We start from the raw sequence: 72089 nt of genomic DNA, 5'->3' as shown, positions 1-72089 counted from the left end.
TCGCTTTTTTACCTCAGTAACATTTTAAAAATGGATTTTAGAAGCCCCTTAACAAATTGGTTTTACAGAAGTGATTTTCTTTACATCTGATCTGTCACCTGCACACTGACAAACACACTGCTGCCAAGAATGAGGGTCCTGCTAATACTGTGGTCGATACACAGGCTAGCACTGCATAGATGGCTCTTTCTTCTTTACTATTAGAAAATAAAATTTGTAAATGAATTTCAAATGTTACAGTAATCCAAAGCAACTAGAGGAATAAGTAATGTTTGCAAAGTTAAATGACCATGTAACTGGGTATGGGATCAATGTTAGCCTCAGATATGTTCACAGGGCTTAAGGTTGACGTTGCTTGGTGTTAACATGCATCTGTGGACATAATTTGGCCCAAAGGTCCTGATTACACAAACATTTATGCACGTACTTACATTCAGGCACATAAGTAGCCCCTTGAAGTTTATGGGTTTGATTCTCATTTAACCTCAGGCCTCTCAGTGTAAATGAGGAACCATTGTGCCAATGTGACTACTTACAGTGCTTGAAGATACGCGTGTGCATAAATGTTTGCAAGATAGAGTTATACTTTGGAAATTTAAGCTCCAATTCAGCAGTTTGTTCAAGCACATGCTTAAACTTAGGAATGCAAGATTTAAGCACATAAGTGCATTTATGAATAAGGATGAGAAGACTCATGTGCTTCAAGTTAAGCATGTGCTTAAGTGTTTTGACTTAATGTAATGCAAACATGAAAACTTTTTTTTATTTGTGGAAATGCTGGGCTAATAATATTTACACAGTAGTTTACTGAACAACTTTTGCTTGTTTAAGCAGAGGGTTTTTTCAGTTATTTACCCAGCTGATACAATATTAATACATTATTATGTTTGGTGCATAATTTATTTGCTGAATTTTGCAAAGTTTTCCTGACCAAATGTTTCATGTCTTTTTCTATTTTGCCCAGCTTCAATCGATGTGGGGAAATTGTTTTGAACAGATTTTTTCCTATGGATAAAATTCAAGAGAGAGAGAGGGAGGTTTTTAGAAGTCCCTTCTGGTTTTTCAGTCAGCAGTGCTACCTATCAAGTAATAAATGATGGTAGCGGTTATATATGGCTTTATTTGGCAACATTGCTTTGACTGCTAACAAGCAACAGACTAGAGAAAAGAGCCTGAGACAGCACAGAATGGAAAAAATTGAAAACAAAAATGCACATCAGTTGCTGCAAATACAAACTGATAGACATCCCTGTGTATTGACTGTTTGATTTGCGGCTCAATCAAACTCCAGAGGGTGTTTTCTCAATAATTCCTCCCTTTGGGGACTTTAGTTTATTACTCTAATAAGTTCAAAATACTACAGATCTTCCATCTAGCCTTCCTAGTTGTCCCACGCCCTTGATGCAGGATTCATAGTCCTGTTGCTGCAAAGGCACGCTCCTCCTCCTCCTCCTTGTAGGTTCTCCCCCAGACCTTCCACCTTGAAGTTCAGTTTCTCGGCCTAGGCTTCCTCACTGGCTCTTCACTAGCTTTTCTTAAATAAAAGTCTGCACTCCCTGAAGTTTTTCCCCAAATGTCGACAGGCTACCCTTTTATCTTCCAGAAGGTCTGTTTCTTAGTCACATGCCCCCCCACCCCCCCATCACATGCGCCTTTTACTCCGTCCTGGGTTAAACTTGGCACATTTGGCTGAGCTGTAGCACCTTAAAGGGCCAATTCACACTGTGGCAGTTTGGAAAATGTAACTCTCATATCCAGTTTGCTACTGAACATGAATTCACTATCCTAGGTATAAAATTAACATTCATATCATCATCGGTGTTTCTAAAAAAAAACCCACAGAAGGACATTTTCTGTTACCACTTTCCCAGGCACCTTTCTCAGAATTTCATCACATTTCATTTAAAAAGAAACACACTGAAGCTCTTTCAGTTAAACCATGTATACTTTATATTCTGCCAACCTAAATACCTTCTGCAGTTTCAGTTGGATATAGGATTCTTCTTACCTGTTAACACCACACTGCAACAAAACACAGCTCCTGTGTTCCTTCCAAAAGGTGGACTGAAGTGGATGATGTGATCCGTATATATTGCATATATGTAAGAAAGAAATGGCCACACTGGGTCAGACAAATGGTCCATCTAGCCCAGCATCCTCTTCTCTGTAAGTGGCCAATGTCAGATACTTCAGAAAGAATGAACAGAACAGAGCAATTATCAAGTGATCCATCTCCAGAGCCTGGCAGTCATAGGCTTAGGGACACCCAGAGCACGGGGTTGCACCCCTGATCATCTTGACTAATAGCCATTGATGGACTTATCCTCCATGAACTTATCTAGTTCTTTTTTGAGCTCCGTTATAGGTTTGACCATCACAACATCCCTTAGCAATGGGTTCCACAGCTTTACTATGCGCTGTGTGAAGAAGTACTTCTTTTTATTTGTTTTAAGCCTGCTGCCTATTAATCTCATTGAGTGACCCCTGGTTCTTGTGTTATGTGAAGGAGTAAATAATACTTCCTTATTCACTTTCTCCACACCACTCATGAATTTTATAGACCTCTATCATATCCCCCTTTAGTCATCTTGTTTCCAAGATGAACAGTGCCAGTTTTTTTAATTTCTCTGCATATGGAAGCTGCTTCATACCCTTAATCATTTTTGTTGTCCTTCTCTGTACTTTTTCCAAATCTAATATATGTTTTTGAGATAAAGCTACCAGAACTGTATCCAGTATTCAAGGTATGGGCATACCATGGATTTATATAGTGGCATTATCATATTTTCTGCCTTATTATCTATCCATTTCCTAATGGTTCCTAACATTCTGTTAGCTTTTTTGACTGTTGCTGCACATTAAGCAGATATTTTCAGAGAACTATCCACAATGACTGCACGATCTCTTTCTTGAGTGGTAACAGCTAATTTAGACCCCATCATTGTGTGTGGATAGTTGGGATTATGTTTTCCATTGTGCATTACTTTACTTTTATCAACATTGAATTTCATTTGCAATTTTCTTGCCCACTTACCCCAGTTTTGTGAGATCTTTTTGTAACTTTTCACAGCCAGCTTTGGATTTAACTATCTTGAATCATTTTGTATCACCTGCAAACTTGCCACCTCACTGTTTACCCCTTTTTCCAGATCATTCATGATGATGTTGAACAGCATATACCCCTGGAGGACCCACAGATCCCTGGGGAACCCACTATTTACCTCTCTCCATTCTGAAAACCGACCATTTATTCCTACCCTTTGTTTCTTGTCTTATTGATCCATGAGAGGACCTTTCCTCTTATCCTATGATTGCTGACTTTGCTTAAGAGCCTTTGGTGAGGGGCCTTGTCAAATGCTTTCTGAAAATCCAAATATACCATATCCACTGGATCATCCTTCTCCACAAGTTTGTTGACCCCCTATAAGAATTCTAATAGATTGGTGAGGCATGATTTCCCTTTACACCAGCCATGTTGACCCCTCCCCCAATAAATCATGTTCATCTATGTATCTGATCATTCTGTTCTTTCGTATAGTAAATAGTGCTTCCTTCTGCAACCTCCTCCACTGTACATTTCTCATTTGCAACTAAGGGTATGTCTATTCTACCCGCCGGATGGGCAGGCAGCGATCGATCCAGCAGGGGTGGATTTATCGCATCTAGTCTAGACGTGATAAATCAACTCCCAAGCACTCTCCCATCGACTCCTGTACTCCACCGGCGCGAGAGGCACAGGCACAGTCGATGGGGGAGCAGCAGCAGTCGACTCACCACGGTGAAGACACCGCAGTGAGTAGCTCTAAGTACATCAACTTCAGCTACGTTATTCCCAGTGTAGACCAGGCCTAAGAGCCTGGATCATATTTTTTACCTAATTAACATTTATAAAGTGCTTTGAAATCCATGGACAAAAACAACTATAGAAGTGCAAAGTACATGTTTTATACAAGAAATTGTCTAAAGCATTTTATTGCAGGCATCCATCTTGGGGTGCTTTATAGTTACACAAGCTAGAGAGGGCAAAGGAAAGACACAAAAATGGGGGAGAATCAAACTAAAAAGGAGTAAATATCGCTAAAGTGAGTCACTACTGCACATTTTTCTTTGAAAAAAGAAAAATCCTTAACAAATGAAAACAAGCAGATGCAGCTGACCTGGGGAACCTTTAACATTTGCTTTTTTCCATTTTCCACAATACCAGTGAGATTATACATGCTGCCTTCTGAGAAACAGCAAGCAGTTTCTTTGGACTTAAAGCAACAGTCGGCCACAAAATATCGATATACCCAATCCATAGACATCCAATAGCTACTCACATCAACAGAAAAAAAGTTAAAAACAAACAGCTACACAACACAGTCTTACTAGGTGTGGTCAAACTATTAATTACAAATAACTTATCTGAAAAATTTAGCATTTTTTTTCATTTGTGAATTGCTTGCCAGCAGATTGATTTTAGACCCTACTTGTGCAATTTGATTCATATGGATCATCCCTGGTCCCCTGTGAAGCCTTTTTGAAGGGTTTAATGCCTGAATACTGGTATTCATATGAAGAATTGTCATTTCCCAAACATTAATATGAACAAAAATCTTTTTGCATGAATATTTACAAATACTGTATACACAGGGACACAAACATGACTGAACCAAGAGCTGTTTCATATTTAAAAATCTGTTCACCCACTGGTTGGCAGTATTCTGTATGCTCCTAGCTATTCTTACAACCTGAAACTAAAGCTGGTTGAAATTTTTCATTCAAAACTTTTTTATATATTTATTTAATTTATTTATTTTTAAACAAAAATGGCTTTTTTTCTTTTTTTGGGGGGTCAAAATGGAAATTTCTATGGGGAATGCTCATTTGCCATTCATTTTTTATTTTCATTGAAAAACTGAAACTCTCAATTTTTTTAGTTTTTGATTGCCAAAAACCAAATATATATCTCTATATAGAGGTATATAGATGTCAGCTGAAGATGTGTAGTCTGGGACCACCAAAAGCAAAAAAAATATTTAAAGCCTGAAAAATGTAGGTTTTCAGCCAACATTTTTGGGAGGGGAGAGTTTGTTGAAGAAAAGAGAGACATTTTCAGTTTCTCAATGAATATCTTTGAAGAAACATTTTGGCAAAAATGAAAATTTTTATTTTCATTTCAGTTTCTCACAGCGACAGAAAATATTTCTCGATCAGTTCTACCTTAAACATAACTCTAGTTATAGCAAGCAACTAGAAGTGGTCACATAGCACAGCTTGTGAAGCAGTTCACAGAATTCATGTCTGTTTTCACACACACAATTTTCTGGAACATTTACCTTTGGGGTTGTGAATGTCTATATTTGGTCTCTTCCCAAAAGTGATTTGAAGAACATGTTGACAAAGTCCTTTGGGCTTTTTCAGTTATGGGATGAGTACAAGGAATATATGTTTTCGCTAGTGCTGAATCAGACTACAGAGAAACGGCTCATACTGTAGTTTCAAGTTTTGCATAAAGATAGTCCTTTCTGAGGACTGAAATCTTTGTTTGGGTTGAGGAACATACTGTTGAAAATTACTTCTGAACATGTTCATGGCCACTGCTAAGACTTTAGCAAAGACTAATGATTAAGGAAATCTTAATTTTTGCATAAATTTCCTAAATTTTGAGTGCTTTGCAACCTTAATAATGTTCTTTTCATGTAGTTTTGTTTGTGTGTAACATATACATATTGCATTCAGTCTTACTCCCACTGAACTCGGTGTCAAAAACACAATTACATCGATAGCAAGATTTGGCTATAATTGTTATTAAAAGCAATGGGAGCAAGTTTGGGCCCCCAGTTATCCACAACAAAAGACTGTTAAATCCTTTGCTTCACTGTTTCTATTTTCTTCAAATATAGCTGGTATATGAGTTTTCAGGAAGATTTAAAGTTTGAAGAGGTAGGAACAAACTGATTTTTAGCTACAGAGAATAAAAGAAATATTAGATAAATGTCAAAAGTCAAATCAATGTAATATTTTAATGACTTAACTCATGTTTCCCATTTTTCAGAACTTTTCTCCTTTGTCTTCAGATGAATTCTATAATTTTTCAAGCTTAATTAATTTTTAAGCCAAATTTATAGGGGAGAAAAAATGGGCCTTTGCAATGGAAGTTGGTTGCAATCTTAAATATGTAGAGACTACTTCATCTCCACAATATTCATAGATTACAAGGCCAGAAGGAACAAATGTGATCATCTAGTCAGACCTCCTCTTGATGCAGGTTATAGGACTTCCTGGAATTAATTTCTGTTTGAACTAGAGCATTGGTTGATAAACATAATAGCACTGAAGTAATCTATTTGGACTTCTTTAAGGTGTTTCACTTGCTACCACACATTTTGATTAAAAAACCTAGAAAAATATAAAATTAAGATGGTACACATTACATGGAATAAAAGCTGGCTATTTGATAGGTCTCAAAATGTAATTATAAATAGGGAATCATCATTGCGTGAGTGTGTTTCTAGTGGGGTCGGTCCTGCAAGGATCTGTTTTAGGCTATATGCTATTTAACATTTTTATCAATAACCTAGAGGAAAATAAAGTCATCACTGATAAAGTTTGCAGATTGCATAAAAACTGGGGAAGTGGAAAATAACGAAGAGGACAGGTCACTAATATAGAGTGATCTAGATCACTTTGTAAACTTGATGGAAACAAACAATATGCATTTTAATACAGCTGAATGTACTAAATACATACATCTAGGAACAAAGAATGTAGGTTATGCTTACAGGACAGTGGATTCTATCCGGGATGCAGTAACTCTGAAAAAAATCAGAGGGATGGATATGGACAATCAGCTCCCACTGACATTTATACTGTGGCCAAAAGAGATAATGCCACCCTGAGATGCAAACAGGGGAATCTTGACTAAGAGGAGAGAGGTTATTTTACCTCTGTATGTGGCACTGGTACGACTGCTGCTGAAATACTGCGTCCAGTTCTGGTCTTATTCAAGAAGGATGTTGATAAATTGGAGAAAGTTCAGAGAAAAGCCACAAGAATGATTAAAAGGATTAGAAACCCTGCCTTATAGCAATAGACGTAAGGAGCTCAATCTATCTAGCTCAACAAAGAGAAGGTTAAGGGCTGAAATAATTACAGTCTATAAGAACCTACATGGGCAACAAATATTTAATAATGGACTGTTCAGTCAAGCAGATAAAGTTATAAACTAATCCAATGGCTGGAAGATGAAGGTAGACACATTCAGACTGGAAATAAGGTGTAAATTTTTAACGGGGAGAGTAATTAACCATTGGAAAAATTTGCCAAGAGTTTTGGTGGATTCACCATCACTGATAATTTTAAAATCACAATTGGATGTTTGTTCTAAAATAAATGGTCTAGAATTTGTTTTCGGGAAGTTCCATGGCCTGTGTTATACAGGAGGACAGACTAAATGATCATGATGGTCCCTTCTGGGTTTGCCATCTATAAACCTATGAAATTAATGTGTTTAGTATAAACGTGCCAAAGTTAATGTTGTTTGAACCTTCACTTTTACAGTCACTGACTTTATGATTTAATCTGTACTTGCTTAACATTGCAAGCTTTTTTTTTTTTTTTTTTTTACATTTAATGGACAAAAATGTTAAGAGAAGATTGTGTTTGTCATAAAACTAGGCTTGGAAGGATTTGATTTTTATCAGTAAACATCAGTATATGTGAGTTTCACTGTGCACACACAAACTAATGAAAGAGTATATCCATTGATAATAATTGAAATTTACAGATAGGCCAAATGATGAAATGCTGCTTGAGAACTTATTAGAGTTTGATTTAAGGCTATTTGCTTTGAATATTTTGACATGAGGCTAACAATTTATGTTTTAATTATTATGAAGCTTTAGCTTTTTGAATCTCATCATCTACTACTGCCATTAAATAATTGTCTAACCACCCCCAAAATTTCCTGCAACTGTGAAAATTTAAATCAATAAAAATAGAAAAAAATGCATAAAATTTAACATTGCTATTATCCATCAAAATTATTTAAAAAATAAAAATTAAATTCTGCCAAGCCTGCATTAAACCTATTCACAGAGATGAGCGCTATAGTGTCACACAGTAAAGGGAGCAATTTAAACAGCAATACTGTGTTTGTTAAACAGCAGTTAAAATATTATTTTCAGTTCTCAGAACTGAGTATCTCTCTATCTTTTTATCTCAACTCTTCTAAGATATCAAGGGTGAATTCCTGGCCCCGCAGAAGTCAATGGGAGTTTTCAGTGGAAAACTCCCAATGACATCAGTAGGGTCAGGCTTTCGCACCAGAAAACACTCCTAGTAGCAAAGAACTAAAATACCCCCACACCAGTAAAGATGTATATGCTAATAAAAACAGTATGAACCAACTGACTTGCAAGTCATGCATGCCTAATTCTAGCTTGTACAGGAACACTTGTACAGTCACTCATGGACAAGGACAAACAGCATAAGCCTCAGATTTCAATACACTCGTTTAGAGAATAAAAGGTGTAGAAGTTAAGGAAGAGGAAAGAATGGAATGGGGTTTCTGTAGGAGAAAGTACAAAGTTGCCTCACGCTTGCTTTAAGAGGTGCAAGACCCAAGATACAATAAAGTGTATGTTGATATTGAACAAAGATTGTCCTCTGTGATGCTTAGTTAAATTCCACTCTCTGGAAGAAGTTACCAAAGGGGGAAAGATACATGAATAATGAAGCAGAAGAAGAGTCCTTGTTCTGAACATGTCTGTACCCATAAGCTGCAGAACAAAGTACAGTATAACTTTCTCAAACCAGAATTTGCATGCATGTCTTAAAATTGTCACAACAGCAAAGAGAATAATACCAGGAGCATGTTTGAAATTTCTTGTCTCACACTCACCAAAATCCTACCCTTAGGATTGTACATGACAACGTGTTTCTGACATTGGAAATGTATATCCCTGAAGGGTATAGGAAAATAAGGTGTGCATATAATATTTTTAAGGAATGCAAATACAACCCAGAACACATTTCAAATAATTCAGCATTTAAGCATGTTTGAATTCACGAGAGGTGAATGTTTCTTGTAGATTTACTCCTCATGTAATGTTGATTTCAACAAGGAGCTGTCCAGGTGGCCAGAGTTATAATTATCCTCAAATGAAAACTGCAATTTAGAGTTGAAAGGCACCTCTGAAATTTGGCATTGCTCCAGAATCTTAGACTTTCTTAATGCTGCTTCACATTTAATAAAAACTCCCAACACCTGTAGACGGTGCTTAAAATGTCATTACCACCTGTAATTAAATGGAGAATCCAATTACCATGGTTAACAAATCAGGTTGGCGCCTCCAATTTCTATACATTGACCACATTGACTATAAAAAAATCCATAACCAGTAAAGTACACATAGATGGATATTATATGCAGCTTGTATAAAGCTCTCTAGAGCAATTACAAAATAAAAGGTAATGAGGAATAATAAGGACAAATCAGTTTAACTGAGGTAATGACACTTTAAGAGCTCTGGTTGCAAGTTTCAATTCAAATGTGGAAAGTTCTGGAAAAAAAATTCCAGCCATCAAAGCAAAAGAAAATAAACTTCTTAAAACATATTACAGGACGACACGAAGCTAATGCTAAACCACCGTATTTAGGAATGTATCATTCTCATAGGAAGGTGAGGGAGCCATGTGTTTAAACCCTTGTATGCTGAGATGTGAATATGCTTCTTGATTTCAGCATTTCTGCTAAGAAGCTGTTTGGATCTAGCTGAATTTTTAGAGCTCTGAATCACAGCCAAACAGGTCCCCTGTAGCCACTTATAATAGCAGTTACATGAGTTACGCTGTGTTATTTTAAAAATAATTCTATTGACCATTTTGAATTTTATCATACTGATTTTGGCCCAAATCTTGTTCTTTTACTGCAGCTGTAATTAGAGAATATTAATGAAAAACAAAAGCTATATTATATAATGCTATGGGACGGTGTTAAAGCTACCGAAGTGGAAAACTTTGGAATGAAGGCTTCCCACGATCTTGTAGCACAGATGGCATATGAGATCTGTTAAGCCCTTCTGACTCCTCTGGCCCAAGATGGAGTAGAAAGATAGCCAAGGGTGGAATATCATGGGGAATGAAGTTTAAAGCTGACCCTAAACATTATTTTGCTCTCATTGTTTATGTTATAGAACAAAACAGAAGGGAAAATTAAAAGGGAAGATTGAAAATGCTTTGAGTCCTAAGGGGAAGGGTGCTATCTTCAGATTTTATTAGTTAAAAGAATCTGCTGTTGAGATTTTATATGAGTACATATTGACTTTGAAATAAATATGGTGCTTTCACTGCTATCAGCTCCATGGTCCTTAATCTCCAGATCATGACGGGCTGTGGAAATTATTTAAGGGCCATTAGTCTGTCAAGCAAATACATACTTTTTGGCACATTTAATATGTGGTTTATAGACATGATAGATCACAACAGCTTTGAGTAGGCCATTATGGTGCATTGGGTCATGGACAATCTCTATGCATAAATTAGGCTATCTACTGCATACCAAACACTGAATGGAAAAACAGTTAATTTTTCAAACTTGGTTTACATTGATTTTTATACAGAAAGGCAATAGCTGCTCATGGAGTCTCATCTCTCTCTCATTGGCCCAGACTCTGCCACCCATACTCGTGTTAGGTAGTACTTTATTCTGCTAGTAGCCCCATGGAAATCAGTAGAACAACCTGCAGGGTAAGGTGCTACTCAATGAAGATAAATGGGGTAGATTCTGGTCCTTTGAAATTAGCATCAATTCTGCCAGTGACTTCAGTGGGACTATGATTAGACACTTGATGAACACAGTAGGGTATTTTATAGGACAGTGCTGGCTTTTAGTAGGGAATAGTCATCTGAAATCACAAAACATCCCTCACACAAATCAAATGAATCCAATTTTTAGAAGTTAGAATTAAATTACTATAGAAAAAACAAAACCAAAACACCTTCTCTTGGGGTAATTTTGGAAATCACCTTATATACCTGTGTGTAGGTTGAAATACATTTTTAAAGGGACAAGTTATAGCAATCTATCAAAAATTGTCTTTTAAAAGAAATGCTGACATATTCTTAGGTATAGTGGAGATAGTGGACATCACAGTGATTACCATTTAAGCCTTGTTGGCCAAAAGACCATGCTATTACAATGAAACACTGCAATTATTAAACGGGCATTATTCTTTTGGAAGATTTCTTTCTTTTAAATCTAAGACAATGGACTTGAGTCTCTTCTCCTTTACACCCACATAATTTCATTGACTTTATATGAGTTAGGGCTGATTTTCACTAGCATACATGAGAGAATATCAGGCCTTTTGTCTTAAAAATATTCATTTCTTTTTCCCAAAGTCCCTCTTCATGTTATTGACTCCACTTTTCCATTCCATCATTCTGATTTTTCTTTCTTATTTAGCTGATTGTAAATGTTTGAATGTTTCCTGTGACTGTCCAGTATAATAGATGCTCCCATACTTCCTCCAAACACACACAAAGATGGCAAGTGAGGTAGAGTTGTTTATGTACTTAGAGCTAACACCCTCTTATCCCATCATATTTCTGTTCCTTCACTACTAATTTTTGAAACCCCAGGAGCACGGTATGCAGGTTTCCCATGTACAGTATGTAGCTGTTTAACATGCTGCTGCCACTCCGCTAGGATCAGGGTTTTTTGGTAGAGCTTAAATGTATTAAAAATACATTCTTACTTCCTTCAAGCTGATATTCCTAGTGTCTCCAAAGGAGTATGGCCTATGCACTGAGATAACTCTATTTTGCAGACGGGGCTGTGTAAAGTCTGTAAATGGAAACTTTTATGTTGAGGGTCAAAATCTCAACTTAATAAATTTTTCCCAGCCTACATGAGCATCTCAGAAAACAGATGTGGATGGAATATGAAAATGTATATCAAACATTGCAAAAATATTGGAATTTGTTAACTGTTTGGTTATTGCTTTGGTATATTTTTCAGTTACATCAAATAATGTTTTAATATGGATATTAAGTATTTTTTTCAGATTTATCTGCAAGTTGCTTTTAGCACTATTAATTCCTTCCTCCCAGCTTGCACACACAGCCATACAAAGGCCCAATACTGCCCACTCTTAAGAACATAACTTTATTCATTTGAGTGGGCTCATTGACATCAGTGAGACCTTTCATCTGAATAAAATTACTTAATGGGCATGTCCAGAAGTAGGCCCTGAACACCTACAGAAAGATGCTTTTCTAGGATGCAGAACAAAGTGTTCAAACAAACACAATAAACAACTTTTAGCAAGGAGGAACCCAGGCCTGGATGTCACTAGAGGTAACATTTTCAAAAGTCCCTTTTGAAAACAGAACTTAGGTGCTTTTGAAAAATGTACCCCAGATGCTTTTATACTTAGCAAACCAATGCTGCAATAGGACCATATATTGGGAAATCACCACCATAGCATATACAAACCTCATGAAAAACTAAAATAAAACATTTTTGAACTAATCCTTACAGGTTTTACTACTGAGATACTCTGATGTATGTTAAAGGTAAGAGATTTCCACAGCCACATAAAGCAGACTTCTAACTAAGAGTTTTGTAAGTGATTCTTAAGGGTTAACAAGCCTGGTTTAGTTTTGAAGTCTTTTTCTTTCCATAGCAATTTTAGTTTAAAATTTTTATAGTGATAATGTAATAAACACACATTTGAAAAGACAAACATCAATATCACCCTCAATCTATTGTTTTAATTCCCAATTCTTTCCATCCAAAGCACAAACCTGGCTGAGTTAGAGTGGGGTTATTAGCTTGATAGTTACAAAGTTAATAGAAACTGAATTTTAAAAGGATATCAAATTCTTATAATAGGGTACGTGGAAGGTTGCATGCTCAGTGATCCATATTGTTCCCTGAAGATCAGATCAGGGAGATTAATCTTTTCTGCTGATTAGTTTATTTGCTTTAATGCAAAGCAGTGAAAGCAATTCAGTGAAGCATGTGGCTAAACAAGAGCATTTTCTGAGTTATGGAGAATTCAATACTACAAAACTTCATAAAATGGGAAGTCTGACAACAGCCAGAACATTCAAATGTAAGTGTATAATTCTTTATACTGTGCTGCTTGAAGGCATTACAGGAAGTTTCAGACTTAAATCTTGCAAAACCAAAACCAAATGAAATGGGAAACCTTAGTTTCCTTACAGGATAGTTCATGAACACCCATAAAAAGCTTGTTCAATTTTGAATAGTAAACATGTTCATAAGAACCAAAGCTCATTTACAATTTGCAAACAGAAAAAAAAAAGGCAACATTCACCTACTAAAATACTCACTATGGACAATTCATCCTGCTCTGCTGTGGACATATAGGCCCTGATCCTGCAGACACTAAGGTAGGTAAGTAACTTCACATAAATAGCCCCTTAGAGTTCAATGTGACTAGTCACATGCCTAAAGATACTGACCAGGAGCCTAATCCAAAGTCCCATTAACTCTACAGGGCCTTGGATCAGATCCTACAAAGAAAGTTCTGACATACAGAAGTGGGCCAGTACCCACTGATTCCAGTGGCTACTGTTACACTAAGATGCATAATTGTTTACAGCATTGGGACCATAGTATTTTTTATTTTATTACTGCTCACCGGCATGATATAGGAACCTATGCTTAGGTACATATTTGAATCCAAACTCGGACACAGATGTCAAAAATATTCAAATGAGACCTTCAAATCCAAAGTCCTGTTTCCTTTGCACATCATGACACTTTTGTGAAGAAAAGAGGATTTACCTCTTCAATTTCCTGCACACTAATTGTTGTGCCACTTGCGGCACAGCAGCTGGTTGGCATCCTACCACCAGAAATGGCTTCATTTCAATAGTGTACACACCTATAGTTTGTGAAGCACTTTGGAACACTTTGCATTGAATTACGTTGTGTTTTTACTTCTCCTTTTTGCTATCAGTCAAGTTCATAGAACAGTACTGGCCTATACATTTGAAAAACAAATCTGTACATAAGCAGAATTTGGAAGAGAAGGATTTGAAATGCACTAGATTTCTTTTCCATTTGGCTTTCACACAGTTAGTCATAAATTATCATCACATAACTAGACCACAGTTTTCATAAATGGATGCCAAAAATTAGACTCCTAACTCCATGATTAGGTACTAAGGTGATCCCAAGTGGAGCTGATAGAAAAATTTCAAATGTTGACATATTCTTCTAAAAAACAAAACAAAAACAAAAAACACCAAGGATAATTTAAAAAAACCCCATATTCATCAAAAATTCATCCCATTTTCAACCACCTGGAATCCTTAGACCTACAAATCCAGGTAGAAGATACCATAAATATATATGGGAACATGCTTACCTGACTTCAGATCAATATTAAGAAATTATGGAATGGGTGGTCTGGAGGTGAAGTAAATACTAGATGTGTCAAGTTGACTGTGTAAGTCATTTGAGAGTTTAGCATGGCTGGATAATTCTGGTTTGGCCCTAACACATACTTGATATAGTTGAGATGTGCACAGGATGTGAGCAAACCTTATAGAAACAGAGCAGAGCTTGCTTTACTGCAAAATACACGTCTGCTTTAAGGGGCACCCTGGGAGTAGCCACATGTATTCCCGTACAGGAAATGGCTATATAAGTATATTCCTTTCTCCTACTCCTATATGGTTATAACCTAATATGATTTTTAAGCTCTATAAAGCTTTCAAATCTGAAATAATGGAAATAACACAATGTTAGCTACAACAGTACTAGCGGGCACTGCTACTATCATTAAATACACAATGAAGTGGGTTTTTTGTATTTTTTAATGCACTAACCATAGAAGAAAGCAATTGATCAAAACTGTTCACCACCTCTGACTAATAGTTTTGTATCTTACACGGCTACTCAACCAGCTGATGAGTGCTAATAAGCTTTACATTCTTTTTGTAAATATAGCATTTGTGCCCAACAGTACTTTTAATGCCACTGCAATAAAACCTTTAACAAAAAGAGGTTAAAAGCATTTCAAAAGCACAGGAGAAGCCTTTTACAATTTTCTACATTTGCTGTGCTTTCTCCCCTCCTCAAAAAATAAGTGGCATGCAGCTATTCTACCTGAGCTGTGATCTGATGGGATCACAACATTTAAGCATCATTAGTCCCTATCAGATCTTTGATAGGAGAGCCTTCAAGGGAAAGACAGGTGCTATAGGCGGTCCTATTGTCAATTCAGTTTGTGGCATTCTGTCCCTTGAATCAGAGCCAATGTACCATTATACTGTAATATTAGTAATACTGTGCTTCTGAAGGAGCTGACTTAGATATACTGTAGCTCAAACCAAAGTTATGGGCTAGATACAAGAAACGGTGAAATTCTAAGGCCTCCGTTATGCAGGAGGTCAGACTAGTTGATCATAGTGGTCCCTTTTGGCCTAAAAAATCTATGAATCTTTACTGATGAAACATGAAACTGGTATCCTGACCTTTTGTAGTCATGATAGATGACAGACAAGTGCTCAGATACTGTGCTGATGGGGGCTGACACTTAGATCTATCCCATGGCACTTTTTGCAAGAGTAGAGGTGTTAACTTCAGCATGCTGGCTAAATTTCTATTTGGGCATTGCATTCTGACTACCTAAAAGTGCCCAGATATACAACAACAGTATAGAAGAGAAATGAAGAACAACTTTAAAATTACAAGGGAAATGTACATCCGAGAAAAGGTAAATTCCTGGGTTGGACTTTAACTCAATATGCTAACAATTTAAATATTCTCTTTCTGTATATTCTTTGGACAGTGATTCCACCATAGCATAAGGAAGCCCTAAAAACAATAAAACTCAGTAGTTCTGTCTTGCTACGCACCTGAGGATCATAAAGCACTCTACAAACATAAATGAGTGAAATTCCACCTGGTGCAGAGGGACAGCAAGGACTATGCAGCATTTAAGAGTATGTCTACACAGCAACAAGACACCCACAGCTGGCCTGTGCTAACCAACTCAGATTCATCGGGCTCGGGCTATAGGGCTGTTTCATTACTGTGAAAACTGCTGGCTCGGGCTGGAGCCTGAGCTCTAGGACTCTGTGGGGTGGGAGGGTCCCAGAGCTCGGGCTCCAGCCTGAGTCGAGAAGTCTACACAGGAATGAAACTAGCACCACAGCCCAAGTCCCAGGAGTCCAAGTTGGCTGGCACAGGCCAGCCGTGGGTTTTAATTTGCTATGTAGACATACCCTCTGTCCCAGATAAGCCCTCAAAGTAGGGTTTAAGTATACTTTAAGTGATGCCCAGGCCTAATTCTGGCTGTCTGCAGAGTTAAGTTTCACCCATTAATGACTTAACCCTCACTGTCACAACATGCCTGTGAGGTCGGTTAGTATTATTATATACACAGCTCCTTTAAAAGTGATATCTCTTAGCTAACTGATTAAATGAGTTGCAGAAAACTCATTGATATCAGCCTAGCAGCACTGTGTGTTCAATAGGATTACTGTCTAACTAGAGGTTCATCCCCTTCGATGCTGATTGCTGTAGCTACCCTTGTACGGCTGTGCTATTTGTATGTGATGTTTCAAAGCAGATATAGGAGGTATGTGAGCTATAAATACAAGGGAAAGTGTTTTTTTTTTTAAAAGCAGGGCAACAGTAAAAACAATTTGGTAGAAATGAAATGAGTTTAATGCTTCTCTCTAAAGTTCTGTGTTTATTTCACCCTTTCAGAGAACACTCTGGAGATCACAGACTTAGAGAACAGGGGTCTCTGTGATATACGAGTTTCTGATTGTAACAGGATCCGGGTGTTTGGCCTCAGCTTCAGAGACTCTCCTGATCTGCACTGTGAGGTCACCAGGTTGATTGTAAGCAATGTACCATGGGAGCGCAAAGTCAATCAGCAATACGGTAGAACATGCTTACATTTGTAAAAGCACCTAATCCTGTAAGGATCAGTGGCCCAGATCATAGAATCATTGTACTGAATACTGATTGATTTCAATAAATTGATTTCAATAGGAATTAGGTATCTAATTTAGGATCTGGGCCTGAGTCCCCTCCTATCCAATTGTCATTACCAGGTGCAGAACACCTTCAACTCCAGGTGCAAGCATATACATTGTACGCAACGGTAACTGAAGCCAATCTAACATGATTGGGTCATAAGTGAGCCAAAGCAATATATTCTCACCATTCTTTTTTTCTGCAAGCTTTGTTTAGCTCTTTTTTGGCTCAGCTATACCCGCATTCAACGAGGCCTAAAATCACAGTATTATTTCTCATTTTGTGCATCTGGAATCTGTATGCATGGCTGTATTTCTAAATGTATTTGAATGTGAAATATAATATTTAAATCACAGTTAAAGAAGGCTTCCCTGATATAGTGACAGGATAGATTATTTTTCAAAATGAAGCTGTTCCCATCAAAAGATTAGGGGGCAAACCCTGTGCATTTACCCACACAAGTGGCCTGTTGAAATCAGAAGGGGCTATCCCCTGTTCCAAGAATAGCCAGGAGGAGGCAGTGGGCACTCTGCAATGGTTACAGCGCAGTTCTAAAGTTGCTATTGCAGTTCTGAAGCCTGTTGTAGGGTCCACTGCTCCTTGGAGGCATTGGCTGCTGGATTTCAAGTAGCCTACTCTTCTGACGGGCCTCACACTTGCCAAATCCCATCACTTAGGTGTCTCAGATGGAGGCAGGCTACATAGCACACAGTGAATGGGGACTCCTGCTTGAGCTGGTTTCCCTTGTGTAGCAGAACCATCTTGATTCTGCTTTTTCTGGGGCCCTCTGCAGCCTTGGAGGGGGAGGTGAGATTTGCTGCTAAAGGCTAAATTCTTTACCTTATTAATTAGAAATATAAATATGTGCTGACAACTGGAATTCATTTGTATCTGGCTTCTGCCTGCATACATTTTCTTCTGTAGCATCTCAATGGCAACTGGATATCAAGAGAACAAGAACCCACAAAAGCAGATTTTCTCAGCTCTACAGCTGTTGACTGCCAGATTCCTGTTCTGAACAGCACAGAAACAGAGGCTGCGCGCTTCATGGCTGATGATGAACCATTCGCAAGATGGCAAGTGAAAGTAGGAATTTTTTATATTACTAAAAGACAATTAATGAGAATATCAGTTTGTCTGGTAACTAAAATGCAGAGTAAAATATTATTCTCACCAGTCATTAAATGTACATAGAAATAGATACCTTTCATACCATTCAGGAAAAAACAAAGCAAAACAAAGTCACAATATTGTGGACATATTTTAAAGGCAAGGATAAGGTGCAAATTACAATCACTGTTCCTGGTAGTCATCTAAGATTGATGCACTAGTCTAATCAATTGTTAATCACTAGTATTTCACTTCTGGAGGCCCAGGTTCAAAATTCTGATAAGATCACAAGTAAAAAGGAATCTTGTCTCATCATGTTGTATTGTATATTTTACTGTACATCACAAGACCACTGTACAGACTGGTAGAATTGACAGTCTTTTCTGAGGTGAGCGCCAGGATTAGCACTGAACAAGCAACGATGCATCAGATGAGGACTGAAGTGCACTGGCAGAGCTATAGGAGAAAGCTTTCAGAGCACCTGCTCACACTGTGCCTGGCTCTGCTGTGACTTCAACCCCTCACTTTAATCAGCCTTAAATATGAGGTTTAGATTGGATATTAGGAAAAACTTTTTCACTAAGAGGGTGGTGAAACACTGGAATGCGTTACCTAGGGAGGTGGTAGAATCTCCTTCCTTAGAGGTTTTTAAGGTCAGGCTTGACAAAGCCCTGGCTGGGATGATTTAACTGGGAATTGGTCCTGCTTCGAGCAGGGGGTTGGACTAGATGACCTTCAGGGGTCCCTTCCAACCCTGATATTCTATGATTCTATGATTTACAGAAAATCAGTACCCTGGTGACCCTGTACCTGCTGCTTCTACTTGGGTAGTCTCACCCCTCCAACAGGACAATTATTAACTGTTATATTTTATGGAAAATATATGTGCATCTCTCTCTCACACACATTCTAGCTTTGTATTTTTCCACAAAACGCAATTTTGTCAAGGTTGAAAATCTGAGATAAAAAACAACTAAACAAACTGTAGCTGGAAAAATCCGGGAGACTCTAGGAACAATTGTAGATGTGCTTTGAAAATCATTATTATACCTCAAATGTCAACAGCAAACATTTAATAAACTAGCTACAATCCATTATCACTGCTTTCATTGCAACACAGTGCTTTGGTAACTGTCTGTTTGTAATATGGACATACTAGTTGCATGCTAAAATCCATGCTGCCCTGGTCAATGGGAGAAGTCCAGGGATGTGGAGGCCCTTAGTCTCTGTATCTATACTCCTGCCCTCTATTAATAACTAGATAGATAGATAGATAGATAGATAGATAGCCTGTGCTTCAGATCTTAAACCAGTCTCGATTGGAAATCAGGATGAGACCTATGTAAGGGGCAAGAGTACCCCACATCTGCCTACTGGAGGATTCTTATACCTTCCTCTGAAGCACCTGGGTATTGTCCACAGGATACTAAACTAGATGGACTTTGATGCACTATGGCATTTCCTATATTTGTAGGTCCAGGTTTCCCAAGATCTAAGGAGATGCTACACCCTCTGCTTGTTATGTGGGTTGTGAGGGGAAACACTGCCCACTAATGGAATAATTTGGAGGAACTGAACTTTCTGGATCCTGTGTGGCAGGCTTTTCCTTGCGAGGGTATAATTAGTAGCTCTGTGTCTAAATAAAGGGCACTTTTCACTAGGCTGATTAATTAGGTTGATAGTTTTATACCTTATGCTTACTGTGTATTATGGTTCATTTTGTTTTCTGGTGCCACACATATTCATAGTTGGCTTGTGCAGCTTCTTTATTTTTCCCTTCCAAAGTTTCCATAGAATGTTTCTCTTCCTGAACTACAGTTCAAGGAAATCTGTCTCTGAGCACTCTTCACCTACCCAGCCTTTGAGGGCAATCCTCTTAGAAATAGCTGGTTCATGGCTACCTGGTGAAAACAAAATTAAACCCTTATGTGCCAAATGTATCCAGCTGCATGAATATTATATTCCCCACACTGGTTGTTTGGTGGGTGGGTTATGAAGGAAGCACCCAGACTATAGTTTTAAAAGCCTTAGTAGAGCTGTGCAGAAAATGAATATTGTGTTTCACAGAGGATTTTGAATTTTTTTTTCATTCCTGTTCAGAACAAAAGTGAAAAATATTGAAATTCTCCTAGAAAGAAAATTTAAAAAAAAAGTTCCATTTCAACAAAGCTGATTTAATATTATAATATATAATAGAAAACAAAAAATGAAACAAAAAGTAATTTTAAAAGGAAAAACTAGATTGTTTCACTCCAAAAATATTGAAATGGGATGTTGTCAGAACTTTTTTTTTTGGCCCTTTTTCCCTCAGAAACAAAATTTCAGTGAAATTTAGCAGAGCATTTTGCTTTCAATGTAACTGCGTTTTCCAACCAGCTCGACCTCTCCGTGCTCTTTCATTTTATCTCCTCTCCTATTCATGTTTCAGGTTTTGCTTATTTCTCCCATGCCTATGCTACTGAATGTAAATTAGACAATATCAGGTGCAACATCAGTCAGTTAGTTTAGAATAATTTGTGCAGTTATCAAAACACAAACACCTATTTAGAGAATGAGATCAGAAATGAGGCTAGCCAAAGCAGAATGCAGCAATCACCTCCATCAGCACTAGTTCAGTTTTGGAGGCTTTCTTGGTATGAACATATTATTTGAATGGAAGACCAATGAACTCCAAAACAGGTGTGCCAAGGATTGGCTACATAGCTTGTGAAGCCCACATTGCTGCCAGCTTCAGTGGGGCAATAATATTGCCAGTGATGAACATAAACTGAATCTCCCGCCCGTCTACCTAAAGGGCCTTGCCGGAGATTGATCTGGGTGGTGCTCGATCTGCCAGGAGGCCACGTCAACCCCTCCTTTTGGCATTTGCCATCATGATGACAATGAGTTAGGCCATCCACCTACGTGTGGGTTGGGGGAAAAGTGGGAGGAGGTTGGTGGGTAACTGTCAGATTTGGAAAGCATGCTCTTTCTCTGATTTATTAATATTGCTAGAGCTATGTGAAAAGTTGAAACAATTATCTAAAAAAATACAACAAATTAGAAACTGAATTAGGATTCACCAGGTTGGGTTGGTGTCATAAATATAAAGGGAAGGGTAAACCCCTTTGAAATCCCTCCTGGCCAGGGGAAAGCTCCTCTCACCTGTAAAGGGTTAAGAAGCTAAAGGTAACCTCGCTGGCACCTGACCAAAATGACCAATGAGGAGACAAGATACTTTCAAAAGCTGGGAGGAGGGAGAGAAACAAAGGGTCTGTGTGTCTGTCTATAGTCTGTCTTTGTCAGGGATAGACCAGGAATGGAGTCTTAGAACTTTTAGTAAGTAATCTAGCTAGGTATGTGTTAGATTATGATTTCTTTAAATGGCTGAGAAAAGAATTGTGCTGAATAGAATAACTATTTCTGTCTGTGTATCTTTTTTGTAACTTAAGGTTTTGCCTAGAGGGGTTCTCTATGTTTTTTAATCTAATTACCCTGTAAGATATCTACCATCCTGATTTTACAGGGGGGATTTCTTTATTTCTATTTACTTCTATTTTTATTAAAAGTCTTCTTGTAAGAAAACTGAATGCTTTTTCATTGTTCTCAGATCCAAGGGTTTGGGTCTGTGGTCACCTATGCAAATTGGTGAGGCTTTTTATCCAACATTTCCCAGGAAAGGGGGGGTGCAAGTGTTGGGAGGATTGTTCATTGTTCTTAAGATCCAAGGGTCTGGGTCTGTAGTCACCTAGGCAAATTGGTGAGGCTTTTTACCAAACCTTGTCCAGGAAGTGGGGTGCAGGGTTTTGGGAAGTATTTTGGGGGGAAAGACGCGTCCAAACAGCTCTTCCCCAGTAACCAGTATTAGTTTGGTGGTGGTAGCGGCCAGTCCAAGGACAACGGGGGGAATATTTTGTACCTTGGGGAAGTTTTGACCTAAGCTGGTAAAGATAAGCTTAGGAGGTTTTTCATGCAGGTCCCCACATCTGTACCCTAGAGTTCAGAGTGGGGGAGGAACCTTGACAGTTGGTTTTTCACACATTTTGTTTTTTCATTCACAAACTCTTGTACAAGCCAAATGTTGTTGTACAAATGATTATGAATAATGCAAACAACATTTTGTTCCATGATGAATTAAATTCATTTCAAGCAGCAGAAACAGACTTCCTGACTCACCCAGTCATTTGTCTAAAAGCCCTGCTGTTTCTTTGAAGTTGATACAGAAACTGAGTCATGGTTTTCAGTGACTTTCAATGAGACTTAGGCTCCTAAGCACCCAAGTTGCTTTTGAAAATTGAACTTGAGCTCCTAAGTCAAATAGGCACTTTTACAAATTCCCTCCAATATCACTAAGTGACCAATTACAAAATGACAACAATGAATAATGAAACAAACTGTTCAAAAAACCCCACAGACTGAAAGTTATTATAATGTGTTAAAAATTAAAAATATTGAGCAATTTGGAAAAGTTATAGTTTGTTCAGAGCACAATGAACAAACAGAAAAATGAGTCCTGTGAATTGTTCCTTATATAGAGTTTGCTCTATTCTAATCTTTACCATTATTGATGTTTATTACCATGTGTACTAGTGCTGACAAAACACACACCTTGAGGGTACTGGTAAAGGAATGAAATTAAAGTTAAAATGTATTAAGAATGGTCTTTTCTTAATGGAGATCTTGCCTGCAAACAAGCAAAATCTTATAATAGAAAAAAAAATTGAAGTTTTTGCTGCCATTGAATTAAAAAATAAAGTCTTCCTTTTTTAAAGCTCTTTTCCAATTTGTGCCAATACATATCACTTCTACTGAATATGATGTTCAGGAGGGAGTTAAGTTCTTTTTAAAACTGTACCAATACATTTTCATTTCAATTTAATTTAATGTTGCTTTTCCTTCTTTTCCAGAATTTCAAATTATAAAAGCCCACGATTACAATAATTTTTCTAGTTAGATTGGTTTGTGTGGAAGTGAGTGTGTTCAAAGAGTAATGTATTGTCAGCTGAGGACAATTGCAGGCTATATTGTGGGAATATTCACTTTATCATGTTCCAAAGGAACTTTTGTTATTCTTTCTGAACTTGTGATAATTGAGGCTCTGTGTATTATTTATTCATTCATTATTTTTTCTTTATATTCATTCAATGTTTTTTGCATGACTGGATTATAAATAACATTCCCCTCCTGTGAACTGAAATACCTTATTAGCTGATGAAAGTACTTTTTTTGCTCTGGGTCCAGTGGCTCCTAGCAAAGCACAAAATGTTACTGAATAGGAGACATGTTTTTGCATCCTGCCTCTGAATTAAGTATATGTCAACAGCCTTTCAGTTTTAGCAAACTCCTTACGCACTCCATTTTTAAAGTTGATTAAAGTATTCTTTATCTCCAGGATATGCATAAAGAAGGGCCTCTTTGCTGTCTTGCCAGTGTACTTTGTGCTTTGCTAGTTCAGTGAGTGTTCACTGGATACTTTCTGGAATGTTTTTGCTTGCTAATGTTCCATACCTCTCAAGTGTCTCTCATTTTGAGAAATCTCTCACTTTAGTCCCAAAATTAACTTTGTTCCACATGAATCTGTTTTTATTGTCAAAAATTATTTATATTAGAAATAAGGAATCATGAAATCTGGGTTACAGAAACAGTCATTCACTTAATGGCATGAACCTGACAGTGTTTAAAGTTACCTGCATTAATCATTATTTTGTGCCCCTCATTTTGTGCATCACCTACAATATCTCCGATATCTGGGCTTTGGCAGGTTGAGAGGTATGGGCTACTCACAATTTCAGACTAAAATCTGCAGTTCTAAAAGGTTTACTACCTCTGGTGGTTGAATATGGGTTGCATTGCTACTGAGAACAAATGGCTGGCTGTTACTGAGCAGAATTACAGGTTGTCGAGAGTCTGTGCTGGGACGCTACCGATGATGCAAGAAAACCAAAGATGGACTCTGAATAGGAACAATAGTGATTGTGAGTAAAGTGATGGTGAGGAAATCCTATGAATCCACTTAAACAATTTTAATACATTAATTGATTGCCGCGGGAATGTGACCCCTACCCACCCACCCCCCCCACACACATATACACACACAAACTGCTCTTGGTATTTGCTTTTCATTATGGGGATAGGGTGGCAAACAGTCCAAGGTAGGATGTACTGTTGAAAAAATACAAGTGTTTTGTCTACTGAAAATATATTAAGTAACACTTCAAAGCATGGCTATTTGACAAAGCTAACAGCTATCACAAAACTTCATATCTGAGCCAAAAGATCTTTTGGTTATTAATAATGGTTTCCAGTTTGCAACATCAAGCAATTTGTCAGCTTGTAGGGAAGTAAGTCACAAGTGGTTTAATTTATCTTGTTGGCAGGTATCCAGTTCAAGGGTGCAATGGTTATGTGCTCCGAAATGAGCAGACAGTATCCATATGGAACCTTATTACTTAGAATGATGATTTTTGTATCGTTTAGATTACTAATGATGGCTTCCAGTACAGCAATTCCAAAGTTCTGACCGTGTACGATTGAGCCTGCCAGGTCTGTGAATTCCATCCAACTGGACTTTGTAAGTTAAAGGTAATTTTAAAGAGTGTAAAGGTTTAATACAAATCATTCATCTTTTTCTTAACTCTGACTCACTTTTGTCTAATGTGTGCTTTAACAGTCTTGGAAGACGAAAAACTGTTTTATGGGTCATCTGGATAGCTAAGTATTTTGTCCCCTTTCTGAAAATGGTCACACCGTTATGTGATTTGAACAGTTTCTATGTGACATAAATAGTTGATGGATTACATTTGCTGCACTTTACAAGGGATCTTACTAATTATGACATTTCCAAAAGCCCATGGTTGTTGATATCTGTAAATTGGAAATATGTATACAAGTGAACAGAACTAGGGAGAACCAGAGGTGCTGGGGTCATTTCTGATAGACAGGACTCCCTCATGCTGAAAGGATTTCTAACCAACCTCCTCTTGGGAAGAATCTTTGCTAGGAAGATTTCTGATTTCTCAGTGGGAGGTAGGCTATTATCTGTCCTCACTTCAATCTTGTAGGGATATTGTAACTACAAGTCATAACAACTCTATATCCATTCCCTCCAGCAGCAGTAGGTATATCAGGGTGTGTGCTATGCATTTTTCTCATCTAGAGATACCCTTGAGATAACTTAAAACATCTTTGCTTGCATTAAATATCTGTAAGTGCAGATATAGAGTAATATGACCGATTCAAAACTGTAATCAAAGTCTAGTGCTACATTTTAAATTGCCGGTACACCATGGAAGTGGTGAGAAAGCAGTCTACCCTTTTGTTTTCCTGTGTGCTCTACTAAATTACCTATTAAATGACCCCCTTCAAAAACCCTCTCCCCTTTTTCAGAGGATCCCGATGAATAATTTTTCAATACAGTTTTAAAACATCTTTTTGGAGGCTAAAATATTTCACTGTCCTAATCCATCTTTTCAGTTCTGATATAAAAATAAATACAATATAGGCATCGATCTTCCCTTTGTATAAAATAAGTTTCACACAGGTACATCCTCTTCTTACTTCATTTGCCTTGTTCTCATTAACATTAATCAGAGAATAATGTCTTCAGAGTTGCACTGAAAATTGCTCTTGAAACACCATATCACTTACCACAATAAAATGGCAATTCCTACCTTTCAATTTAAGTCAGTAACATAAAATAATTAAAGGGTCCAATCCTGAACAAAACCACTTCAATTTTTGATTAAAAAAAAAAGAATTAAAGCAGATACATTACAATCAAAACATACTGTAAATTATACCACTCCTTAAATATATGCACTGTTATTGTAGCTGTGTCACTTCCAGAATATTATAGAGATAAGGTGGGTAAGGTAATATATTTTATTGGGCCAACTTCTGTTGGTGAGAAAGACAAGCTTTCCAGCTACACAGAGCTCTTCTTCAGATCTGGGAAAGGTTTCAGAGTAGCAGCCATGTTAGTCTGTATCCGCAAAAAAAACAGGAGTACTTGTACTCAGAGGGTCACAACTAAATACAAAATCAAAGGATAGTTTAGCATAAGTAGTTTTTGTCTTTTTGCATTTTCCTGTGTGAGTTCATTCGAGAGCCTAGTGGTTGTCTGGTTTCACTCACATACTTGTTGATGAACTCACACAGGAGAAGGATAAAAGGTCAAAACACCATAACACCTGTCGGTGAACACTTTTCACAAAGACAGGTTTCAGAGGAACAGCCGTGTTAGTCTGTATTCGCAAAAAGAAAAGGAGTACTTGTGGCACCTTAGAGACTAACCAATTTATTTGAGCATAAGCTTTCGTGAGCTACAGCTCACTTCATCGGATGCATACCGTGGAAACTGCAGAAGACATTATATACACACAGAGACTATTGGTAGCTATTACCAGCAGGACAGTGGGGTGGGAGGAGGTATTGTTTCATGGTCTCTCTGTGTATATAATGTCTTCTGCAGTTTCCACGGTATGCATCCGATGAAGTGAGCTGTAGCTCACGAAAGCTCATGCTCAAATAAATTGGTTAGTCTCTAAGGTGCCACAAGTACTCCTTTACTTTTCACAAAGCAATCACTCTATATCTGACCTATCAGTGCTCATCCTCAAAGGAAACTGCACAACACTTTCAAAAGACAAGCCTGGGAGCTTAAATTCGTCACTTTGCTAGGCACTAAAAATCATGGTCTTAACAAAGACACTAAAAGAAAAGGAGTACTTGTGGCACCTTAGAGACTAACCAATTTATTTGAGCATGAGCTTTCGTGAGCTACAGCTCACTTCATCAGATGTTTACCGTGGAAACTGCAGCAGACTTTATATACACACAGAAATCATGAAACAATACCTCCTCCCACCCCACTGTCCTGCTGGTAATAGCTTATCTAAAGTGATCAACAGGTGGGCCATTTCCAGCACAAATCCAGGTTTTCTCACCCTCCACCCCCCCACACAAATTCACTCTCCTGCTGGTGCTAGCCCATCCAAAGTGACAACTCTTTACATAATCAAGTCGGGCTATTTCCTGCATAGATCAAGGTTTTCTCACATCCCCCCCACCCCCATACACACACAAACTCACTCTCCTGCTGGTAATAGCTCATCTAAACTGACCACTCTCCAGGTTTAAATCCAAGTTAAACCAGAACATCTGGGGGGGGGGGTAGGAAAAAACAAGAGGAAACAGGCTACCTTGCATAATGACTTAGCCACTCCCAGTCTCTATTTAAGCCTAAATTAATAGTATCCAATTTGCAAATGAATTCCAATTCAGCAGTTTCTCGCTGGAGTCTGGATTTGAAGTTTTTTTGTTTTAAGATAGCGATCTTCATGTCTGTGATTGCGTGACCAGAGAGATTGAAGTGTTCTCCGACTGGTTTATGAATGTTATAATTCTTGACATCTGATTTGTGTCCATTTATTCTTTTACATAGAGACTGTCCAGTTTGACCAATGTACATGGCAGAGGGGCATTGCTGGCACATGATGGCATATATCACATTGGTGGATGTGCAGGTGAACGAGCCTCTGATAGTGTGGCTGATGTTATTAGGCCCTGTGATGGTGTCCCCTGAATAGATATGTGGGCACAATTGGCAACGGGCTTTGTTGCAAGGATAAGTTCCTGGGTTAGTGGTTCTGTTGTGTGGTATGTGGTTGTTGGTGAGTATTTGCTTCAGGTTGCGGGGCTGTCTGTAGGCAAGGACTGGCCTGTCTCCCAAGACTTGTGAGAGTGTTGGGTCATCCTTTAGGATAGGTTGTAGATCCTTAATAATGCGTTGGAGGGGTTTTAGTTGGGGGCTGAAGGTGACCGCTAGTGGCGTTCTGTTATTTTCTTTGTTAGGCCTGTCCTGTAGTAGGTAACTTCTGGGAACTCTTCTGGCTCTATCAATCTGTTTCTTTACTTCTGCAGGTGGGTATTGTAGTTGTAAGAAAGCTTGACAGAGATCTTGTAGGTGTTTGTCTCTGTCTGAGGGGTTGGAGCAAATGCGGTTGTATCGCAGAGCTTGGCTGTAGACGATGGATCGTGTGGTGTGGTCAGGGTGAAAGCTGGAGGCATGCAGGTAGGAATAGCGGTCAGTAGGTTTCCGGTATAGGGTGGTGTTTATGTGGCCATTGTTTATTAGCACTGTAGTGTCCAGGAAGTGGATCTCTTGTGTGGACTGGACCAGGCTGAGGTTGGTGGTGGGATGGAAATTGTTGAAATCATGGTGGAATTCCTCAAGGGCTTCTTTTCCATGGGTCCAGATGATGAAGATGTCATCAATATAGCGCAAGTAGAGTAGGGGCTTTAGGGGACGAGAGCTGAGGAAGCGTTGTTCTAAATCAGCCATAAAAATGTTGGCATACTGTGGGGCCATGCGGGTACCCATAGCAGTGCCGCTGATCTGAAGGTATACATTGTCCCCAAATGTGAAATAGTTATGGGTAAGGACAAAGTCACAAAGTTCAGCCACCAGGTTAGCCGTGACATTATCGGGGATAGTGTTCTTGACGGCTTGTAGTCCATCTTTGTGTGGAATGTTGGTGTAGAGGGCTTCTACATCCATAGTAGCCAGGATGGTGTTATCAGGAAGATCACCGATGGATTGAAGTTTCCTCAGGAAGTCAGTGGTGTCTCGAAGGTAGCTGGGAGTGCTGGTAGCGTAGGGCCTGAGGAGGGAGTCTACATAGCCAGACAATCCTGCTGTCAGGGTGCCAATGCCTGAGATGATGGGGCGCCCAGGATTTCCAGGTTTATGGATCTTGGGTAGTAGATAGAATATCCCAGGTCGGGGTTCCAGGGGTGTGTCTGTGCGGATTTGATCTTGTGCTTTTTCAGGAAGTTTCTTGAGCAAATGCTGTAGTTGCTTTTGGTAACTCTCAGTGGGATCATAGGGTAATGGCTTGTAGAAACTCGTGTTGGAGAGCTGCCGAGCAGCCTCTTGTTCATATTCCGACCTATTCATGATGACAACAGCACCTCCTTTGTCAGCCTTTTTGATTATGATGTCAGAGTTGTTTCTGAGGCTGTGGATGGCATTGCGTTCCGCATGGCTGAGGTTATGGGGCAAGTGATGCTGCTTTTCCACAATTTCAGCCCGTGCACGTCGGCGGAAGCACTCTATGTAGAAGTCCAGTCTGCTGTTTCGACCTTCAGGAGGAGTCCATCTAGAATCCCTCTTTCTGTAGTGTTGGCAGGGAGACCTCTGTGGATTAGTATGTTGTTCAGAGGTATTTTGGAAATATTCCTTGAGACGGAGACGTCGAAAATAGGATTCTAGGTCACCACAGAACTGTATCATGTTCGTGGGGGTGGAGGGGCAGAAGGAGAGGCCCCGAGATAGAACAGCTGCTTCTGCTGGGCTGAGAGTATAGTTGGATAGGTTAACAATATTGCTAGGTGGGGTGAGGGAACCATTGCTGTGGCCCCTTGTAGCATGTAGTAGTTTAGAAAGTTTAGTGTCTTTTTTCTTTTGTAGAGAAGCAAAGTGTGCGTTGTAAATGGCTTGTCTAGTTTTAGTAAAATCCAGCCACGAGGAAGTTTGTGTGGAAGGTTGGTTCTTTATGAGAGTATCCATTTTTGAGAGCTCATTCTTAATCTTTCCCTGTTTGCTGTAGAGGATCTTGATCAGGTGATTCCGCAGTTTCTTTGAGAGCGTGAGGCACAAGCTGTCAGCATAGTCTGTGTGGTATGTAGATTGTAATGGATTTTTGACCTTCAGTCCTTTTGGTACGATGTCCATCTGTTTGCATTTGGAAAGGAAGATGATGTCTGTCTGTATCTGTACAAGTTTCTTCATGCAGTTGATAGATTTCCACTCCATACGGCTAAATGCAGTGCCTTGCATAATGACAGGTTTCAGAGGAACAGCCGTGTTAGTCTGTATTCGCAAAAAAGAAAAGGAGTACTTGTGGCACCTTAGAGACTAACCAATTTATTTGAGCATGAGCTTTCGTGAGCTACACTGTATTTATGGCTTATTACAACAATCTACAACCCACTAGCCCCCCTTTGTCCTCTGACAACAGGGGTGTTAATGGGCCACTTCACCTTGAATGGTCCCAGGCTTAGAATATGTGCTACTTATGCTAAACTGTTTGATCTTGTATTTAACTGTGACCCTCTGAGTACCTTTCCCAGACCTGAAGAGCTCTGTGTAGCTGGAATGCTTGTCTCTCTCACCAACAGAAGTTGGTCCAGTAAAAGACATTACTTCATCAACCTTGTCACTGTTTCTTCAAGTTTTTTTCCTCATTCTTGTGTTTTTCAAATTCTGAAGTATGTACATTTCCTCAGGATTCATGCCTCCCCCAGATTATAATAATTTCTACTGTAAAATTCTCCACAAGACTGTTTGAATTTGGCTATAAAATGCATTAAACCACATTCTAATTACCCCTGCTATAATATTTCTTTATAACACCTAAATTGCTTTTAGGAAAGGCGTTTCAGTGAGTGAATATTTTATGCAAGGCCATTTCACATTTTGTGTTCCTCTTCTATGGAGCCCATTCATCACCACATTATCACATCAGAAAAGTACTCTCCTTTTTCACCAGAACCAAGTCTAATTCCTCAGAAAACAACAATATAATGAAGTCTTCTTATCCTCCAAATTATAATGGCTAAGATCCAGGTCTTTCTTTTTTAGGGTACTGCATGAAAATCCTTTCAGTTCTTTTATTTTACAGAATATTCACAAATTACTATAATGTAATATATTATGTAGTATATTGTAAGGATTCTGAGAAACTAAAAAAAGATCCTTAGAAAAGACAGGATTCAGTATATGAACCAATCGGAGAGTAATCCCATTGTCTTCTATTCGTGTGTCAGGTAGAATATGGCCTTATGTCTGAATTTGGAACCTTATGCTGGTAATACACTTAGTGAAGAAAATGAGATTAACTTGAATAAGGACTGAAGGACTGGGCTCTAATATTTGAGCGATGTCAAAAAGTAAAATGATTAAACTTTAAAGAGACAAAGTCTAGTTTGAAATGTATGCTTCAGGAATAACTCCACAATAAAATTGGTGGTTTGGATTCAGTGACTATAAAACTCAGAGATTTAGGGCTACATTCAAAAAGGGGTTTTAGGCATTCCAATGCTAAGCAGTATAATGCCTAACTTTTATGCACTTTGCTGCCTAGTGAATTCTCAGTCCCAAGTTAGGGTTCCAGGCTCCCTATACAACGCATGGGGAGAGTTAGAAGTCAACACCTAAAGTGGGAAGCCACCAAAAGCTAGCCAGAAGGCCGTGCTGAGGAGAGGAGTGTGACCAATGCCCCTCCCCTCAAAGAGAGTTAGGTGCCTCACTCTACGTGGGATGAAAGTACCTCCCATCACTCGGGATTCACAGCTGTCAACCATCTCCTGGAGTTACATGTAAGCCAAATCAATCTTTTCTCACAAAAAAAATGAGGAGGAGAAGGAGTTGGTGGAGGAGGAATTGATGGATCAGGAATCAGGGCCTGCAACAAAGCCAGTCTCAGGGCTACCTAACAAGCGCTGCTGACCTGTAGTAGGCTGCCTGATTGGCTACACTGTCTGATTGATTGGAAGAGTCAGTAAAGCAGCTCTTAAGCCCTGCAGCAGCAGCAGCATTTCAGTAGCTCCTCGAAGCATTTGTCTATGGCTGTTATAGCTCCTGAGCCTGCTGGTTCCCTGCCTTGGATCCAGCCCTGCCCTGGCCTTGCCTTGCTCCAGGTAACCTGGCTATGCCACTCAGCTCTGATTCCTGACTTTTGTTCTGATCCTTGATTCTGGTGTCTGGCCTCTGACTTGGTTTCTGACCCTCAGCTCCAATTCCTGGCTACCGACTCCTGCTCCAACCACTGGGCCTGATTTGTATTCCAACTACTAGGCATGTCTATGTCTCTGACAGTTTGAGCAACCCAGAACCCACAAACAATAAGGAAACTACAGCTGATATGGTGAGTATGGGTCCTACAAAGGCCAATATCTCTATGATGGAGATATACACCTACACACCTTTCAGACCCAGGTTGCCTCCCCGTAGGCACAGAATGAGGTAATGCAAGCTCAAGCCATTCCGCCTTCAGGTCTAACCCTTGCTCCCCATAAGGCCAAGCTCCCTCTGCCTGACAAGTTCTGTGGTGATCATGACAAATTTTGTGGGTTCCTAAATCAGTGTTGGCTCCTATTTCTGCTATTCCTGCAGTCATACTGCTCTGACCAAGCCCGAGTAGGATTGATTATCAGCCTACTTACCAGGGAGGCCCTGGCTTTGGGCATCTCCACTCCAGGAAAAATCAAGACTCATTCTGGGACAATTCAAGGACTTTGTTCAAGCTATGATGATGATCTTTGATGACCCAAGTCGCAAGCGTATTGTCAAAGCCACACTTCAGGTGTTGCAGTAGGGACACAAGATAGTTGCTAAATATGCATCAGAGTTCCAATGCTTGGTACTAGACACCGAATGGAATGAAGACACAGAGTTTTCATTTCCAGCTCAGCCTAAACAATTATATTAAAGATGAACTGACATGGGTGGAATCCCCATCTGGCCTGGATGCCTAGTCAGTCTGTGCATCAAGATCGACAGCTGCTTGACTGAATAACACCAAGAAAATGGATGGTCCTCCCAGCTCTCGCCAGTCCCACCAGCTCCAGCCCTCCCCTTCCCAATAGTCCACAGCAACACTTGTCCTCCAGTACCTTGGTGATGGCCAATCAGAGTCCAACACAACTCTGACTCCGTCTCTGGCTCTGGCACCCAGAGATGCCTGACACCAGTTTAGAGGCTGTCATAAATATAAAGGGAAGGGTAAACACCTTTAAATCCCTCCTGGCCAGATGAAAAACCCTTTCACCTGTAAAGGGTTAAGAAGCTAGGATAACCTCGCTGGCACCTGACCAAAATGACCAATGAGGAGACAAGATACTTTCAAAGCTGGAGGAGGGGGGAGAGAAACAAAGGTTCTCTCAGTCTGTGTGTTGCTTTTGCCGGGACCAGAGCAGGAATGCAGGTCAGAACTCCTGTAAAGGGCTAATAAGAAATCTAGTTATGCGTTCGTTTCTGTTTTGTTTAAATGGCTGATAAAATAAGTTGTGCTGAATGGAATGTATATTCCTGTTTTTGTGTCTTTTTGTAACTTAAGGTTTTGCCTAGGGGGATTCTCTATGTTTTGAATCGGATTACCCTGTACGGTATTTACCATTCTGATTTTACAGAGATGATTCTTTTACTTTTTCTTCAATTAAAATTCTTTTAAGAACCTGATTGCTTTTTCATTGTTCTTAAGATCCAAGGGTTTGGGTCTGTGTTCACCTATGCAGATTGGTGAGGATTTTTATCAAGCCTTCCCCAGGAAAGGGGGTGTAGGGTTTGGGAGGATTCTGGGGGGAAAGACTTTTCCAAGCGGGCTCTTTCCCTGATATATATTTGTTAGACGCTTGGTGGTGGCAGCAATAAAGTCCAGGGGCAAAAGGTAAAATAGTTTGTACCTTGGGGAAGTTTTAACCTAAGCTGGTAAAAATAAGTTTAGGGGGGTTTTCATGAAGGTCCGCACATCTGTACACTAGAGTTCAGAGTGGGAAAGAACCTTGACAGAGGCACTGGTGGACTCAGGTGCCTCAGACAATTTCATGGACCTGGAGTTTGCCCAAGCACATAAGAGTCCCACCAAACGCAAGGACTCCCATGAATTAGTGGAGTCTATATACACGTTACTCCTTTCATCAGGACCTATCACATATGTAACAATGCTTGTTCTGGTGGGACGCAACCGAGAGTGCCAATTCAGGACAAATTGCTTAAAGCAGGGCAGTTACAGCCCAAGGCTGGGGTTTTTCCACCCCTAAGGGAAACAAAACCAGCCAGACAGAGAGACTTTGGTTTTAAATGGAATAAATTACATACAGTAATGGTAAAGTTCTTAGTTCAGGCTTGTAGCAGTGATATAATAAACTGCAGGTTCAAATCAAGTCTCTGGAGTACATCCACAGCTGGGATGGGTCATCAGTCCTTTGTGTAGAGCTTCAGTTTGTAGCAAAGTTCCTCCAGAGGTAAGAAGCAGGATTGAAGACAAGATGGAGCAGCTGCAGCAGTCTTTTATCAGGTGGCCTCTCTTTCTTTGTTCCAAAGACACATGCAAGAAAAAACCTTAGAGTTCTGTCCATAGGCATGATCCTGCATACCTTGCTGAGTCACAAGGTGTATCCACCTTCTTTCAATGGGTCAGTTGTATAGCTGATGGTTCTTAATGGGCCATCAAGCAGGCTAGGCAGAGCTGACACCAACTTGCCTGAGGTGTTCCCCAGAAGCATAGTGCAAGTTTGAAATACAGACAGTATAGAGCCAATATTCACAACTTCAACTACAAAAATGATACACCTATACAGATAGCATAATTATAACCAGCCAATCATAACCTTCCCATAGACATCTCACACGACAACCTCTGTACAATATTTTCTGAAAATATATAACAGTGGTTGCAACAGTGATCTATATGGTTACAGATTTTGTCAATAACATCACAGCCCACCACATGGCTCCCTTAGAGGGAACTACCCTTTGAGGCCCCAAGAAATTCTCCAGTTCGGGCTAAGTTGTGCACTGCATCCACCAGTTGTCCTTGGACTCCCTGCTAGCTCATTGCCCACGACCCATCCATCCCCTGGTGGTCAGGCACGGTATGCTCTGACTCCCTATTTCGCCAACAATCCTGTTTTTATTGTGCCAACCTGGAACCAGCAACTCTTTTGGAGCTTACTTGGTCCTCCACAGAATTCAGAGATGTGAAGAGAAAATCCAAAGGTGACCCCAGCACCTCCCATGACCTCCCCAATGGCTCCAGGATTTCCTATTAAATATCAACACCTTGTTGGCATATTTAACAACAAGAAAACTTGACACCCGACCACCGCATTGCAGCTACACCTGCCCCAGCAATCTCCATCTGGGAGTAGAGTTTCTCTTTGGGTGCATTTAATCCCTCTCCAAAACTGAACCACAGCCCCCCCCCCCCCACCCCTCCCAAGCTATATCGAGGAAAAACCTGCAAAAGGAGTTCATTCACCCCTCCACATCCCCAATGATGGCCGTAATCTTCTTTGTGGTGAAGAAAGCTCCCTCCATCCTGGTGTGGACTACTGATCTCTGAACAAGATTACAATTTTAAAATTACCCTTTACCACTCATTAATGAGTTGTTGAAAGACTTTGCTCCATCAAGGACTTCACAAAGTTGCATCTCTGCAGAGCTTATAACCTGGTGCAGATCTGGGAAGGAAACGAATGGAAAACCACCTTTCATACCAGGTGTGATCACTTTGAGTAGTTGGTCATGCAATTTGGGTTGTGCAACAGCCTGGCAACCTTCCAGTATTCAATACATTTGTTATTATTTACATGGACGACATCCTAATTTTCTCTTAAAGTCAGGCCATCCACAGTCATCAGATGTTCACATTCTTGGAGACACACTGCCAAGCCACCACAAGTTTGATAAAGCCACAGTAGAATTCTTGAGCTATATCATCTCACCTGAAGGACTTACCATGGACCTGCACAAGGTGGCAATAATATCTGACTGAATCATACCCCAGGATGTACATGGGGTGCAGTAATTCTTCAGGTTCGCCAATTTCTACAGGCAATTTGTAAAAGGATTCCCTTGCATGGTTACACCCATAATGGTGCATGTAGAAAAGGGGGGCTGGGTTGCCTGGTCCATCGAGGATTAGTCAGTCTTTGATTAATTGAAGAGGTCATTCACCTCGGCATCCATCCTGATTCATCCACCAAGCCATTTACAACTGAGGCTGATGTCTCGAATTTTGCTATAGGTGCTGTATTGTTTCAACACACAAGCCCCACAACCAACTCCATCCTTGTGCCTTTTATTCTCAGAAGCTAACCCTATCGGAAAAAATTATATTTGGGACAAGGAGATACTAGCTATAAATGTAGCTTTCGAGGAGCAGTGCCACCTCCAAGAAGGAGCCTGATTCCCAGTCCAAGTCCTGATGGACCACTAGAATCTGGACTACCTCTGGACTGCTAGACACCTTAACCAACACCAGATCCGCTCGTCCCTTTTCTTCACTCGTTTGACTTTGTGGTAAACTATCATGCAGAGATGAGAAATGGAAAAGCAGATGCCCTATCCCACAAAGACAAATATCTTAAACCTGGTGAAGATCTCTCTACCACCATGCTCAAGGTGTCCAACTTTGTCAATCAGATGATCAACAGCAGTCTTACATCCACCATCCACTCTCTGATAACTCCTTCATAACCCAGATCCACAAGACACTGAACGCTGCAGGTACCCAACCCAACTTCAAGTTCCTATTTTAGAATAACCTCCTTAGTCACAAGGGTTGCACTTACATTCCAGAGGAACTAACTAGGCTTCAAGTATTGAAACAATGCCTGCATTTGCCACTTGTGGACCATTTTGGTCAATTCAAGACCTGGCATCCGGTCTCAAGAAGCTTCGGGTGGCCACTACTATATCAATAAACTTCATTAACTGCCATGATCCGAGGACATTCAGTAATCCTGGTTGCCATCGACCTTCTAACAAAGATGGCCCACTTCATCCTATGCTGTACAGTTCCTACCACACAGGAGACAGCTTGGCTTCTCCTGGAAAATGTTGTCTGCCACCAAAGTTTACCGACAGGCATTATATCAGACTTGGGACCCCAGTTCATCTCCTGATTATGGCAGGAATTTCTCAGACTCCTTGGCATCAAATTCCTCCTATCACATTGTCCACCTATCACCCGCAGATTAATTGGCAAACAGAGAGAGTCAATCAAATCTTGGCACAGTGTCTTCACTGTTTTCTGAGTTATTACAAGAACAACTGGCTTCCCCTGCTGTGCTCTGCTGAGTTCGCATGTAACAATAAATTCCATGCCTTAACCCAACATAGCCCATTCTTTACAAACTATGGCTTTCACCCCTAGTTCCGCACAGACATACCTGTAAGTTATCCAGTACCAACCGCTGCAGATTTAGCCTCCCATCTATACAAGTTCACCAGCAGATCAGGGGAACACTTGTAGTTTGCCAAAGAAGCCTATAAACACCATGGGGACCAAGACCGTCAGGCTGCTCCAATCTCGGCATAGGAGACAAGGTGTGGCGCTCTGCCCAGGATCTTAAATCGAGCCACCCATGCGCCAAACTATCAAAACCTGGGCTCTTTCAGGATTATACAATGAATAAACTCAAAAAGAAAAGGAGTACTAGTGGCACCTTAGAGACTAACCAATTTATTTGAGCATAAGCTTTCGTGAGCTACAGCTTACTTCATCGGATGCATTCAGTGGAAAATACAGTGAGGAGATTTATATACACACAGAACATGAAAAAATGGGTGTTATCATACACACTGTAAGGAGAGTGATCACTTAAGATGAGCTGTTACCAGCAGGAGAGCGGGGGGAGAGGAGGGAGGGGGAGAAAACCTTTTGTAGTGATAATCAAGGTGGGCCATTTCCAGCAGTTAACAGGAATGTCCGAGGAGCAGTGGGGGGTGGGGGAAATAAACATGGGGAAGTAGTTTTACTTTGTGTAATGACACATCCACTCCCAGTCTCTATTCAAGCCTAAGTTAATTGTATCCAGTTTGCAAATTAATTCCAATTCAGCAGTCTCTCATTGGAGTCTGTTTTTGAAGTCTTTTTGTTCTAATATTGCGACCTTTCAGTCTGAAATCGAGTGACCAGACAGATTGAAGTGTTCTCTGACTGGTTTATGAATGTTATAATTCTTGACATCTGATTTGTGTCCATTTATTCTTTTACATAGAGACTGTCCAGTTTGACCACATTGCCATGTACATTGGACAAACTGGACAGTCTCTACATAAAAGAATAAATGGACACAAATCAGATGTCAAGAATTATAACATTCATAAATCAGTCAGAGAACATCCATGTCCTGGATCTACTGTTAGAACTCCGTCAGTAATACTCTGAGAAACTGGGCCCTGAGGAGGCGCTCTTGAAGGGGAGGTACTGTCAGGATTCAGTGCCTGCAGCACAGCCTGTCTCCAGGCAAACATAATGAGGGCAGCTGGCCTCTAGTAGGCTGCTTGACTGGCTACTCCATCTGGAAAAAGGCTAATGTAGTGTAATGGCTAATGTAGTGTAAAAGGCTAATGTAGTGTAATGTAATGGCTACTCCGCCTGGAAAAAGGCTAATGTAGTGCCAATCTTTAAAAAAAGGGAAGAAGGAGGATCCTGGGAACTACAGGCCAGTCAGCCTCACTTCAGTCCCTGGAAAAATCATGGAGCAGGTCCTCAAAGAATCAATCCTGAAGCACTTGCATGAGAGGAAAGTGATCAGGAACAGCCAGCATGGATTCACCAAGGGAAGGTCATGCCTGACTAATCTAATCGCCTTCTATGATGAGATTACTGGTTCTGTGGATGAAGGGAAAGCAGTGGATGTATTGTTTCTTGACTTTAGCAAAGCTTTTGACACGGTCTCCCACAGTATTCTTGTCAGCAAGTTAAGGAAGTATGGGCTGGATGAATGCACTATAAGGTGGGTAGAAAGCTGGCTAGATTGTCGGGCTCAACGGGTAGTTATCAATGGCTCCATGTCTAGTTGGCAGCCGGTATCAAGTGGAGTGCCCCAAGGGTCGGTCCTGGGGCCGTTTTTGTTCAATATCTTCATAAATGATCCGGAGGATGGTGTGGATTGCACTCTCAGCAAATTTGCGGATGATACGAAACTGGGAGGAGTGGTAGATACGCTGGAGGGGAGGGATAGGATACAGAAGGACCTAGACAAATTGGAGGATTGGGCCAAAAGAAATCTGATGAGGTTCAATAAGGATAAGTGCAGGGTCCTGCACTTAGGACGGAAGAACCCAATGCACAGCTACAGACTAGGGACCGAATGGCTAGGCAGCAGTTCTGCGGAAAAGGACCTAGGGGTGACAGTGGACGAGAAGCTGGATATGAGTCAGCAGTGTGCCCTTGTTGCCAAGAAGGCCAATGGCATTTTGGGATGTATAAGTAGGGGCATAGCGAGCAGATCGAGGGACGTGATCGTTCCCCTCTATTCGACATTAGTGAGGCCTCATCTGGAGTACTGTGTCCAGTTTTGGGCCCCACACTTCAAGAAGGATGTGGATAAATTGGAGAGAGTCCAGCGAAGGGCAACAAAAATGATTAGGGGTCTGGAACACATGAGTTATGAGGAAAGGCTGAGGGAGCTGGGATTGTTTAGCCTGCAGAAGAGAAGAATGAGGGGGGATTTGATAGCTGCTTTCAACTACCTGAAAGGGGGTTCCAAAGAGGATGGCTCTAGACTGTTCTCAATGATATCAGATGACAGAACGAGGAGTAATGGTCTCAAGCTGCAGTGGGGGAGGTTTAGATTGGATATTAGGAAAAACTTTTTCACTAAGAGGGTGGTGAAACACTGGAATGCGTTACCTAGGGAGGTGGTAGAATCTCCTTCCTTAGAGGTTTTTAAGGTCAGGCTTGACAAAGCCCTGGCTGGGATGATTTAACTGGGAATTGGTCCTGCTTCGAGCAGGGGGTTGGACTAGATGACCTTCTGGGGTCCCTTCCAACCCTTATATTCTATGATTCTATGATCTGATTGGTGGGAAGAGTCCACTGACCAGTTCTTAAACCCAGCAGCAGCAGCTTGGTGGTTGTCAAGGGTGCGATAGCTCCTCCTTGTTCTCTGCCCTGCTCCTGCCATGAACGCCACCTTGCCTTACTCCTGGTAATGAAACTCTGATTCCTGACTTCGGCTCTGGCATCTGGGATCCTCAGCTCTGGCATCTGACCTCTGGCTCCAGTTCTGACCCTCAGCTCTGATCCTGACTTCAGCTTTGACCCTTGGCTCTGGTATCTGGCCTTTGATTCTGGCTCTGATGCTGACCTTCTATTCCTGGCTGCCAACTCCTGCTTCAACCACTGGGCATGACTGCCCAGGTCCCAGTCTCTGACGCTGGGTCTCCCAAGTGAGTGCCTTCACCACTGGAATATTGCGGGGTGAAGCTTCCTCAGCTTTTCTTATTGAAGCTGCTACACGTTGCATGGAATAATCAATGCTCCCTGGGCCAGAGAAAGAGTGAGACTCTATAACCCAGTGATTAGAGCACTTACCTGGGATGTGGGAGAGTCAGGTTTCAATCCCTACTTCAATGACTAATTATTTATACTAAGTGGAACTGCTTCATCAGGAGATATTGAGGGAGATACACCCCAAAAGGATAGGGTTTTGTTTGAAACATATCCAATAACCAGTGTACATAGTCACGATGGAAATTCAACATATGCCCTATATAGAGATGAAGTCCACATCCAATTGACTAAAATTAATGATGTTCACTGGGACTTAGGCTCCTAAGTGACTTAGGTGCATTTGAAAATGTTACTGTTGGTTAAAATAATGTCATGGAAACCTAAAAAATAAAATGTTTCCTTACTACATTTTTATTTCATTCTGTACTGGGTTGTTATTGCCATTGAATTTTATTATTATTATTTCAAAAGGAATGGACAGAAGCACTTCATTTTTTAAAAAACAGAGTAAAATTCCAGAACGTCAAAGTTTTTAGGAAGTGCCCCTTAAGTGTTTTTATGGAGCTTATTTTTTGAGTGTCACCACATAATCATCATATTAGCAAGCCACAGCTGGTGGTAATAATCACATACAGTACATACACATTTCTAGGAAAAAAGATGTGTTCTATCAAATTTGTCCATGACAGTGACATTGCAAGTTGCCTAGGATAAGACAGACACTGCTACTAGGATCTTGCACTGAATCTGGAAAACTCTTTGGTGTTTCAGCAATGTAAAGATGCACTGGTATTCTCCCTGGGGGACAAAGTGCTAGCATTTAAATTGTTTTTCTCTATTCCTAGAGAAACAGTAGATCATGCTTACCTCAAGCAATTACTAACTGCTAATTTCTGTCATTTTTCTGGTCTTTTTCTTTTTAATTTATTTATTTATTTGGCAGGAAGAGACTAGTAACATAGATGGACTATGCTACAGTGAAGGAGATTCAAGCCCTACTAGTTCATGTCTTCTCCGTGAACCTGACACTTCGAAATTCACGTGGTCTATTAATGAAAGTAAGACAGATTTTTGTAAGATTTACAGGCATTTTGGTAAGAATGCAGTATTACATTCATTAAGTTTTAAACTGGGGCCTGATTCTGTAATCTGTGTGCATTGCCTTCAGCGGGTGTTTTGTGTGCACAAGGAATACAGGATTGTGATTGTGTATATGTGCTACACATATATATGCAAGTTTCTGGTTCTAGGTTGAAACCTGGCAAAACTTCACAGAACTTTAAAAAAAAAAAAAAAGCCAAATAAACAACCCCCCCGAAAACAGGATTTTAGGAACTATCCACACAGCAAACACTTGAGATTTATCATTTCTGCAATACTGAAAACTGTTAGCCAAGGGGCTGCTGGTCCCAAAGACATCCATGCTACTCTCAAGAGTACAGGCTTTAAAGAGAAACCACTCAAGGAAAACAATGTATTTGAAACACCAATGGAAGCAGATTATTTTGGGGTTTTAAAATGGGCTATCAGCTAAATTCTTGTAGGTGTTGCACAAAGGTATCTAGGAGAAATCCAACAATCTGAAAGTGGAGCAAAGGGCAGAAAACATCCACCCTTATTCCTCTCCACAAAACCTACAGGTGCCCCTCTGAGGCCCCCATGACAGAAGTCATGGTGAAGGCTTCTGAGGCAACTCCTAGGGATTAAGGCCTGCAGTCTACATTTTTGTGTATGTACCCAAAAACTTGATATAGCCATTACCCAGAAACCCCTTGTGCAGATTATTCATGCTCCTAACAGCAATGATTGTCATGGGTTTATGTTCATGGTCACACGTGTGCGTGCACAGCATTATTATTGAACTGTTGTTGCAATAGATAAATGCATTGGTTGCGGAGAGCAATTACATGTAGACCTAGCATTTGATTCTGTGTTGGTCTTCTGTAAACTTGGTCATGTTGTAATGCAAAGGGTCCACCAGAATATTGGGGGGGAACAAACTAAACAAATCATACTATATGTTATCATGTAGAGGATGGCTGAGGGATACCTGTAAATGCAATGGGATCATCTAGAGAACAGTGTAAGATTTAGATTTGGATTTCTGATGCCCTAAAGTATTGGAATTGGGATTTTGGTTTAAGCTTTAGTAAAGATAGAAGTCCTTTGTGAAATCTGGACACAGATCCTTGTTCAACCACCCCAAGTTTCAATAGTGCCAAGGTCCATGATTGGGACTCAGTCCCATGTCCAGAATTGCTGAGACACTTAGAGAAAGTAAATAGGGCGATATTTTATATTCATATATTTGGATAGAATGAAACCCTCCATGTAAATCAAAAACACTCCTCTTTACAGTCTGTTTCAGGAACACCTCATTTCGTGTGCCTCTGTTTTTGTTAAAAGAAAAGGAGTACTTGTGGCACCTTAGAGACTAACCAATTTATTTGAGCATGAGCTTTCGTGAGCTAGAGCTCACTTCATCAGATGCATACCTGTAAGACAGACTAACACGGCTGTTACTCTGAAACCTGTAAGACAGACTAACACGGCTGTTACTCTGAAACCTGTAAGACAGACTAATATGGCTGTTACTCTGAAATCTGTTTTTGTTACTTCCTCTTGTAACTCTCCATCCAATTAACACCTTTTGTGTTTATCTGCAACTGCATACCCATTGAGCATGCCATTGATTGCTTCTGGCATAACCTTTATGGGCTTAGTTGTTTTGAGTGTTTGTGACATAAAAGATAAATGAATAATAGATAGAAGCTTTCAGCAGTTATGCCATGACAGTCTGCTGGACAAGCAACTTAGGTTTGATAGCACAGCAAAGACAAATGGAGAATCCTATTTAAATAATTGCATAATGTAAGACATGCTTTGGAAAGCAAAGGCTGAAAAATTGATACTCAAGAATAAAAGGATAGTGCTGATTCTGCTCCACATGCTGTTTACCAAAATTTATTGCAAAGATGCATCCAGTTCTTATGAGAGATATAGATTTAAAATACCAGACTATGAAATGAAATTAATCTTCATATATATTGGAGGGTTACTCAAAGCTAAACATACCTATGAATGAATTCCATTATGACATGATTCTTTTAAACATAAAAAAATGTAAACTTGTACTGGTGTTTAAAAGAGAGAAAGGATGGGTTTGAGTTTAAGACACTGAACTAGGACTCTGGAGGTCAGGTCAAATGCCCAGCTTTGCTACAGACTTGCTGTGTTACCTCAGGCAAGTGAATTAACTTCTCTATGTCTCAGTATACAATTTTTATAGTTGGGATAATAATTCCTTTCTCCCACCCTTTGTCTTATCTATTTCAATTGTAAGATCTTAGGGGTAGGGTCTGTCTCTTATTTTGTGTTTGTACAGTGCCTAGCTACAAGGGGCTTTAATTTTGATTAAGGCATCTAGTCACTACTGAAGTACAATAATAATGTATATGAGATCAAATTGTGATACCTTTAATCATGTTGACAAGCACCTTATTCCTCAAGATACCCATTGAAATCTATGGAACTACTCAAGGAGCAAGGTAGTACTGAAGTCATGAGTTAATGGTATCAGAAACGGTTCAATGGGCTGGTTGTTTAATTTACAATACTTTTTCTCAAAGTTGCCTGTTCAATTCATTTGTCATTCATCAATTTGGCAATTAGATTACTTAAATTTAAAATATGAATTACATATGCTATAAGTATACACATATATTTGTATGTAGTTATAATTTTTCTTGTCTTCAATGCCTATAATACACCCCTGGAAACAAACAAGTTTCAAATTCAAATACAGTCAACTAGTATGCAAAGAAATCATCTTTAATCACACATTCACAGATGTATACAAGGCATGTAGACATAGAGATTTATTGTATACTTCAATATGCAATTTTTCTTACAATAGATAAAAATATTAAAAATCCCTGAAAATAATTAAATCTTAGAAATCAAGGTGATATTTGACTGATGAAGTGAAGGGACAGTATCCTCTTCAGAACTCTGAAATGCTATTGCATTCATTTTGTTGTAACTGATCTTTCCTCTTCCAGGTAAAGAGGATTTGTTTCAATTTATTTCCTTTGTGCTCCTTATAAGGTAGATCCAACCACGTGGGCAATATTCACTCATCCCTTGAAAAAAGTTTGCATTTGCAAATCACAGCATCAGGCTTACAAGAGCTTGCAGCGTTGCTTTCTGAATTTGTTACTTTAAACCTCTTACTATAATATCCTATCCTGCATGTTTTCACAAGTAATACGAATGTGTTGTCATTTTCTGATTTCTACATTCTCAGTCTAGCAGTGTGTGTAATTCCACGGACAAGTAAATGGTCAAAAGGTAAGGGAGGTGTCATTTGACACATAAAAATATATGTATAGAATTATAATTTCAGTGATGTCATCCTCTGTGGTGTGGTGGGAGGGACTCACTGCATCCCCCCAGTTCCAGGTCCTACGGTTGATGGAAATTTTGATAATACAGTGTCATCAGAAACAGATCAACTTGGGTGTCATTTAAAGCCCTTTCTCCCAGGAGCAGATGGTATGAAACATAACAAACACAGAACAATTATGTAGATATATATTCAAGAAAATGTGTAAAATATAATTTAAAAATTGTTTTTTAACAGTCATGTCAAAATGCAGCCCTCACAAAATTAAACTGTGAGCCTTGATCGACAAGTGTGCCATCAGTTAATGCTCAGAACATGATACCTGATCATTTTTTAGTGTTTCAGATTACTGTATATGGAAGGAGAGCTTCAAAGTGATTTGCCATCATCAGCAAAAGAGAATTGGTTCAGTGGTAAAGATGATCAGCTTTGTTTATTATGCCAAAAGAATTATAATGAGGCACTGGTTAAGACATCAGCAACCAGCCAGAAATTTCTGGAATCCATCCACAAACGGTATGCACATAGTTACCTGACATACATTACACAACTTAATTAGTTACAATCCCAAAGTAATTTATCACAGAATTTTTGTTTTTACTTTGGTCTTGATCATTTTTAGGCATCAATGGGGAGATGAAATGTAATGACTAGGAACTGAATCTTTGGAGAATATGACCACAGAGGACCTGGTTACACACAACTCTCAGTGGCACTTTACATGCTATAAGAAGTACACCCATAAACTGAATCTGGCAAGATTGGAGAGGAAAACAGCAAGCACCAGGAAACATTTGAAGACGATGGGACAAGTGTCAGTTGTGGGCAAAACTCACTTTATACTAGGTCCCATGGTGTGCATTTTGGGAAGACATCTACATCTTCTGCAGTAAGCCAGAAGCCTGAAGGCACCCATTAAGCACAGTTTCAACATGTGAGACAGATGAGAAACTGTATGAAGCTGTCACTTGTAGTGAGACAACCCTAGAACTCCATCAAATTTTGAATGAATCATTAACTGTAGCTGGATGACTTTCTCAGTAGTAACCAAGCAGCATTTTAGGTGCTGTTTAATGCCAAGAAAGGGCAATTTTAAAGCTACAAAATGAGATTACTCACACTGGCAACACATTTGTATATGACAGAACTGAGCTTATTAATATGATGAAAGCAGTCTTCTGTGATGAGATAGCTAAATATGTCAGATGAATGGATATCTTGGGTAATGAATGAACGAAGCCTCCAAAACCCAAATAATTATCCAAGACTCCATCAATCTATGGGCACCAATCAAGAAGAACAGACTTAAACTGGGCTCTAGTGCAAAGAAGAAAGTCAGACTGAAGGTGTCAGGGACTATTACAGAGCTAATCACAGATAGGTCATTGTTTGTTTTTCGTGTCCAGATCTCAGCATGATGTTGTTCTACATGAGACTTGGGAGAATATGAGTTTTCGGTGGTTGCATGATTGATGTTCAAATATGACAGAACAATGCACATAACAGACAAAAAGCAAACTAATGGACATCTCACATGATCTTCCTAAGCCAGTGTCTACTGACAACATGATGGGTACTTTATGTCAGCAGAGGCCTTTCAGCATGGATGGTATGCCTGAGTACAAGCTCTCAACAAACTAGAAACTGTTAACGCCTGCTGAGATTTGGCTGAATACTTCATTAGGATGCCACAGAGAAAATACTGGACCGATGACATAGTCCACCTCGTGTTTGACACGCAGGCAGAGGAATCAATTAAAATTACTCCATGGTATTTTACCTGTCCAGTACAAAATCATTGGCTCATCAATCGTATCCAATGTCACATTGAAGAAACTACTCTCTCATACTCACAGGAAGGTCGAGTTAACTGCACACCTTGCAGGAATTGCTCAAAGAATTTCATTGTTGCGTGGCATAAGGAAGCTGCTGCCTTGCACTTTTCCTTGAAGTTTCTTCATAGTTCCCATGAGGAGGCTGACACTAAAATTATCTTGCCATCAATGCCAGAGAGAGCGGTGCTACTAAACTCTGGATTTTTTGCACAAGTCCCAGATGTTCTCGTGCTCTCTGTGAGATGCTCCCAAGACTTCAGCTTTTGTGCCTGCTGCTGGGGAGCAGAACCTTTTATATACCTCAGGGATGTGTTCCTATCACTCGGATCATTAAAAGCTACCACACTGCCAGGTTTCCACACCCTTTCAGGGTATGACCACTACTGGAAGGTTGGTTGGAAAGACCAAATTGTCTTACTGGAAGGCAGTTGATTCAGCCTCCAATGTCTCTTTCCTCACTCTGAAGGTGCACAGAATGGCTGAGACAGTTCCTGATGAGGTCATAAATGAACCGTAGGCATTTATATGCCAAAGCTTACCATTTGAAGACCAGCATTCCAACACTTGCAGAGCAATGTTAGTGGATGTTTTCCAAGAAGTAGACAGACAGCAAAAAATTGCCATGATGGGGGATGCATTTATACCTGCTATCAAGAGAGCAAATTATCAAGCAGGGGAGAGGCTCTGGAATGATCAAGCACATCCAAAACTACCCTTCCCTATCGAGCACAGATGGGTCTTGGAGGACGGACTGATCACACCTGTTATGTGTGAAATACCGTGCACTCCCGAATCAATCCTTCAGCTAATCAAACGCTCCTGTGCAAAGACCAGGTACTCATGACCCTGCAAATGTTTGGCCAGCTGCCTGCCTTGTACAAAGATGTGTGCATCTGGCAGAGACGAGGATCAGCATGATGTGTCTAGCTATGATGCCCTAAACTCAGATGACACTGCTGATGACTTTGATGAATAAATGTTTTCAGTCCTGCATGTCAAGGCTAACTTCCCTAGGATTACCAAAGATCAATGTCTTTTTTATGTAAGCAGTGCATCTCTGTGTTAAAATATAATTAAATAAACATTGATTTTTAAACATTGTCTTGAATATATATCTACATAATTGTTCTGGATATGTCATATTTGCCACTATGTTTGTAGGAGAAAGGGCTTACGAATGATACCCAACTCGACCCATTTCCAATGACACTGTATTATTAAAATTTCCACAAACTGGAGGATCTACAACTGGAAGCCCTGGGGGATAATGAGTCCCCTCCTCACCATGCCACAGAGGATGACACCATTTTTATGAATCAAATAACACCTCCCTTACCTTTCTATCACTAACTTGCCCACAGAATGAGATTTTACTACTTTGAACTCCCAGACTATGTTATAGTGCTGAGCTTCACTCCAATAGTCACTAAAGCTCAACAACCTCACTAATCCACGTACTTTATAACACACACATTAAACCCACTTATTAATATCAATGTATAGCTGATTGCTTCAGGGAGCTCTCATATTCCTAAGACTTCATTATATATATTACCAAATAGCACTTGTATATTATTAGCAGCAACTGGATGTTCCAGCCAAGATTTGTGCCCCATTGTGATACGTCCTGTCTGATGCATAGTTAGAAACAGGGCGATCACATTATAAATAGAGCTGCATGAGCCATACATATAGAAACAGCTGGCTGAAGTTTCAGGACTTTCAGGTCTTTGCCCCTATTAGAATTACAGTTACCACTTCAGGTAAGAGATGGGGAAAGGGAAGCAGTGGACGGGTTTTCATATTGGGACTGCTCCCATATGTCCGACGAATCACAAAAATGATGAAGGTTCCATATGAGTGATGAACCAGTTAGAATGGAGGAGGTTGTGCTTTCTGATGGAGTACAGCACTTTGTTATCTCTGACATCTACTTTACTCTTATCATCAGCTTTAGTTCACTTAGTCTATTTACCACATTACTTAAAAAATATTAATGTGAATATTTAAATTGCAGAAGTCTGAATGTACATAATCGTTGTCTCGTTTCTGCTTTTTAGACAATCTACCTCCTGTGTTCCAAGTCCCTTCCAGCCAGCTGCTGACGTTTATTGGTGAGAATTTTGTTTACCAGTTAATAGCAGTGGATCCTGAAGGGTCGGCAGTGCTATTCATCTTAGAGGCTGGGCCACAGGATGCCACTCTGTCTCCTGCTGGCCTTCTTATCTGGAAAGTCGATTTGGAAGAACCGCAGATCTTTGAATTCTCTGTGTCAGATGAATGCAATGCACAAAGCAGATACTCTGTTGAGGTAGGAGGGGAACGTTAAGAAAAAAAACCTGTTTATCATGCTATTGGTTTAGTGCAGTTTCCATTATGGCTAATAATTTGTTACTGTCTTAAAAACTGAGACTTCAGCTATTTCTTAGTAAGTGCATATAATCCAGTATGGCAGTAATGATCAATTAATCAAATAAATATCTCTGAGAGCATAGAACCAATATATACAATGAACAGGAGCGGGTTCTATTGATTGCTATTTGAAAGAACACTCTTGCACAGCCTCTTAATAGTTCATTAATCGGCTTTAACATTCACAGTCTGCATTTGGATCTTTGAAAAAAGCACATAACATAAAAGACCAAGTTTTAGCTCTAAAGGGGAGATTATAACTCATTCTCAATTATATCTTTAGAGGGTACCTTGCTCTTATGTCATTACTCCACTTTTGGTTTCTCGTACATTGTTTTGTCTTTATTGTAAGGTGCTACATTAATCCTGTGATAGCATGAGCTAATGAGATGAATGAGGTGGGGTGCAGACTCTTAATATTAGAGCAGTTTTGCTAATAATGGATAATTGTTGGAGATGCTAATGAGACTCACATGCCTAACAAAGTTTTAGCCAAAATAATCATCTGTAGAGTTCTTAAAGAAATGGGGAAACTATAACTTAGTTATCAGAGGGGTAGCCGTGTTAGTCTGGATCTGTAAAAGCAGCAAAGAGTCCTGTGGCACCTTATAGACTAACAGATGTATTGGTTGTTACTGTGATGGGTGTATTAGAAATGTATAGCTAGATTTTATAGAGAGAATGTTTCTTTATTAAAATTCTTTGAAATCTTGTCTTTGCAAGTACACAGCATAACTGCACTTGAAGCTGTTCTCTTTACTTGGAATAGAGACTATCTAGGGAATGCATGCCTGCAAAGACATTTGTTAAAGAATTAGTGGTTAACACTAAAGGCAGGCAAGCAGTTTAAAAGATTATTTATTTCTTCATTCAAAACTAAGGAACTAAGGAATTCTGCCCTCAGATACTCAATAACAATTGCTATTGTAGCCAACAGGAATTTTGTTTGCATATTTGAGGTTAGACTGTGCCCCTAAATGATGGAAGCTAAAATCCAGCTTTCAATAGTATAAATAAAAAGCCTTCACTGTGAGACTAGCTCTATGGAAATAGTACATTGGTTAGAAGGAAGTTTTTATTAGTAATGGATGGGAAACAGATTTAAAAAAAAATTTGCATCCCAAATTGGGATGAAAGTCAAAATCTCAAAAATTTTCACTCATTTACAAAACAACAACAAACATCAAAATATCTTGTTATATTAATTTCTATACGTTTTATGTTCATTACAGCCTTTCCTTCTTTTTAACCTTGTTTTATTATAAATTAAGTCAAATTCCTAGATGCAAAGTTGTTTTTAATGAAAAATGTCATTAAATGCTTTAAAAATGTCAAAATTGGACATTGACAATTTTGACATTTTTTGCAACATTTTTTTCAAGTCAAAAAATTCATCAAAACCAGTGCTTTCCAGCAAACAGTTTAGATTTCAACAAATCAGCATTTTTCATCAAAAGAAGTGTTGTTGACATGTTCCTGACAACTCTACTTTTTATAATAATGTATCATGAGTTTGCATTTCAAGTCAAACCTTAAAAGGTAGCTAGATGCACCTTTTCTCTGTGATTATTCAATAGGAGAAACATATTTATGACTCCCTTTTGCCTTCTCCAGGTTTTAGTGAAGCCTTGCAGCTGCATGAATGGTGGATCATGTGTTACCAATATTAACTTCCCTCCAGGAATTGGTGAATATCTCTGCATATGCCCCAGTGGATTTGATGGGAACTTTTGCCAGGAAAATATAAATGACTGCAAACCAAACTCATATGGGAGTGGCATTTGCATGAACAGTGTAGATAGCTACATTTGTAAATGTCCAGCTGGTTTAAAAGGTAACACTTCACTGCTTCTAACTCCTATTTGATCTGATAAGGAGTGTGGGGTTTTCAAACGCAGTGTAGGATGTCCACAAACATCTGTCAAGCGGGCTGCATGAACCCTCTCTTTGCTGCCATCACTCCCTTTCTTAGCTTAAGGCATGTGGACAGCCATTGGTTGTCGGTGCTGAGGGAATCAAGCAACCGAAAGCTCCAGCCCATTGAAATCAGAGTTGAGCCTGTGGTGTTATGAACTGTTCTGACCTCAGTTCATCTCCTTCTAACTCCCACTCCGTCATCCAAGCAAGAGAGCTGGGAAGCCCAGAACAGGCAGGTGGTCATCTTTATGGGCTTCTGGGGCTGCTCTAAGCTGAACCAAGGAGCATTGTCAATGCTGTCCGAGAAGGAGCAGAAAGGGGGCAGAACTGAAAATGGGTGATAGAAAGGCGACTGGAAAGGAGATGACTGATGTTGGGAGAGAGGGAAGAAGAGCTGAAAAGGGCATGAGAGAGATTAAGAGGTTTATTGTTGTAGCAGAACCACACTACCCTACCTGAAGCTTCATTAGTCATCGGGCCTTCGTCAGGCGTAACACCTCTGGGGTTCCCAGACATCTTGCTCGCACAGTGTACTCTTCTCTGCCTGGCTAGCCATCTCTTCTGACCCCCATGTAGGACATACAGAGCCATTGTCTCACCTCTTCCTGGTCACCTTTTTGGGTATCTGCTGCTGCAGACGGTGACAAACAAGCGGCAATGCACATTCATGACAGCACAAGCACTGCAACTGTGGATGGCTCTCATGCAGATGGCATAAAGGAGAAAGACGTATTTGACCTTTCATTTACCAGGAGCAAGAGACTGTGGGGGCAGGGTGAGACTTGAAAGCACATGAGGGAAGGAATGAGAGAATGCAATGCAGGGACAGACACAGATGGGAAGCTGCAGGAAATGCAATGAAAGGAAAGAATGAGGTAAAAGACTGAAACATGGAAAGAGATAGTATAAGCATCAAACAAACAGTGTAGGCTAAAGGACAGACATAGCTGAACCTCCTACAAAGGATTTAGGCCTTTGGTTTTGATTTGCAGTGAATAGTTCAATCACTTGTACAAGTGAGCAGGTAGATGCAGGAGGAATTTCCATCTCTAGCTGTTATAAAGCAGATCTTCACCTGGTATAAATTGTTACAGTTTGATTAAAGCCAACAACGTACACAGATCTACACCCGCTGTGAACCAGGCCTGGTGACTCTTTATGATCCTATGATCTCTTTTTCTGTTTTAAGTGGTTTTGCTGTTACAGTAATTTTGGGCATGGGCATAATTCTACACTCTTTGAGAGGATACTTAAATAAACCCTGGAGTGTTTGCTGACAAACCAAAGTGGTCTCAGAGGAGTATTTACAATACAAAATAGTACGTGTACCAAATTGCTAAAATTACTTATCTCAGATGATATGCCTCTGTCATTTTCATTTTAAGGTATAAGTTAGAGAAAGATAAAACTAAGCCAGCCAGCTACACACATAACTTCCTGTTGCTCATAAAAAGATTCAAGTCAGTTGCTTACTCTGGCTAATTGGAAATATTGAGATGTTGTTGAAAAACTAGAGTGTGAAAGCACATGAGAAACCTTACAAAGAGATTAAACAAAATGGACAGTACACATTATGTTGGGAATGCACTTTACAGAAGTTCTTATTGTTTTGATATTTTGCGTGTCATAGCAGGAACTTTCTTCAAGAATGTTAATATACGGTGCAAGCCAATTTCAAGAATAGAAAAAGAACTAGAGAAATGTGAAAAAATTGAATTTAAATGTTTGCACCAGATAAGAAACCTTGTTGAATGAAGTCACTTATTTATTGGTAGAATAACTACAACACCACAGTGGCAGCAAAAGCTTCCTCCAATATGGCTCACCCCTGTTCTCACCAAGTCTTCAAATACTTATTCCTTTGCATCGCCCCTGATGCTACTAATATGGTAGCCATTTATAGCTCTGGAACAATACCACTCAGGTGCCTCTGTGTTTCACAATGTCTGCTGAATCAGCCATCAAAGAGTAACAACTTTCAGTTGCTGTCAAACCATGCCAGATTAAAATCTGTTGTCTAGTGATGAAAGGTCATTACCATTCTTGAGCCTGTGTCTCCTGGAACTAAACCACGTGTCAATGTGGATACTCACAAGTTCCGTACTGAAAGTTACACTCCACTTTCAAAAATTGAAACAATCAAGTTCAGACATAAAACACACCCTAATGAAATAGTAGTGGCTGCTGTACACTAGAAAACTGCTGCCCTAGTGTTGGAAAGGTGACTAAAAGTGGGGTCAGAATGCCCAAATGCACAGTAGGCCCATGGAAAAACCTGACTTCAGTTTAGGAGGGAGGAATATCCATTTTCAGCCAAAGCCAGCCAACAGATTTTACTAAACCCGTCTGAAAACCGAAGAACAGTCATGCAAACCCACACCCTCTCTTTCAGCAATTCCCTCACTGCTCCTGCTTGTTTTCTTCTAAGCAACTGACAACTGTAAAGTTGCAGCAGGAATGAAGAAAGATATTTCTTACTGAGACATGACAACTTATATTTTTGAGGCTAAAAAACAGCCTAGGATTCCCTTTGCTGGCACACAAAGAAAGCACACACATATTCATGCTATAACCCAGGATCTTCTTTCTCAGCTTCCTTCGTAGCAAACTATGCACTAGCAAATAAGATCCTGGGGGGCATCTCAGCCCCCTTCCGCCTCCCTCCCCACCCCTCCACCCATGCTGTTAAAGCTCTGTCAAAGCACTTCACCAGGCTACATACATTGTACAAACTCCAGTGTTTTAGTTGGAAACTGGCATTCTCACTGCAAGTTCTGGAGTAGGGAACAGGGAGGGGGAAGTAATATGCCAACTCCTTAAATAAAATAAATGGGATTGCAAAAGAGTGGGGGCTAAAATGGCGGGGGCAATCCAATAGGCAAGTCAGCAATACTGTATATTGATCAGTATTAGGTTACGCCTCATCTAATATCTTCATTAATGTTCAAGAAGATGGAGTAAATGACATGTTAATGAAATTCACCAATGACCCAAAATGTAGAAGGATACATGAACAGCAGTGCGGAGTGAGAAAGGGCTTAGAGAAAGTTAAAAACATGGGCAGAAAGTAAATTAAATGAGACGTGGAAAAATGCAAGCCAATGTATTCGGGGACAGCAAATTCAGATAGTAAGTGAGAGAAAGAAATCTTGAAAGAAACCTGCTATGTGAGACTGAGTATGGAAAAGAAATTTAGAAAGGGAAAGTGTAGGATGAATATCTAAAATATACCCTAAGAGTGAAGCTGATTGGAATCTTCTATTTGGCTGGAGAATATAGTCTCCCAAGGAGAGTGTGAGAAACCTCATTACTAGGGACTTTTAAAACTGGGTTTGATAAAACATTCAGAAACATAGTATAGGGAACAATTCTTCACTGGGCCCAGGGAGATGGATTAATTGACTGTGGGCCTGATTCTGATTTCATTTTCACCGGCATTAATCAGGAGTAACTCTAGTGAAGTCAATGAGCCTGATTCTCCACTGAGTTGCACCAGTTTTATCCTGCTGCACTCATTCATGTGGAGAGTCAGACCCATTGGTGTTATATTAGTATATGAGAATAAAGACCTATGAGTCCATGTGAACCAGCTTGTCTTCATAAGCAGCTTGCTGCTTAAAAATCCTTATGGGATATTTTCAGTATGATTTAAAGAACACTTTGCTTCTACTTATATTTTGTTGGGACAATGGATAAACAGCAGATTGAAGAATAGCTAACACTTAATAATATGTTATTATCATGACTATAAAGCCATGGATGTATGATTCATGTCTGTTGAAGGACACACCAGGTTTCACTGATCACATTTTTTTCTTGGACATTTATATGCAATATACATTATTTTTGCTGTATTTTCCTGACCAAAAAATACTTAAAAAAACAAACAAGCAAGCAAACAAACAAACAAAGCAACAACAAAATAAAGAAATAATTGAGTAAAACAGAAATACATCTCAATGTTTTAATAGCAGGTGAAAAATTATAAGCAAGTGAAGCTTAAAACCAGCTGGGAGGTAGATGATTTTACTTCAGGGCAGGTTCTGTGACAACAATATAAGCTCATCCTGGATGTTGTGTTTATGTCTCAATTCCCCAGAAAGCCATCAGTAATCTAATGAGAAGGCAATGCTATCATGCTCAAGTGACAGCACCATTTTAGCAACAAATCTTTACAAAGGATAGTGAACAGGTAGTAGAAGCAAAATGTTAACTCTTTTGAGAGTTTCCCAAATGCCACTTCTAGAGAAGAAACTTACTAAATACAGGATGCATTGTTAAGTAGCTGTGATCCAAGTGAATTATATCCCTGCATTCCTGAGCGTGACATCAGAGTCTCAGGGCTTGTCTACACTACCACTTAAATCAATGCAATTTACATCGCTCAGGGTGTGAAAAAGCCACTCCCCTGAGTGATGCAAGTTACGTCAACTTAAAGTGGTGTCCACACTGTGCTATGTCAGTGGGAAATGCTCTCCAGCCAACATAGCTTCCACCTCTCATTGAGATGGAGTAATTATGCGAATGGGAGAGCGCTCTCCCATCAGCATAGCGTGTCTTCACTAGATGCGCTACAGCGGCACAGCTGCATTGGTGCAGCTGTGCCAATGTAGTGCGGTAGCGTAGACTAGCCTTCAGTGAGCGTGGAAGTGAGAATGGGAATAGACATGGGCAGGAGCTTCTGAAAAGTCTGAGGAAAGAGCCTTCTATCTATCTCAATTCACATCACAAATATTAATTCATTTCCCTTCAACACGAATATTGTCCTCTCTCTACTGATGACAAAACCAAAAAACCTCAATATCCACTGACTGGGAATAGAACCCAGGTATCTAGAATCCAACCTCAAGTGCAGTAACTTAATTACAAAACCACCATGGATCCATCTATGAAATGAATAGTCCCTTAATTATTTTTAGAAGCCTTTTCTAATTTTATACTATTTCTCCAGTAATGGAACAAACTTTAGTTTCTCTTACACTACATAATACTCCCAGAATCCCTCAGTGATATTATAGCCCTATAATTCAAAATGGTCAGTTACTTATTCTTCAGTATATTTAATAGGATCACACTCAAGAGTTTGGTCCTGCATCCCTCAGTGGGTCATTTCTCCGTAAATACAAGGAGAAGGATATTTCCCTTCTCAGAGTTTCATTGTTTTTTCTCTCTCAAGAGATGAGGGAGCACGGTTTGCACAACAACAGCAGCACTTTCAGCCTCCACATCTGTCGAGGGACCCATTTGAGGCCAGCATAATCTGTCCAGAGTCCTTGTTGCTATTATTTGTATTGTAGCCCTGCCCAGAGGCACCAATCAGAATTGAGGCCCAACTGTTCTAGTGACCCTACACACACAGTAATACACAGTCCCTGTCCCAAACACCTTTCAGTGATACCACTTCTTCTGCTTCCCCACCACGCCTAGGCCATGATATGCTACAAACTTTCTGGATACTCCACCTGAACCTTAGCTACCTTGTCCATATGCCCCTGAGATGGTCAGGTGCTATTTTAAGCCCAATGCCATTACCAGTTATATTAACATATCGTCTTTACGTTATTATTAAAGTAAAATACATTTTTAAAGTCTGATTCAACTTTTCATTTACATTGTTTGCCTTTTGCAATTTTCTCAACACAGATTACTCAGGATCACTTTATTTATTGGATGGTCAGTTTAACTAGATGGTCAGTTTCCTTTTTAGGTTCCCCTGAACTGGTCCAGTGCTGTAAATTTGGGGATGTAAAGACTGCAGAGAATGCAAGACGCAGACTCTATTTGAGTTTTACAGTCGTTTATTATTTTAGAACACTTAAACTCTGCCCCAAATTTGCTTTGAGCGTGTCCCTTTAAATTACATTATAAGAACAGAGCATGAAAATTTCCAAAAACCATCTGGTTGTTTTGTAAGATTTGTTCCAAGCAAACCCTATTGGGTTGACAAGCAACAAGCTGTTAATAATATGGCTCAAATAGAAAACAACAGCACAATACATCAGAACATGGCTCTCAACATGCTAAAGTCCAAATGGTGACACTGAATTTTTAAATAAATGGCAAAGATCTCAGATAAATGACATAAAAAGAAAAAAAGAAAAAGCAGAGACGAAAGCTTCAAATGAAGCTTCATTTTCTTAAAATGTCTAAAGTTTTCCACGCAGTTTCAAGTTCAACAGTTCTGATGCAAAAAACTGACAGTAATAATAAACAGTGAGATAACAGCAGATTTAAGTGAGACTGGGGACTTTGACTCGAAAATGAGTGATGTACCCTGTAATGAGTTTTCAAGAGTCTACCTGAACATTTCAGCTGAGGAATAAACACAGATCCTTCCTTCTTATTAACCTCTCCTTTGTTTTTGCCACAGGGCTTACTTGTCAGGAAGAGGTGAACGAATGTGAAGAGAATCTTTGTTTTCCTGGAGTGTCTTGCATAAACACCTTTGGATCTTATATATGTGGAACTTGCCCCAGTGGAATGGAGGGGGATGGTAAATCTTGCAGATGTAAGTGTTTTGCATGATTTACTTATATAGACAGACAAAAATTAGGGTCCAATTCTGTTTACACTGAAGTTAATGGGAGTCTTGCCACTCACTTTAATGGGAGTAAGGTCAGGCCTTTAAATACACAGATCAGGCTACTATTATATTACCAATTTGACTATTCTCATATTGGGCTCTGTTAGCTGTGGGTTTTTCTGGTGTTTGAAATCTTTGTTTTAATGCACAGCCCTACAGCATATCCATGATTACACAGACAGTACTTGGAAAATAATCTGCCTACCTATTGCCATGGCGTTTGGTCCCTGGATCTGAGTATGTGTGGTTCCCTCCCCGCTCCTCTAGCCTACTCCACAACGGTTTCCTCCATTGAAGCCATATTGGGATGAATGCAGAGCCACCTCCATGGTGCACATCGGTTGTGGAGTCATCTATAAAAGATTGCTCTGTTCCCATACTAAGGGATAGTGTGGAGCCAGGGCCGGCTCCAGGCACCAGCGTTCCAAGCACATGCCTGGGGCAGCAATCTTAAAGGACTGGCAGTCCGTGCATCGTTAGGGCGGCATGGTTTTTTTCACCGTGGCGGCATTTTGGCGTCAGCTTGTATCTTCACAGTTCCGTGGTGGAAATTCGGCGGCAGCTCCCTTCTTCAGGCAGCAACTCGGCGCGCTGCTTGTGGCGGCAAAAAGTGTAGAGCCGGCCCTGTGTGGAGCTTAAATGGAGAGAAGGCACTTGTGCAAGCCCTTTGCACATAAGTGAATTTCACCTGTATGTCTGCTGAGTGTTTGCATACTGGATGCTATCTTCAGCTGTGCTGCTGGATTTATGCTTGGCAGAACTGGAAAGGTACAGAGGAAGGCAAAGGTGGCTCTGTGTTCCTGGGAGCAGCCAGGAGCTACACCAGCCCCAATTAAAGCAGCTTTGAAGCAGCTAGAACATTCTCCTAGAGACAATTAAGCCCTCTGTGGACCAGTGGAGTACACTGGGCTTCACTGCCTCCTCCAGCACTGGAAAGCCACAGCCCCCAGCTGGGCATACAGCTAGGACAAGGAGAGGTTTTATAGAAACGCAGGATTACCCCATGTTGAGAAATCCTCATCAGTCTCCTTGGAGAGGCTTAAGGTCATTTTGTGCAGCTCCAGTAGCGCAAAGGGACCGTCCCAGGTGCAAAGAATCTGATCTACTCTGTCCCTTTACTTTTTTCATTTGTGCATTGTGGCAGGGCGCTGCTGGGGAAGCCTCAATCAGCTCCTGCCACTCCAGCCCCAATAAAAAGAATATTTTTGGGGGGGAAATAAATCAACAATTGAAATTCGTTTGTAAGTGTTTCCAAAAATTTCAAGCAGTACGAGACAGACTTGCCAAGACACCTACTCTTTCTTTTGTTGATTATGAAAGAAAGCTGCTGGGTATTTCTATACACGTCTATAATAGAGGAATGTTGAAATCAATGAGCTGTATTGTCAGGTCTATTGACTCTTCCTTCAGTGAAATTTACACTTTTCTCGGACATAAATGTTTGCTATACATTATTACTCCATCAATTTGAGTAATTCCAATGCTGCCGCTGTGTCTGCTTTTTTTTGTTGCGTTTTTGGTGTTAATTTGATTAATTGTGTGAGGGGGAAGAGATTACATTAAAAAACAAACCTTTTTCAGTTTACATTAAAAAACCTTGGAACAAAAAAATAGGTATTCATTTGCATTCTCATTCAGTTCTTCCAGTCATGTGACAATTTTAAAGAATCAGAGTCACTTTCCTCTAGCACAGAGCAAGGAGCTTTATTGGAAAACATATTATCTCTGTCTCTGCTTCACTGTAGAGTCTCTGCCTAGAACTTCACATAGCTCTTCCAGGCTTCCATCTATAGATTGAGCCTGCACACACACACTTCCCTGATCAAGCTAGCTAATATGAATCCAGATGGACTTTACTGTCCCTAACTCATTCAGGTAGTTTCCCTAATGTGTTCAGGAAATTAATATTTTTAAAAGTCTCTAATGATCAGTCCTTTCATTTTACATCTCTGTGCACGGTGTACAGGAGTATCCAATGTGCGCAGCTGTAGAATCAGCCCACAGACTTTTACTACATAGCTTGCAGCTGTCCTCGTTTTCATATAGAAGTATGGGGCAGAGAGATTATAGATCCCAGCATTCAATCTAGATCTGAGAAGCCAGGCCACATTACACATCGGAACTTGTGGACCCCTTAACAGCTACATCTCTATGACCACTATGCATATTGGGTGTTTTTCTCATTTAAGCAAAGTTTGGGTAATTTGGGCTTAGTATATATTTTCTTATAATTTTTGTACTGAAGTCCTGATGACTTTCAGCAGCTGACTCATCTGCTTTGCTTGCATTTGTTTTATGGTTGGCTTCTAGGATAAACAAAGGTGGGGGTTACTTGATTTGCTGTTACTGTTGGTTTTTATCATCAATCACAGCTAAGCTCTAACACCTTGCTACCCTGACCTCCATATGCTTTCCTATCACAGATGAGGCCACTGCTGACATTACAGAAGATTTCATTACTGATAATAATAATGCCAAAGGTGAATTGAACAAGATAGAGGGTGAATGGCCAATGCAACCCTTAGAGGCAAAGAAAGCTCCTGCAATTAAGAGTGTTAACGGTAGTGACACACATGGTAAGTATGTAAAGTTATGCTATGCCATGACATTTCTTTTCAGATTTGCAGTTTATGTACCAAGACTTCATACATTTTACATCCTTATAATCACAAATAACTGTTTCCAGCACATCACAATAAGACAGAGCCAAATGCAAAAAACAGAGAACACAGAAATGTTGCATTATTACTGGAAAATGTGACATAGGTACGGGAACTATTAGTGTGGATAAGATTCATGGTGGATCTTTCAGTTTGGTGGCCAAACCAAAACACAGTAAATATAAAAATAAAAATTGTTTTGGGTCAAGCAAAACATTTTGTTCAACCCAAAACAATTTTTCACCCTTTTTTAGTTTAACTTAGCTCTCAGAGTTTTCTTTTTTCTATTTTTTTTTAAGAAATCTAGCTAAATTTCACAATGAAATGTTGTTTCTATATGTAAAGTTGAAATGTTTTATTTTAAAAACATCAAAACACTTAGACTTAAAAAAAAATTCCTGAGAAAACCATTCACCAAATTCAACCCAAGTTTGGGAATAGTTTTGGTTGACTCAAAACTGTATTATACAGTGAATAAACTATTCATCCAGAAAACTTTCTCCAGCTCTGGATGGGTTAGCACTGAAATCTCTATTCATGCCTATCGGAGGGACTCCATTTTTGCTGGCATAAAAAAATAGACAAAGGCACTGACGTCTAATAGGAAGTTATCCTAGTCATGGGCTGCCAGGAGTCTTCTCCTGGAGTCCATGTCCAGCCCCAGAGTTATGCAGGAGCTTCAGTCATGCAAGAAATATGGACTCAAAGCATATATTAAGAATCTATTGTGGATTTTTTTTGCCACAGCCTATAATTGGAGGGGGAACATACATCTCCCAAAATCTTTGTTCCTTCAGCAGACATAATGCCGCCAGGAGCAGCAAACGTACACTACAATGGACACTGCTCCACCCTTAACATGGGGAATCCTTCACTCCCCTTATGCTGGCATGAGCCTGCAGTTTGGTCCGCACCACTTTGGGACTTATAGTACACTCAAGAAGCAGAAAGATGAGGTCTGTGACTGGCTGTTGTTCAGGGGTTCATGTGGGGGAACTGTTTTTTGTGTCCTCTTACCCTTTTGTGTAGTTGTACAGTGGTAGCCACTATCCAAAGTAAGTCTACACATTGCATTAAAATCACATAAATCCATAAATATTTCAGTTTACTTTGTACTAGTTCTTTTGCAACCAATGTGCAGAATTAACACTGAAAATATTTGAGTGTCATAATCTAGAGCCCACTGAAGACAGTTTAAAAAGAAATACAACCACCATTCAGACTTTATACATCCTTTGTTATCTCTGTTCTAGGCCAGATAACTACATATTGCCAGGTAACCTCTACTATTATTTAACTATGTACAAAATTAAATGAATTTAAAGAGTCTTGTGTCACATAACGGACTTTCCTGGACAATTTCTATATCAGAACCATATGCAGAACTCTACAATATATTTCTAAAGGTAATGTATTACCTTTGCCAAAATATGGTTTGCCAAATAGATTCCAATGATTTTTTAAAATATGGGATATCTGAATAATGCAGTTTCTTACCCTGTTAATCTTTCACTTATGCTGAAAATTACAATTTCTATTCTGTCCATGATAAACGCCAAACAACTCTGAGTAATAAACTTTAAAACACATAATTAGAGAACTAATAAATCTTGCTTTAATAAGAAACAGATGTTCTGATACATTGTGCCTTCAGGACATTCTTATGTTTGGCATAAGATTTGGGAAACATTCGATGTTAATTATATTTTAAAAGAATAAAAGTAGTGTAAAGCCTTGGCTGGGCTTATATAGTCACTGTTTCACTTTTAATAAAGATTTAATTTAATAAAGAAAAGTTCTTGGATACTCTTTTAGGTGTCAGAGCTCCTGAACGACCTATTACTACCTGTGCCAATAGGCCATGCTTCCCTGGGGTCTTATGTGTTGATCGTAAACCTCCTGATATTGGGTACATTTGTGGTCGGTGTCCATCAGGCTTTTTTGGAAATGGACGAATCTGTACACAAACTCCTAGACCAGGTACTTTTTGGGGTTTTAAAAATGTTTTTTGAGGTAAGGTTATGAGAAAATGTAAGCTGTGATGGTGTAATACTATGGTATACCATATTTCTTTTTTATGTATAATGCTCAATCAGTCAAAACTTTTGAACAATAATTGGCAGAGTAGCTAGAAAAGTCTCACAGCCAGAAATATTTGACTCTTTCTGAGTGGAGATAACCCAGACTCAGTAGGCTGTCTACAACAGTAACAGTTTTGTGGTGAAGGACTTCATGGGTGCCATGGTAAAGAAGAATCACCCCACCTTTATTTCTAACACAGGGCCGCAAGCATAAAATTTGTGCTATTATCAGTCAGAACAGCACGATTTGTGCCAATAGCACCCTACCCTCCTTCCTACCTGCTTCATTGGTTACAAGACATGCATATGTCAAGGTGACCTGTAAGGGAGGAGGTAAGCAAGGAGGCGTGTATCAATAGCCGGGGTCAAAAGATAATTAAAATGTCCAAACAATCTTTCAGTGTGTGTTCCATAAGCTGAACAGTTTTCTTCCTTGCGGCTTTCTGAAACTCAGTTGTTCTTGGAGGGTGGGTCATTTGAAGATGGAAGCAAAGATGGACCCTAAAACAGGAGGAAACAATAGTGCATGTGACCTCGCAAGGGGTTCAACCCACCAACCATCCATCATTAGATCTTGCTTTCTAATCTTAATGAAATTTACAAAATCCTCTCTAATCTCTAAGAACAGTGAGGATACTTTTTCCTTTCGTATTGCTTCCTGCCCAGAATGTGTTTAAAGAAGTCATGTTTCATTGAGGATCTTTTTAAATTGTATTAAGTCTTCAAATTGGACTCTCCTGATTTTCAAACTACCCTTCAAGCCTCATTCTGGGAAACCACATTTCTGTTACAAATCAATGAGCATGTCTTGTGTGATATTTTAGTGAACATTGTCAAGAAGGAAGCAAATTTGCCAATTAGTGTAGGCGTCATCCAACCACTTTGAACTGCATATTGATTTTAGCCAGTTTTCTGAATTTACAGGTAACAAGAACAAAACCAAACATCTTTCCTCTTTTCTAGCAATGACTATGTAAGTATGGCGGTATGTTACTAAGTTTGTCAGAGTCACAAAGTCAGGTATTGATTGTTCTATAACTTGATGAGGCCCTGAATGCAGATGAGCAAAAAAATAAATAATTGTGCATATAAATAAACTAACCTTTGCATTGTTGCACAGAAGTTCACCTTGCTGTGCTAATGAAATGTTAGGATACATAGTCTATGCCCTTAAGGTCATTCAAATGCCATTGCATAGGACATACATTCTACAGTCTAGGTATTGAATTGATATTGGTACAAAATATTGATAGGGTAAATCAGATACGCTTCTTGCATTGTACTTATAGAATTACTAATTGAAGAAGTTGTGTGTCTTCTAAAATGAACACTTATCGAGGAGGTACAGTTTATTATGATTCATGCATGCAATTCACAGCTCCAAGGAAGATTAATTCTAAAACTAAAACGCTTCTTTTAAAAGCAATTTTTATGTCAGAGATTGAATAAACCTGGGGGGAAAAACCTTTAGGATTCTGTGGTAAATAGGATCAGCCTGAGTATTTTTTTTTTTTTGGATGGGGGGGAAAGGGTTGCAAGATGATTCCTTGGATACGTCCAAACTTTAAACTGGCCCGTTTTATGTAAACCATTTGTGAGAGAGTCTTTACTTCTCTCCTCAGCCTCCTGCTCCAGAATAGGAGCCCACTTGCTTGTTCCTTTCCATTTTAGCAGTCAGAATATCTTTTAAAATGTTGACCTACAGTTCTAGCCTTTTTCATTGCAAATGCGCGTGCCTGAAGTAGGCATTTATGTCAAAGTGGCCTGATTTTTCAAAGATTGTGCTACTCAACTCCCATTGAATTCCATCAGAGCTGTGAGTGCTCAATCATTTGTTCATAATTCCAGGGATTTCACAGAGTTGTGTGTATTTCTCGTGCGCACTGGAGAAGGGTAAATATGTTTGCCTTTGCAGACCACATGAACCACTACTTCATTCCTTTGTGTTTTTGTTGTATCATTTATCTAGATTTTATTGTCAACCCAAGTGCCCTTGTATAGCTCTACAAACATGTATATTTCAAGGTAAGAAGAAAGCAGTTTGCTTTAGTATATAGGAGAAAAAAGGAAATAGCTACAGCAGCTCAGCTGAGGATAACAGACGTCAAACAATTAGTTTGTATTTGTGTCTTAATTTATATCCGGAATGCAAAGCTTAACTTTCTTGCGCAAATGCTCTGTTATTTAAGCAGATGTACCATATAGTACTTGATGTTTAAAAGATACAAAAGCTTTCAATTACATTTATGTACATTTATGGATTATGATTATTATGAAATCCCCGTTTGAATAACAGCTTCTCTTCCTTGTAACTACTGCTGTCATTCATTCAACAAAACATACAGAATCCTCTCCGAGTTGCTAAAGCGCTTGAGGTATTGAGATTTTGTACTGGTTGTTTCCAGGGCCAGAAATTTTAATCTAAAGCTCTTTTTGCTAATTCCCATTTTCATCTTTTGCTGGACGGTTTTGACTTGTATTATATTCAATTGTCATGATTTAAGGATTAAGGGATAAATATGTTTTGATACAGAAATTGCAGAATTGCCCATCTTTACTAAAATGCCTTGGTACATTAGCTGAGGCGAAAAGATGTTATTTCATGCCTTCAGAAAATTGTGTCTTAAAACAGTCTTTGATGAGAAGACACACATTCATGTCTTCATGATTTATAAATACCAAAGTGCCATTTACTGACCACTGATTTGTGGTAAGAGTTAATCTAATGATGTACTCAAGTTACAGTTAATTCCTCGGTGCCACAGATCAGTTTCTGAGCTGAATACAGGCCTAAATCTGCTCTCACTTGCACATTTTTATAATGGTTTACACCTTTAGTTTTATATGTTGTTTACACCTACTAGATTTCAAAGCAGTAATTCTTGATTCATATCACTTATATATAGTCATGCCCCGTCTCAGAAATTGTATGAGGTTTCATGCACTTGGCAAAGTTTATTGCTTTTATTAAAAAGGAATCTCTGTTTTCAGGCAAATAACAAAACAAGCCCGTATTTACCCCAAAATAAACAAATTGGTAACCTAGGATTTTTTATTTAGTAGTAGTATCAATATCCTTTTTTTTTTTTTTTGCTAGCAGTGTGATGAAAAGGAAAGCCTAAGGCATTTAGTCCTATTCACTGCTGCTAGTCACTGTTTTCTGCTTTGGATAAAATATCTATCACTCCTTTGGTTGGGAGAGGGGGACATATTAAATGAAAACATACAGTAACACAGGTCATATTACTGGCATTCTTGGCTTCACAAATAAGACAGCTGACGTCCTACTGTGAGGTAGCGGTGGCATTATTGGTATTGCATGTTGCAGTAACTGTGCTAGTCAGATGTTACCGGTGTTTGTTTAGTCTGGTTTAATCAGTCAGAGTCACAGCAGCCCTCATCTATCTGCACTTATTCCCCTTATACATGGGGGGAAATTGTGTCACAATGGTTTAGTGACCTGCTCAAATTCATACAGCATAATGAGTGAGAAAACTGGGATTAGAATTCTGAAGTCCCTAGCTGCCTGTGCCATGCTCCATCTTTTAGACCCTTTGCACATTATGCTTAGGGTTTGCCATTTTGCTAAATTCAACCCATGGGACAAATTTATGCACCACAATCTTTTGGATTGTGTTGACACATAAGGGAATGGGACAACATGGTAACAGAAGCATTGTAACATTGCATCAAAAACGTCACAGTAGGATGGCATTTAATGGAAATGATTGTGAAGGACTCACAGAGCATTCAGTGTGGGATGCAGGATAACCCCAACAGTATCAAGAAGATTCTGGAATTGCTGGGGTGGGTGACAACTCTGTGCTATCAGTGCTTAACTACTTGCAGCTAAAAGCCATCTCCTATTCAGCTGTTAGGAAACTGAAAGATCTGATAGCATTTCCATTTTTCTCCTTTTTAGTAATACTCATTAAAATACTAGCTATTTCCAAAAGATTATCAAAGGAAGCTTCTATAGTATATTCTATGACCCAGATATACCACCCTAAAGTATACACAGTGGGAAGAATATGTTTATATAATTTAAAAGAAAAATGGTTTCCAGCTTTGCCTATCCATATACTCTATCAGTTAAGTGCTTCCAGCCCAGATGATATATTTTGCAAATGATGTAACTCAGCAATAGGAGACCAATGAAGCCCAAGTCATAAAACCACCAGGGAAAGGACAAAGCTATATGCCATGAATAATATTTACATTCGATCAGAACATCAAGTATAGATTACATTCCTTTCCTACCAAGACCATGCCATTTTTTTGCTTAAGCAATCACAGTGCCATCATGATTCTTAAGCGGTAATAATAACAACTCAGCCTCCAAACAAATAATCTATAGAGGGCAGAGGCCTTGTAGTTTGTTACAGTGACAGAACTGAGAGCCAGATTATTTTCTTTTTTACATTTTCAAGCCCCTTTAATCATATAGTAGTAATATCAGGCAGCTTTTTAAAGGGAAAAGTTCCTGTTTTCATAAATATGGTAGAGTTGCAGTTTTGTTAAAGACACTTAGAATTACAATAATTCATATTGGGCCCTATTGAAGTCAAACAGGAGTTTTGCTATTAAAGAAGAAATAAGAACAGCACAGGAATTGTTAAAGAGAAAGAGGTTATAAACATAATACGGATGGGTAGGGCTTAATGTGAAATACCTGGATTCTCTGGAACCACAGTATGTTAGCAGGGGCAAAGTAGGCCTTCATGTCCAAGGTTTACATTGGCTTCCATACAGCTTACTGTGGGTGATATTTTTTTAGAATGAAACCCTAAAAATCAATGTCCTGTCTGCTGTTGTCATTATCACAAGGCATTTGTCATTAGAACAGGGGTTTGCCCCACTACCCTTAACCAAAGTTACTAAGGGCCAGGCTGTGAATGCCCACTCACAATGGTGAGCAGTTATTCACAACCGTAGTTCCATTCACATCAGTAGATCTACTCATGGAGTGACATAATATTCAATGCAGATAAATGCATCAGAATCTGGAATAAATCGGTACATTTCTGTAGACAGATTTACTATATTTTAATGGTGATATGATTACTATACACAGCTTACAAAACACTATTGGATCTTTGTGGATGAAAGGAGATATATGCACCATAAAGTATTATGAGGATAATTTCAATTATTAGAGTGTTGGGGATTTTTTTTTAATTATTTAGGAAAAAGCGAGGGTCTAGGAGACTCTCAGAAGCTCTCACTAAGAAACATGCTCCGAGCCTACTGGTCTATCGTGTGACTGCTGACAAATCACTTGGAATCTAGATTATTTAAGAGTAGCACTAAGAGGTTCTATTTACTGAATTACTGTATTTATTTGTACAGTCTTAGAAACCTAAGATCTGACACACCAAATCCAACTATTGGTTCACTAAGTTTGAGGTCCTTCCTTCAGTAGCGACCAATACATAATGCTTCAAAGGAAAGGCAAAAAGTCCCCATTATGCCTGATCAATTTTTTCTCTCCACTTACTTTTATCTAAAAACAGAACGAGAGAGATTTGGCTCCCATTTGCTTGTCATTTTGGTATCAAATCTCCAAGAGGCCCCAACTTGTTTCACCATGGACATTCCTGCAGCTTTGAAAATAATAAAATCCTTTGTATCCTCCCAGAGCCTAAGAAGAGAAAGGATTACATGTAATACAACTACTCTTTGGAGTGAACCTGGAAGATGCTCTTTCTTGCCCATCTTATTATTCCCTTTCAAGTAGAAAAATATAAACACTTTCTTAAAAGGATGATATCAGAATAGACTATGTCAGTGTCAAGGATGCTGTCAGTAGGTTTCTAAACGCAGGAGTAGCTTTCACAATTAAGTGTATATTTAATATAATAGCTACATGTCCCTCTTTGAAAAATCCTTGCATTTGGGAAAAGAGGCTATTTAGATATATGGCAAACTTCAAATTCAGCACTAATGTTATCAGTTATTTATATATTTCTCAAATGGGATTTAGAGTTGTCTGGCACCAGGTTTGGATCCGGAATCTGTAGTATTTCTTTCGGTACAGCAAATTGGTAAGCTGTTGCTAAGAGTTAACATGCTAATACTGTCCATAAGTAAAAATGTCTTGTGCTTCATTTGGTTGACCTGTTGCCAGTTAATTCTAGCTAAAAACTCTATAAAAGTTTCAGTATGTACTCAGAAAAGCTATTATCTAAAATGTTCTTTTTTTAAAAGATGGTTGTCCAGATTTATTCAATTGAAAGTGATTGTGAAATTTTGGGAAATTATATAAAGGAAAAATCTCACTGAGGGCATTTAGATGTGCTCATGTGATATTAAAAGACAATCTTATTAGTCTTCAACAAGACACAGTTCAGATAATTTCTGGGCTTTCATATGTAAAGTAACTCATTTTTATGTATTTACCACTCAAAACAATGTAATTGTAATTTTAGGCCATTTACTACTTGAATAAAGTGAAAGGAGAACTTCAGTAAAATATTCAAATTCAAACCATTTTTCCTTTGAAGAAACATTATGAATTTCCTCTATACCCTGCTATTAAAGTTCTGAGGCAGTCTGTATGGAAACAGACAGGGACACTGCAGACAGGATCTGGGTTGATCTAAGCCACTAAGAATATATATCAACCTGTCTAAGCCAAGAGAAAGAGTTTGAAGGCCCATGAGGCATCAGATAAGAGTGCCATTTTTATTAATATTTCAGACACTCATGATATCAAGCAGAAGTAGAATATATTGCTATCTCCAGAATACAAAATACAATTTTGTTTTTTATACAGTCTCTCCTGGAAACTCTATCCTGACATTCTTTACATAGTTGCTAAAGTAATACAATTAGAGAGTTAAATAATAAATAGCAGACATTATATGTTGAGATTTGAAATGTGGTGAAGTGATGATAAAGCAGAGAGAGATACTGGACAGGAACTGCACAAGAAAAGACTCTTGTCCCAACTGTAGTAAGGTACACATAGAGAAGGCTATAACAAAGGAGCAGAGAAGGAGAAGGTCACTGTGAGAGTGGCTGGAGCACATCCAAGGGGAGTTTTGAAGTCAAAGAATACATCGTTAAACTGGATCTTGAAATAAACCAGAAAGGAAACCAGTAGAGCTATTTGAGGAGAGGGAAAAAGTTACATATCCAACCAGACTAAAATATGTGGTAAATGAGTGGCAGACAAACATGGTAGGGTTCAGAGGTTTGGTTTGAGAAACATATCTATATCTCTCTGGTCTGGAATTATAACTGAAAAAAGCTTTTGATATTTTTATACTGATTTTCATCAGAAATTTGATCTGTAAAGACCCAGCCTGTGGTTGAAAACTTAGAAAAAAAATTAAAAATAAAACTTCTGAGTCTTAAATAAAGGAACAGACCAAATTATATGTCTTTAAGGCCCACTTCTTCTGCAAAGTTGTGTGTGTGTTGATGTCAAGGTTCCTCCCCCACTCTGAACTCTAGGGTACAGATGTGGGGACCTGCATGAAAAACCTCAGCCATGACTGTCGCTTTAAACTGGTTAAAGGCCTTCTGACACTTTTCGGTCCACTGAACAGCATTTGGCTGTTTCTTTTTGGTTAGGTCTGTCAGTGGGGCGGCAATTTGGCTGTATTGCGGTACAAATCGTCTGTAATAACTGGCCAAGCCTAAGAAGGATTGAACCTGTTTCTTTGACTTTGGGACAGGCCACTTTTGGACAGCATCCACTTTGGCCTGTTGGGGGCTGATAGTTCCTTGACCCACCTGGTGTCCAAGGTAAGTCACTCTGTTTAGGCCTATTTGACACTTCTTAGCCTTAACAGTTAGTCCTGCCTTCCTTATGCGCTCAAGGACTTTTTGTAGATGTTCCAGGTGGTCTGCCCAGGAATCCGAAAATATGGCCACATCGTCAAGGTAGGCGACTGCATATTCTCCTAATCCTGCTAGGAGACCATCTACAAGTCTTTGGAAGGTGGTGGGTGCATTTCGCAGCCCGAAAGGGAGTACATTAAATTCATAGAGCCCGAGATGTGTGGTGAAGGCTGACCTTTCCTTGGCAGATTCATCTAGCGGTACCTGCCAGTACCCCTTGGTTAAGTCCAAGATAGAGATGAACTGTGCCAGTCCCAGTTTCTCTAATAGTTCATCTGTGCGTGGCATTGGATAGTTGTCTGGGCGAGTTACAGCATTTAGCTTACGGTAGTCACGCAAAAACGTATTTCTCCATCTGGTTTGGGAACGAGAACCACTGGAGATGCCCATGCACTTCCAGAGGGGCGGATTACACCCATCTGTAACATATCCTGGATCTCCCGTTCTATAGCAGTTTTAGTTTGAGGAGACACCCGGTAAGGTTGGACCCTAACTGAGTGAGCATTACCTGTGTCAATGGAGTGATATGCCCGTTCAGTCAGTCCTGGGGTGGCTGAGAACGTTGGCACATAGCTAGTGCACAGCTCCTGGATCTGCTGTCGCTGCATACGCCCAAGGGTCATGGAGAGGTTCACCTCTTCCACACCACCAGCACATTTCCCTTCGTAGTAGACACCTTCAGGCCACTCAGTGTCATCTCCTCCCTGGGCTGTAAACTGACAAACCTTTAATTCTCTGGAATAAAAGGGCTTTAGAGAATTAATATGGTACACCTTAGGCTTTCGGTTGGAGGTGGGGAATGCTATGAGATAATTAACATCTCCCAGGCACTCCTGGACCATGAATGGCCCTTCCCACGATGCTTCCATTTTATGGGCCTGGAGCGCCTTTAAGACCATGACCTGGTCCCCTACTTTGAAGGAACGCTCTCTGGCATGTTTATCATACCAGGCTTTTTGCTCTTTTTGAGCATCCTGTAAGTTTTCTTTAGCAAGGGCTAAAGAGGTTCGGAGGGTGTTTTGTAGGTTGGTTACAAAGTCCAGAATGTTAGTCCCTGGAGAAGGTGTAAATCCCTCCCATTGCTGCTTCACCAACTGCAATGGCCCCTTAACCTCACGGCCATATACAAGTTCAAATGGGGAAAACCCTAAACTGGGGTGTGGTACAGCTCTGTAGGCAAAGAGCAACTGCTGCAACACTAGGTCCCAATCATTGGAGTGCTCATTTATGAATTTACGTATCATGGCCCCCAAAGTCCCATTAAACTTCTCCACCATGCCATTTGTTTGATGGTGGTAAGGAGTGGCAACCAAGTGATTTACCCCATGAGCTTCCCAAAGGTTTTTCATAGTTCCTGCCAGGAAATTAGTCCCTGCATTTGTGAGGATGTCGGAGGGCCAACCTACCCTGGCAAAAATGTCTGCTAGTGCCTGGCACACACTTTTAGCCCTGGTGTTGCTTAGAGCTACTGCTTCCGGCCATCGGGTGGCAAAATCCATGAAAGTCAGTATGTACTGCTTTCCTCTGGGTGTCTTTTTCGGAAAAGGACCCAGAATATCCACAGCTACTCGCTGAAATGGAACTTCAATGATGGGGAGTGGCTGGAGAGGGGCTTTGACCTGGTCTTGGGGTTTCCCCACTCTTTGGCATACCTCACAAGACCGGACATAGGTAGAAACATCCTTGCCCATTCCCTCCCAGTGGAATAACCCTCCCAAACGGTCTTTGGTCCTGTTCACCCCAGCATGGCCACTAGGGTGATCATGGGCTAAGCTCAAGAGCTTGGCCCGGTATTTAGTTGGAACTACCAACTGTCTCTGAGGATGCCAGTCTTCCTGGTGTCCACCAGAAAGAGTTTCCTTGTATAAAAGTCCTCTTTCTACAACAAACCTGGATCAATTAGAAGAGCTGAGAGGCGGTGGGTTGCTCCGTACCGCCGTCCAAGCTCTCTGGAGGCTTTCATCTGTTTCCTGTTCGGTCTGGAACTGTTCCCTTGATGTTGGAGACATCAGTTCCTCATGGGATTGTGGACCTATGCTTGGTCCCTCTGGAAGCGATGTAGGGGATGGGGCTGTTTCCGTTGACTGTGAACCGCTCTCCACTGGTGCACTATGTTGGGATTCAGGCTCCGGCTGAGCCTCTTGTGTAGGGTTAGGGGCTGTTGCCAGTTCAGGTTCGGTGGGGCCCTCTGGTGCTGAGGTTGCAAGTACTGGA

General features: G+C 39.7%; 1 long non-coding RNA gene across 2 annotated transcripts; it reads left to right on the top strand.

Annotated features, from left to right (window-relative positions):
- Positions 1 to 24422: 24422 nt before the first annotated feature.
- On the top strand, positions 24423 to 61923 carry LOC142068527 (uncharacterized). 2 transcript variants are annotated; one of them, XR_012664345.1, is made up of 6 exons: positions 24423 to 24685; positions 48435 to 48685; positions 50401 to 50620; positions 57074 to 57211; positions 59710 to 59862; positions 61762 to 61923. It is a non-coding gene; the product is annotated as an uncharacterized LOC142068527 (long non-coding RNA). The 2 variants fall into 2 exon arrangements; XR_012664347.1 differs by lacking the exons at positions 59710 to 59862; positions 61762 to 61923 and adding an exon at positions 41078 to 41192 and having other exon boundaries at positions 57074 to 57327.
- Positions 61924 to 72089: the final 10166 nt, after the last annotated feature.

This window comes from Caretta caretta, chromosome 11, assembly GCF_965140235.1.
Source record: "Caretta caretta isolate rCarCar2 chromosome 11, rCarCar1.hap1, whole genome shotgun sequence".
In the NCBI taxonomy this organism is placed as follows: Eukaryota; Metazoa; Chordata; order Testudines; family Cheloniidae; genus Caretta; species Caretta caretta.
Note: the sequence above shows the minus strand (reverse complement) of the source record. Positions and strands in the feature narration are given on the sequence as shown.